The sequence below is a fragment of the Sapajus apella genome, unplaced genomic scaffold, assembly GCF_009761245.1.
Source record: "Sapajus apella isolate SASKATOON/1434 unplaced genomic scaffold, GSC_monkey_1.0 scaffold16, whole genome shotgun sequence".
Lineage (NCBI taxonomy): Eukaryota > Metazoa > Chordata > Mammalia > Primates > Cebidae > Sapajus > Sapajus apella.
The window spans coordinates 18,988,864-19,060,952 of NW_022436956.1; the positions used below are offsets into that span (position 1 = coordinate 18,988,864).

At 44.9% G+C, this 72,089-nt stretch overlaps 1 long non-coding RNA gene across 2 annotated transcripts; it reads left to right on the forward strand.

The window, feature by feature from the left end:
* The first annotated feature begins 11,637 nt into the window (after positions 1-11,637).
* Positions 11,638-37,798, forward strand: LOC116556245. 2 transcript variants are annotated; one of them, XR_004270900.1, is made up of 4 exons: positions 11,638-14,002; positions 32,675-32,883; positions 37,227-37,288; positions 37,383-37,798. It is a non-coding gene; the product is annotated as an uncharacterized LOC116556245 (long non-coding RNA). The 2 variants fall into 2 exon arrangements; XR_004270899.1 differs by lacking the exon at positions 11,638-14,002 and adding an exon at positions 26,660-31,903.
* The last annotated feature ends 34,291 nt before the right edge of the window (positions 37,799-72,089 follow it).

Here is a 72,089-nt window from a genome sequence, read left to right on the forward strand (position 1 = left end):
GTCTTCCAAAGTGCTGATATTACAGGCATGAGCCACCATGTCCCGTCCAGTGTCATTCTTGCATTTGCTTTTCATCTTCTTCAAATTGGAAGACATTTTTCCTCTGCTGTTATTATTTCTTCCACTTTCTTTCTTTCCTGGTGGGGTTTTAGTGGCTTGAATTTCATATTAGTGTAATTTCAGGAGGGAGCTGTGATAAATGATTGGGATCCATTCCCATTGTTTCACCTGAAGTCTTTATTTAATATCTGCTTCCCCCATTAGCCTACAAGAGCCCCACAGATGGAAACCCTGCCTGTTTTGTTCAGCACGGTTGTTCCAGCACCTAGCAGAGTGCCCAGCACATATGCCGTTCTTAAGAAATAGATATCAGCTAAATTAAAAGTATGGCCGTGGGAGGTTTTATATGCTCTCTTATTTAACGATGTTATTGCACTGGAGGCGGGGCCCTCAGTCTTCTCCTCTGTAAAATAAGAAGGCTGGGTGGAATCTAGGGGTTTCAGCTGTGGGTAGGAGGGGAATTATGCCTGTGATTGCAGAAAAAGAATCACAGGTGGATAACCTCACAGGCGGATAACCTCTTGGTCACACCAACTTAAATATTCTAGGATTATAAAGATTGGCTGGAAGGGGTGGTCTGAGGGTCCTGGTGTGCCTGGAAGCAAAAAGAAAAGGCCTGGTTTCAGCCCCAGTGCCTGTCCCCTCGTCCTTGCCACACTCCCCACGCAGAGCAGAGGGTTCTATCTCACCACTGGAAGGAAGAGAGCATGGCAAAACTGGACGCCTCCCCTAGAGAAGGCAAGGAAGGGAGGAGGAGAGAGGAAGGCGGGGCGACCTCAAGCCTCACGCAGCACTGAGCCCCGATGCTGGTTGATGAGCTAAAAATATAAGGACAGGTATTCCCCCCTTCCACTGTCTTAATGTGGTTTTAAAATAAGTCAGCCTCTTTCTAGTTCTCCCTTTCCACTGTCATTTATTTCAGTTTTTATCTCCACAACAAAAATTCCTTCCAACTTTTTTTCCCTCTCTCCCTCTAATGCTCTTCACTTTCAAATGCTAATAATCTCCAGCTGTAAAAGGCTTAGAAGTGGCTCTAGATTGTTTGATCTTTGGCCTGTGATCTGCTTTCATCTCTCTGCTTTCAAATGTTACTTTAGATTTACTTTAACCTATTAACGTGCTTGGTATTCATGGACACGCACTCGCCAAAACGGCTTCCCAGTACCCAGGCCGCACCCCCTCCCCATCAAAACCAGACCCGGAAAAGTGAAACTCCAAGCTCAGACAGGAACTTTGCTGGAGCCGGAGGAGGAGGCCTGGGAGGCCGGGGAGGGCGGAGGGAGAGGACCCGGGAAGCGGGCAGGCGGGAAGGTAAGAGGGTAGTGGGGGGAGAGAAGAGAGGCAGGGGAAGCATAGGGTGAAGGCGGGAGAGTAAAGGAAGGAGAAAGGAGACAAAGGCAGAGAAAGGGAGAGCAGGGACAAAGAAGGACGGACAAGGCTCCGTGGTGATCGCGCTGCCTCCCGGCTGGTTAGACGCTATCTAAATCTGCTCTCCCCGGAGCCGCAGCCGGGAATGGGGAATGGAGAGACGTAGAATCAGTGCTTAAGATTTCTTGCTCCCGCGTTGTGCTGGAATGTCTGGCGTGTTCGTTTCCACAGGAAACGCGAGGCATGAATATGGATGAAACTCCTCACTGAGACCACAAGGGTACGGTTCAATTATTTGCCATATAAAGTAGCACATGAGGATTCTTTGCGCTTGATCATTTCCTCTGTGTTCATCTGTGTGTGCGCTGTGTGTGTGTGTGTGTGTGCGCGCGCGCGCGCGCGCATGTGTGTTGGGGTGCATGGGGGCGGCCGGGGAAGGGACCCTAACCCCTCCCAGGAGATGCCTTTGAAGGCGCTGTGTCATCCAGACCCTCACGGAGGGCTCCAGTTGCAGCTGAGCGCCTGGGTGTGACTTAGGAAAAGGTGCCCCCTCACATTTCCACCTTCCCCACCCCAACACACACCTGTGTACACCTGTAGTGTCAGCCCTGACCCCCAGCCTCTGATCCGCCAAAGGACAGAGATCCAGAGGACGATTATTAATATGAGGGTATTGGAAAACACTAACTGTCGTAGGAGTCATCCCAAACCAGCCTGGTGGCCCCAGGCTTTGAGGCTGCTGCCTTGTTGGGGAGAAAGCAGATGTCCCTGCCTCCCTAAGGGGAAGCCTGACCCAGCCATCCATCTGGATGGTGGTGGCTTCAGCAGGAGGTGGCAGCGGGAGGATGTCTTGGCGGGGCTGTAAGGGACACTGAAGGAGGCAGAGTCCTCCAGGATAGTCTCCCATAGAGGAAAAGCCACTAAAGCCACTGGGGGAGGGGAGGGTGAAGATGCCTCACTTGGCCCAGAAAGTCCAGAGTGCAAGTCCTGGGAGAGGGACTGAGCTTTCTAACCTCAGTTTCCTCATCTGTGAAATGGAGTAGCAATACTCTTTATTTCAAAGGGTAGTTGTGATGGCAACAAGAATTCTAGAAAGTTTTATGGTTATAACTAGCCGAGCACTCACCATGTGGCAGGTACTCTTCTAAGTGCCTTTAAATATTAACTCAAGTAATCCTCTGTTAATCCTCATTTAACACTCATTTAACCCTATGAGGTGGATACTATTATTAGCCTTATTTTACAGATAAGGAAATGGAGACACAGAGGGTTTAAGTAATTTGTACAAGGTCACACAGCTAGTGCTATCATGTTCATTTTAGACTAATTAGGCTGTTGGGTCACATGAATTCATCTATCACCTAATTTAATTATTTCAACATCCCTCTGGGTTAGGATTCACTGCAGTCAGTTTACATAGCAGAGAACAGGCCAACACCACCCAATTAACCAAAGTTCTTTCCAGCCCAAACCCATATCCTGAATATCTTGCTATGCTGCAAAGATGCTTTTCGATGATAATTAGCTTTAAAATGTCAGTTATGATTAGGGGATTTCTGCCAAATGGAAGAGTCACATTTGGTGTGTAGAGGTCCAGGGTGCTAAGGAAAAGGCAGGCTTCCGAGGCCATCCTGTCTCCGAGACCTTCTGGAGGGCAAACCGGAACCTTTGTGATATAGCCGTTGGCTGCTTCTGGTCCTGAGCAGAAAGGATATGGAGAGAGGTTTCCTGCCTGGTAACACCACAGAATCAGCACCATGAGTGGAAGGACCAGGGACTGCCCACATCAGTGTGTCGCCTTGACTGAGTTGACCTCCATGGCTGCCACGGCCTCCCCACCAACTTCTGATGGTGATGATGTTGGTGAGCGGTTTGCAGGGGCTGAACAGAGAGGCGACCACAAGTGAAGCTCATCTGTGGGCTACTGTGGCCCACTGAAGCAGAAGAGAAATATACCCCATCTGCCGTGCTCCTGGCAACTCCTAAGGTATTTCCACACCTATCAGCAAATTCCAACTTCACCCAACCCTGTGAAGGAGGCGTCCATCTGCATCATCATTTTGCAGATGCTGAGAGTTTAAGTGACTTGAACGTGGTCACACGGAATCTTTTCATTACACCCCACTGCCTCCCTCAGCACGCAGTGGATATAGATTGATGACAGCAACTGAGTATTAGACTGGAAAGCAGCCTGGTGGGCCTCCTGCAGCTGAGACGCCAGTGATTTCAGCCCTGCTCAAGGTCCTGTTTTGCCAGCCACTGGGCTCCCTGGGGCTGGGCCCAGGTCTGCTTGTGACCTGGTAAAATCCAAGCTTAAAGCATTTCTCCTTTTGACTCTGTCTGAGCTCTGTCTCCTCCCAGCTTGCCTGGTCTAGGAGTGAGCCCTGTATATCCATTTCCGCTGATGAGACTGACCTGGGCAGAGTTTGCACTCGGCTCCTCTGCTTACTGGCTGTGTGCCCCGAGTAAGTAACTTAGCTTTTCTGGGCCAAAGTTTCCCCATCTGCTTAAATGGAGGGGTGGTCCTAATGAGTCCTAGTCCCTGGGGTGATGGGGCCCTGGAGTTGCGGTTCGCTTGCCAGGGACCCCCTTTATAAGTGCTCTTGTGCAGCATTGGGCACTCTTTCGGAGAGGGTGGACATCACACAGAGTCTCTAAGTCTGGGGCTTGGAGAAGGATCATACTGGCAATGGCGAAGGGAGGACACTTGTATCCTCCCCTCTGCTGGCTCCAGCAAAGCTCAAGCATTCTGCCACCTGCCCCATAAAACAGTCTTAGGTGTTTGCCCTGGGACTGTGACTAACCTGAAGCACCTAGCTTCTGTTGTGAGACCTCCCATCTGAAACCCAGTAGCTGGTTCTTTAGGCTACTAGAAGAATCCTTCTAGGTTGCCTTGGGGTGTGCGGACGTGGGGATTCATTAGGGCTCTTGTTCTTGCTACTCCATGGCATCCTTTGGTGCCAGCTCACCAGGGCCTCAGGAGGCTGGGAGGGGCAGGGTGCACTGAGGAAAAGTACCCCCCTTCTTCACACCACCCACCAGCCCTTGGTTACTGGAAAGAGCAAATGCAAATGGATCCAAAGCACAATACCCAGAATACACTGCCACGCTTCCTAGGGGCTCACTGTAAGTTAAAGCTGGGCTCCTCCTGGGGGCTGACATTTTCCTTGGTTCAAACAACATCTGCGCCTTGCCAAGCTGGGCAAAAGGTGAGGGAGCCAGTTACTGCTACTGTAGACTCAAGTGAAACAGAAAACCTAGCTACACAAGGTCCCTCCTACCTGGAGGGGGTGCTGGGTCCACACACACACTCACGCACATGCACACATGTGTGCTCCCCCCACCAATGCACTCTCATGAGTACCTCACACACAGGCACACATGCATGTTCACAAGTCCTCCTTACACACACATGTGCATACTTAAGAGTACCTCACACGTTCACACTTGCACACTTACAGATCCCCTCACACTTGCAAACCCAGTGGGCACATTGCCACTTATATACAGACACACAAGCATGCCTTTTCAGGAACCTCAGGCCCACTCACACATGCACACATTCATGCATGCCTGTGTCCACGAACAACACACAGGCTCTTGTGAACGAGGAGGGGGTTGGTCTTCTCCCCCTCCACCCCCAACTCCCCAGATTTAGCAGACCCAGCAACGGCTGCTGAGAATTTGAAATAAAAGGCCATCTTCCCCTCCAGGCTCCAGGCCAAATCTCCAAATGAAATCAGGCCAGGGAGAAATGAACAACTGAGATGCACAAAACAATGTGAAGAAGAAGCTCTGAAAAAAACCAGAATAATAATATAAAAAAAAAAGGTGAGAGTTATTTTTCAGCTCACTGGCTTTCTGAAAAGTAATATAAAGTTGGGCAGCGTCTTCTTGGAATCGACCTTTCTGAGCCGAGACCCAGGCCACACGTACATCTCTTTCCTTTCTTTCTATTACCCGAAATTTGTATGGTTTCATCTCCTCTGATTTTCTTTCGTTTGTGCTCCTGTGCAAACCCCTTGTGTCAGGGGCTTGTTACTAACCCGGCAGCTCCGGCCTGCTGAGAGCCCCTTCTCCCTTGGCCTCCTGCAGGGCTGAGAATTGAGAGCCTGCTCAGTTCTGCTCCCCTCCATGCCCAGGAGGGGTTGTAGACCTCCTCCCTACCCTACTCTTCCACTTACCTGGCCTCCCAGCCTTCTTTGTTTCTAAGAAAATTCTCCCACATACTTTTCACTCAACCAGGGCTGGAAAGGAGAGGCTGGTTGGGCTGAGGGACCCTGGGTGCTGGAACCCAGAGCCTTGCTCAGGGCCTGGTGCAGGTGGGAGCAGAACAAATATTTAGTGAAGGCATGAAAGAGCAGATGAATAAGCAAATGCTTCTGCCTTTTTCAGGGGGAGGAGGGAAGAAGTTCCTATTCTAAAATTTCCAGGAAAATGATTTAGGAAGGGGGACCAGAATATTACTAACAGTGATGATATTCCCTGAGGTTCTAGTCACTGCTCCTCTAGGAGTGAGACTCGAAGGACTTATGGAAAGGTGTCCCCTACACCTTTCTCCCCTGTCACCTCCCCTTCAAGATTACACTCATATGCACAAACACACAGTGAGAGAACCTCAAACACATCCACAGAGTACACGCACACGCATCCCGCAGACACATGCACATCGGCACACACACACACCACTCACACATCCACAGAGTACACACACACACCCCTCAGACACACCCACATCGGTACACACACACCCCTCAGACACACCCACATAGGTAGCCACACATACACCCCTCTCACATCCACAGAGTACACACACACACCCCTCAGACATCCACATAGGTATATACACACTCCCCTCAGATACATCCACATAGGTACACACACCCCTCAGACACATTCACATAGATACACACACCCCTCAGAAACATCTACATAGGTACACACACACATCCCTCACACATCCACATAGGTACACACACACATCCCTCACACATCCACATAGGTACACACACACCCCTCACACATCCACATAGGTGCACACACACACACCCCTCACACATCCACATAGGTACACACACACACCCCTCACACATCCACATAGGTACACACACACGCATCCCTCACACATCCACATAAGTACACACACATGTGCCCCTCAGACACATTCACATAGGTACACACATCCCTCACACATCCACATAGGTACACACACATGCACCCCTCAGACACATTCACATAGGCATACACAGATGCACCACTCAAACAACAAAAATGCATACACCTCAAATGTATATGCATATGGTCCCCTCAGATACATATGAGTGCATGCATCTCTAACACATCCACCTATGTACATGCACATGAACACACCTGTGTATGCTTGTACCACAAACACATCTGCATCAGTATATGCACATGCAGTCCTCAGGCATATAAGTGCATACACTTTACACACACCCACATAGGTGCATGCACATGCACCCCTCAGACACGCATGTATATATGCATGCACCTCAAAGACACTCATGCAGTTACATACACATGCACCTCTCAGACACACAGACGTGTGTGGTCATCTCCTATCAACATAGACGCAAACACATGCAGTTCTCAAGTGCAAACAAACACGTGTGTACACATCATAAACATGGACACTCAAACCCATGTGTTTGCACATCTCAAATAGATTTTCACAGATACCCACATGTACCGCTCAAATACATCCACACATGCACATCTGAAACATGTACATAAATACACACATACACATGCACACAGGTGCATATGCCCTTTCCTTTTCATGAGTGCCTTTTTGATCAGTGCTAGTCACTTTTTAGTGACCTGTGTCCACTCTCATCTACTCCCTGCCATAAGGATATGTGTGCTTGATGATTTGCCTCTCTCTTGACTTCTGCAATGAAAGAATCAAACATGGGGTGGCAGCCCTTGTGGCTTCTTTACTGCAAAGATGATTGAAGGATGGCTGCCTTATCCCAGACTAGGGTGCAGTGGCTTCAACAGACTCATCTGGCACCTGCCTTGGGTTCATTGAAGGGAGATAGAAAATCTCTGTATGGATGTACACTCGATAGGGAAATGGGAGCATGAGGATGTAGGTAAAGTAATTGAATCTTTTCTCCAGAAGAAAGTAGGAAGAAATGGCCAACTCTGATGCCCATCTCTGTTGCAGCCTCTATCCTGACTGACACTCAGGGGTCAAAGCAAAAGTGAGTTGCTGGATCAGAGGCTCAAGACTGCTCAATGCCAACAGTACCAATAATGGGCGTTTGCAAATCCTGGGCTGTTTGCAAAAATGCTTCTTCCTTCATTAGGCTGTTTCTATCATCACAATCATCTTGTAATAAAAATGGGACAGGTATTAACTAAAGGGCCGATTTTATAGAGGAGGAATCTGTGGCTCAGGTAAGGTGAGCAACTTACCAAGTGTATTAGTCAGGGTCAGCTAATTGCTGTAACAAACATCCCCAGATCTCAGTGGGTTAGCTCAGAAAGAGTTTTCCAAATATGCCCTCTTCAGTGAGACTCAGCAGGGATGCTCTGCTTGATGCAGTACAGTCCAGGACCCAGGCTGCTTCTGCCTGTGACTCTGCTGTCCTCAAGGTACTTGCAGTTTCTTGATTTGGCTGATCAGTGGAGAAGACCAGGTGGGGGTTGTTTGTGGAATGCTTTTTCTAGGCCAGGTCAGGAGGCAGCACACATTACCTCTGTTCATATTCTTTAGGTTAGAATAGAGACACACAGCTATAGCTAGCAACAAAGGAGTCTGGGAAATGTAGTTCAGGAAGAAGAGGGGAATGCAGACATTGGTGAGCTCTGGCAGTTTCCACCACACCCAGAATTATACAACTAATGGAGGCGGAATCAGTTCTCAGACCTGGGTTTTTCATTCCGGTGCCTGTGCATTCCCCTTCTAGCATGTCTCTTTGAAGTGTAAAACTTTACTGACAGAACACTGCTCCTGGTCTATGTTCTAGGTCTGGAAGCTCTTACATTTATAAGAATGTAATGATAATGACAGTAATATCTAATGATTTATTGGGCTCCTATCTGTTCTATTGTGTACACTCTCTCATTTCATTCTCTCCGCCACCCCATAGGTATGTAGATAACACTGCCTTCTCTAATCTACCTTAGAAAGATTAAGCAACTTGTCTGAGGTTGTGGGAGAGAGAGATTGTGAGTCCAGAACTTCCTGGCTCCTGTCTCCCATCTATCTCCTATGTTGCTATGGCTCCCACTGGGTGTGCGGTTGGAGGTAGGGTAGGTGGAGAGTTAGCCTTCTCTGCCCTGCAAGGCAGACATTCCTGGTGAAACTTAAGTAGGATGCTAGTGATGCCAGGAGTGAGCAGAGTCCTTGCAGCTCTGGGGAGCATTTGAAACCATGTGCAAGCCTAGGCCGTTGTAGCTCAGTTTAGCTGATAACCATATACCTGGAATACTGGTGGTGCTGGGAATCGATTTCTCATTATATGACCTTGAGCAAAGCATCCTGGGTTAGGAGTCAAGAGACTCCTAACCATAATTAACTGTGTACCTTTGGGCATCTCACTGAAAGTCTGTGGGGTTCAGTACCACCACCCTCTTTCCCCTGTGAATTGGAGATTGTCACCACTGTCATCATTCCAGAACTTTCAGGCTGCAATGGCCTCCTGATTAGTCTCCCCAGCACCACGTAACTCCTCTTCAAATCCTTCCTGCCCATCCCTGACCGATTAGTCTTCTCAGTTGCACACATACATTTTCACCATGTCTTTCTTCTGCTCAACAATTTCATGACCCTTTACTCCATAAAGCCCAAACTCCTTAGTGGAGCCCTTTCTTTGTGCTCTGCCCCCAGGTTACCTGTCCAGATGATCCATCCTTGACTCCCCTGAGCACAGCAAATGCTCCTGCCAGGCTATCCTTTTCCTTCCCCGGGGACCCTCATTGCAGGGTGGTTCTCCCTCCTGCCTACCTGTTTACACCTCTAAGATCCTTCTCTTAACACCACGATCATCTTCATTCTCACGTCACTGCACTAATGCTCCATGCCTCCTCACAGCACTTCCCTTGGAGGCTCATTTCGTGATGGGGGCATCTACAAATGTGTCTTAACCTCTTCACTAGATTGTGAGTTTCATGAGGGTGAGAGCCGAGTCTTGCACAGTTCATACCTTTGGATAGAACAGTCCTCAGGCAAAAGTTAACACATGAAAGAATGATCAGAAGATGAGAGACTTTTTGTGCCATGCAAATGAAAGGTTTAGCTTAGAGGCCAGCATTAAAGTTGTTTTGATTGTTTCCTGTCAGCCAGCAATCAGGAGACAGCTCCCACATCTTGGCCAGCTGGTAACCCTCTGTGTCTATCTTCAAAGCTATGTAGAGGGGATCTCAAATCAGAACCTCATGGCACTTCTGGTGGTACTTTCTTTGCCTACTGGGGGAATGAGCCCAGGCCTCCAGCAAGCTAACCTATCAGGTAGAAGCAAGCTGGGTGTGTACATTTGGGGAGCTCCTCAAATTGAGCTCTCTTGGCTTTTTGCCCATACCCGGCCCCTCCACACCAGGCCAAACTGTAGGCTGAAGCCAGTGGAGAAAGTAATAGATTGGAACTAGGATGCTCAGGTTAAGTGGGCCGCTTTGTGGAGCTCATCCATAATCCTGCAGGAGCCCAGAGAACAATACGTTAATTAGAGCCGACGGCACCGCTCCTACCAGCCATCCATCCTGCCTGTGTCTGCTGGGCCTTCCCCGTGGACATGCCAGCCCACTCGCTACTCTGAAAGAGATTTATTCATTATCAATGTTTGTCTGAAAGAAAGGGACCTGGTAGGGAGGGAGTGAGATTCCAAGAGAAACGGGATATGAAAGAGGTGGAGCCGAGCCTGCTGGCAGCTGACAAATGGGTGTGTTTGGGGCTGGAAAGATGGGTTGTTCCCAATTAGGGGGATAAGGCAAGTCCACCTGGTTGGAGAGGGGGAGAAGTCAGTCAGATGAAATTAGAAGATGTTCAGTAAATATGTCCAGCAGGAAGTGGCCCTGGCTGGAGTTTTAGGTTTGAACCTAGCTCACTTTGAGCCCCAAATGATGGGGAAAAGAAGGTAGGGAAGAGGAAGTTCACTTACCTAATATCTATCCCAGTGCTCGCACTCAGAGAGCACTGAAAAAGTGCTTGCTAAGTGAATAATTAAACGACAGGGGGGTTTAAAGCCAGAGGGATTTAGGGCAGGTATCATGAGGAACTCATTACCAATGAGCTAAGAGAAATACAAACCAGAGAGACCAAGAACAGGTCCTGAGGTTTTTACCCAAGAGTTCTTTGAAAGAAGGGGAGACACGTTTCATTTTTCCCAGAGCCTGTTATCTGTGTGTCATGTACATTCTGGAGAAAATGGGAGATGATCAGCCCTCCTGAAGTTAAGATGGCAGTCTGGAGAGGAGAGGGATAACAAAGGACCGGTTGGGCTGAGGTCCACTGACCAAAGCTCCATAGAGAATGATCCTGAGGGAGCAGTGGACACAAAGTCACTGCTGCATAGACTCATCTTACAAAAGGCACATCAAGGGCTGTAGCTCCTTCTCTGTTCAAATGGAGAAAGTGAGGCTGAAGTGGGGAAGAGACTTACCTAAAGTCTCACAACTGGTTCATCCCAGAACCTTGCTGCTCCAGCTGTGACATTAGGGTCATCATTTGGGTGGACCTACATGGGCCTCTAGAGCCTGTCACCCAGAGGCCTTGTTAGAGAGGCAGAGCCCAGAGCTGCTGAATCTACATTTTATCAAGCTCTCAATATGGTTTTCACACACACATCAACGTTTGAGAAGTGCATCATCTAGATCTTGTGCCTAGTGCCTAGAAGGCAACTTAGTGTTTTGGGGAGAGAACTAATGTGGTGAGTTGTATGTTCTAACCCTGCCTTTCTATTAACTGGCTGGGTGACTTGAGTCACATCATCACGCCACTTAGTCCCTCTGGGTTTTAGTTTACTCACTTTCTTTTTTTAATTTTTGAGATGGAGTTTCACAGGCTAGAGTGCAGTGGTGCGATTTCAGCTCACTGCAAACTCCACCTCCTAAGTTCAAGTGATTCTCTTGTCTTAGCTTCCCAAGTAGCTGGGATTGCAGGTGCCTGCCATTACGCCTGGCTAATTTTTGTATTTTTAGTAGAGACAGCATTTCACCATGTTGACCAGGCTGGTCTCGATCCCCTGCCCTCAGGTGATCTGCCTGTCTCGGCCTCCCAAAGTGCTGGAATTACAGGTGTGAACCACCATTCCTGGCCAGTTTACTCACTTTTAAACACAAAATGATTGAGCAAGATTAGTGATGTTTAAGCTTTAGCAATCCTCTGAATCAACCGGGAGAGAGGCAGATTCCTGGAGGCTGTCCCCAGAGTTCTGTGAAGGGGCTGATAATTTGCATTTCCAGTAGTTTCTGGGTTGATAATGGTCCTGCCAGTCTGGGGACCACACTAACTGCATGACCAGGCGACTTCTTCTAAGGTTCCTTCTGATTCAGATATTTGATGGGATATCCCCCCTTCCCAAGTGCCTTCCATTGGTAAGAAGAATCTCTCGACTCCCCAGTGCATGCCTCTTCTGAGTGGCACTGGCCTGTCCCTGTCATTTCTGGCTTCCTCTCCGGCTCCGGGCAGTTAATGCCATTTTCCCCGCATACTCAGGATTGATGATCTAAGTCTTATAAAATGCACGGAAGGCAATACAGGCAAAGTATTATCAACAAGATTTAAGAAGAGTCCTACGAAACACAGCAATAAAACCTGGAAATAACCATCCATTTCCTACCAACAAAACATCTCATTTCCGAGTCCATAAACACTCCCCCCTCCAGATCCCCAGACCCATCTGTTTTGTAAGCATGTATAATTATTAGCAACATAAAGTCAGTTTCTATACCTAATGTAATTATCGGGAGCCAAAATAGTATCAGGTGAAGGAGGGGGAGAGAGGAGGAGGCTTGCTCACTGCAAACTCAGACTATTTCTTTAAAGAGGGAGAAGTAGTCACATGAGAAGATAACGATTCTTTATGGTGATATTATACTTCCTATGGAGACTTTGGGGACAGCTTTGCAAATAAGACTGAGCTGGCTCATTTCAAAGCCAAGAGCAGTTTCCTGCCTTGTAAGGTGAATTTAGGCCCTATTGGGAACGAGAAATTAGGATCACCATGCTTCCTCTGTGGCCAACCTTCAGATTTCTCTGGAGGTACGGAGAGCATGGCCTTCCTTCCTTCCTTCCTTTGGCACTGCCAAAGTTAGTTCAAGCCTTTCCTTCCCTTTGCACTGCCTCTGGAGGGTAAAAAAGAGTTTGCAAAGGCACTCTGAGATTTTAGCCAGCTGGGGATTCCTGGTTCACAATGAATTCAGGACCATTGTCTTTGTGTCCTCCACAGTGTCTTAGGGGAGCTAGCTAGTCACCTGTTGAATAGGTGAGGAAGTGAATAGATGGGAGTGAGGCATGATTGTGGAAGATGCACATGATAACAGGAATGTTTATTAAAGGTGAAGGAGAGCATCCTCCTTCTCTTCAGATGATGTATTTGTGACAGTGTGTAGGGGCGGGGCAGAATAAGGACCAATGAAGCTGATTTTGGTTTATATTATAATAAGCAAAATAACATTTTGACCAGGAGAGCTTTCACCCTTTGCATGGTGGTTAGTTCTCTGCCACTAGAGATTTTCAAACAGAGCCAGGGCAACCCTTTCCCATCTAGGACCTGGGTATATTAGGTAGGAAGGAAGTGCATGAAGATTAGGGTCACAAAGAGAACATTTGTCGAGTATCTACCTACTATGTGCCTGACTCTATACTAATCTCATTTAATCCACTCACCACACCCATAATGTAGATGCTCAAACCCCTATTTTGAAAATCAAGCAAGCTCAGAGATATTTATGTCACTAGTCTATGTCACCCAGCTAGTGGGAAATACAGCTCGGATTGAAACCTAGGTCTGCCTGCTCCAAGTGTATCTGTCTTCCACAGTGCCTTGAAAAATACTGTCGGATTTTCAGGCTTCAGAGTCTTCAGTGCACTTATTGGAACTGAACCTGATGTGCCAGGCTCCTGCAAACACAGGCTGCTGCCACCACTGGCTAAGATGTTGCTCTGTCTTCTGGATCCATCGCTGAGAATTCAAAGCTCTTGTAAGAGGGCCCGTGGTGGGGAGGACTGTTGTCAATGCTGTTCTTTTGCTTTGAATTTGTTTGTTAAGCCGCCCTAGCATCTTCCCCTCTGCAGATTTGCTTGTCTGCCAGAATCCCAAATCAACCTGATGGCTTAGGGATTTCACTCTATGATCTGGAAATCCATGTTCCTTCTTCCCCTTTCCTACCCCTGGGAGTGGGCTCCTTTCTTCAGCTATCTCACGGACTGCTTTCAGGGCTGATAGGAGGGAGTGTTTCAGCTGGGTGGGGGCAGATGGCCTCATTGTCTTTAATGTCTAGTGATGGGAGAATCCCAAAGGTGCTGGCGGCGCAGTCTGGAGACAGCTAGAAAGCCAGACTGACATGCTTTCTGAAGCGTCCCGGCAGCCTTTGGAGGCAGCTTCTCGTGAGTGCATTTAACTCCCATCTTTGTCCCTTGTTCTCATACCAGCCTTCTCTGGATGCCCACCCGATTCCTTCCTGTCTGTGTGACTCCATGCCCTGTCTCTGTCCCTCCTTGGAACTGCATGGCAGGGACTCCTTCCTTGTGTGATGGGGGAGCAGACACTGAGGAGAGGAGAAGGGGCGGGGCACAGCTAGGCAGCTGGTGCTGGCCCCCACCTTTCCCTTCTGAGCCCACCCCTTTCCTTTTGCCTCTGCTTGCTTTTGCCTCCAATTCCTTCCAGTCCAGCCATCATACTGGGGCAGGCCCAGCGAGAGGAGGGCACCAGCCAGGCCTCTGGGAGGGCATCTGCTTCTGCTGATAAGTACCCCTGTCTTTCTCCTCCCCTTCAGCAGGGCGGAGATGCCCTCCCCCATGAACCATGGAATTAAAACAGGGAACTGGGCTCTGGCAACTGGCCTTCTCCCTGGCACCAGGCCTGCTCTGTCTCCATGGATTTCTCTCTCTGAGAGTCACTGTTTCCTGATTAAAAATGATTTCTTCTTGCATAGCAAACTAAGGCCTTGTCTGGAGTCCACCCGCAAAGTGAGATGGAAAGTTGGAATTCCAGGGGCCCAGGGCACATCAATAGGAAAGAAAGACCCTGATATCTAAGAATCTGTTCCCCTCCAGGCCAAGGGGAGGTTTGAGAGCAGAGGGGTGCATGGGGGGCAAACCTGATCCTACCTGCCTCTGACCTGTGGTTTACCTGTGTCTAGCCCAGTGTGTGAGTTGGCTAGGGCTGCCTAACAAAGCACCCCAGACTGGTGGCTTACGTAATAGGACTGTGTTGTCTCACAGGTGTGTATGCCAGAAGTCTGAAATCAAGGTGTCAGCAGGGTTGGTTCCTCCCAAGGGGTGTTAGGGGAAGGATTTGGTCCAGGATCTCCCCTCAGCTGCCGATGGCCATCTTCTCCCTATGTCTCTTCACATCATCTTCCCTCTGTGTGTGTCTCTGTGTCCACATTTCCCCTTTTCCTAGGACACCAGTTCTATTAGTCTGCTTGGACTGCTGTAACAAAATACCGCAAACTATGTGGCTTAAACAGGAGAAACTTATTCCCACAGTCCTGGAGGCTGGAAATCCAAGCTCAAGGTGTCATCAGGGTCCATTTCTGGCAAGGTCTCTTCCTGGCTTGCAGACAGCTGCCTTCTGACTGTGGCCTCACGTGGAATGGAGAGAGAGCTCTTGTGTCTCTTCCTCTACTTATAGAGGCGTGAGCTCTATCAGATTAGGGGTGCATCCTTATGACTTCATTTAATCTTTACCGCCTCCACATGGGCCCTATCCCCAAATACAGTGACACTGGGGGCTTGGCCTTTAACATATGAATTTTGGAGGAGTGACACATCCCAAGTCCATAGCACCAGACATATGGGATTAGAGGCCATCCTAATGACCTCACTTTAACTTAGTGATCTCTGTAAACACCCTATCTCCAAATAAGGTCATATTTGGAGGCCTTGGGAATGAGAACTTTGACATATGAATTTTGGGGAGACAATTCAACTCCTAATACTCTGGGTCTTCCTGGCTTACTCTAGCACCCTGGAATCCATTACAAAAGAGGCTGGCGGCTCGAGTGTGTCCCCCTTCACAGGCACCATCTGCTGGGTTTTCTGGGGGAAGGGGTGGGCAGAATCCCCTCAGGAGCTCCCTGTGCTGAGGCTGAACCCCTAGGGCACCCCAGGCTCTGCTCAGCAGTCCCATGTGTCTTACCAGCTCCACTCCCCGCTGCCATTCCTGCACCTGTGCTGTCAGCTTTCCCACTATGGCCACCACCGCCCCGGCTGACTCATCTCTGAACCACAGTGTTCAGCTGGTCATTTCAGGTCTCCCTGAAGATATCTGGGCAGAGCCAGCTGGAGAGTGAGAAGGAGCACATTTTAGATGTTGCTGGGCATGGAACATGTCGGGAGGGACATACAAGTGGGAAAGAGGTGGAGGAGAGGCCATTAGATTCTCTTTCATCCCAAACTTGCTGTCACAGCCAGGAAGAAAACCCTTATCCCACTTTTTCTTCATAATAGGTTTATTGCAAAAACATTTCAAGCAAGACAGATACTGTTTTCTTTTAAATCTTTACTTAAAGTACATAAAGATGAGAATTTTCTTTTCTAGGTTGAGTAGCCCTCATGTCTTTATAATTCTCCCATCATTTCCTGCTGGAGATGGAGAACGCAGGCTGTTGCGATCAGGAGGTCCTCTAGTTGCACTGTGGCTCTAAATTATGGAGCTGGGCCAGGCTTTTGGGAACCTTTTGCTTTGTTCCATTGGGTGACCCACACCCTGTTCTTGCTGCTCCTGCTTTGGATGAATCCCAGGACTCTCTAGTGTGCCTTCCCTGTCTTGTCTTCCTCCCTCCTCATTCACACACCTCTTGGCTTTATGGTACCAAGAGACCACAGGGTTGGGAAACAGAGGACTCACCTCACCTGCCATTGATCTAAGTGGGTAAAGGCAGAAAGGAAGGCTTATGGTGATGACGAATGTCCTACTGCTCCTTTCCCCCTGGGGGCACTGCACGGGACAACATCTATGGAGAATGACCACATCACACCCTCCCTGTCTCTGTCTTAAAATCATAGCCTCTGAGAGTTGGAAGGGTCTTTGGAAAACATAGAACTCAGAATTCATCTTCCTACTGTCCCCTTCATGGATGCTGGATACGGCTCTGGAGGGAGGAAAACGAGGAGGGCACACTGGAGAGGCCTGGTATTCATCCAAGTCAAGAATCCACATGTATGCTGGATAGGGCCTGGTTTTTCTGCATTTGAGGCAGGGGCTGCTCCCTCCCTCTCCCACCTATGGCTTATCCCATGGTTGGGCAGCTCAGGGTGTTCAGATATCTTTTCCATTGTTGAGTAGGAATCTTCCTGTATTAGGGTTAGAAACAGCCAATTGTGTGTGTGTGATACAAAGAGATTTATTTTAACAAATTGGCTCACACGATTATGAAGGCTGACAAGTCCCAAGCCTGCAGTACCACATCTGTAGGCAAGCTGGAGATATGGAAGAGCTGAGGTTTTAAGTTCCCGCTTGGGTCTGAAGGCCTGAGAACCAGGAGGGCTAATGGTAGAGGTTTCAGTTTGGAACAGGCTTGAGACCCAGGGGCAGCCAATGTTTTATGTCCAAAGGCAGGAAAAAGCTGATGTCCTAGAAGGCAATCAGGCAGAAAGAATTCTCTCTTGCTAGGAGGAGGGTCAGCCTTTTGTTTTATTTAGGCCTGTAGCTGATTGGGTGAGGCCACTCACGTTGGGGAGGAAATCTGCTTTGACCAGCTGCTGATTCAAATGTTAATTTCATCCCTAAACACCCTCCACAGAAACACCCAGGATCATATTTAACCAAATATTTGGGCAACTTGTGACTCAGCCAAGTTGACACAAAATTAACCACCACCCTTTCTTTCTATTGCTCCCCAGTTAGCCTGGTCTTCCTTATCTGGTCTTCTAGGGAGGGCTAGCCCTCAAGGGGGTCCAGTGTCCAGCTCAGCCCACTGCTCCTGGGAGGAGGCCTGGGTGCCCCAGCTGGAAGATACCTCAATTTCCATTCGGTTGCCTCTTCCCATAGGGCAGTGGCTGGCTCCCCTTACCTCAGCTGGACCAGAGGGGCCATCTGCCCTGCCCTCCTTCCCCCAGCACATCCAGGTGTGGTGCTTGGCTGGCACACATCAGGGTGCTGTGGCCAGAGAGGGTGATGCTGGTTGGCCTCTGCCTGGATCTAAAAACAAATGACTGTGGGGGAGGAGGGCTCTTTTCCTTTCTTGGTAAATCACAGAAGTCACAGTGATTGAGGTCAATAAGAATCCGATCTTTGGAGGAAGGAAGTAAGAAGGCTCATTTCCATTTCTGTTCCCTGTCCCTAGGAGTCGCTAGTAGGGGCCTCAAAGATCGGCGGAAGGGGCTACCTACTAGATGCCAGAGGCTTACACATATCATATGTGTAACATGGGCCAGTCAGTCTCATCTATTTTAACCACAAGGACACTAATGCATGGAGAGTTGATGTCACAAGCACACAGTCAAATAGCTGCAAACTGCCAGGATTTGAATGCAACACTGATCTATTCCAAACCCTCCTCTTTCTGCTGCATCTTGGGATGTTATGTGCCTGTGCAGGCTCTAAGATCTGTTCTGCCTAAAGGTAGAGGGGCAATAATCAGTTTCAACATAATTCTAACAATAACAATGTAGCTCTGCCCAGCTGGTAGCCAGCATGGGGTGGGGGGGGTCACTGCAGGTTTGACATTGCTGTGTCATCTTCAGTAGCTAATGAAGAGACCAGAGGACATGGCTACTGAAGGCCGTCTTTTCCAGGTCTGGGATCCTAGGCATGACATAGGAGGATCTCCAGAGCAGGTAGCCTGAGGCACCTTCATTTTTGCAGCATCAAGGAAAGGGAGAGGTAGAGGAATGAGAGGCCTGCTGCCCCAGAGTCTCATGGTCTGCAGTCCCTCCCTGAGTTCTGGGAGGGCAAGATCTTGCTGGCAGAGGAGATGTAGACAGGAGCCTTTGCAAAGGGCACAGCAGAAGTGGAGCCCAGTCTCCTGTTTGTTTGGGACATAGCCAGCCTGTGTTCTGCAGAGACTCCGAAGAGGAGGGCAAACAAGGGGATTTTCGGATGGTCTTTGCTTGCTTTCTCCTTTGTTTTCTCTTAGGGGAAGCAGCGGCAGCTGCAGGTCTTCTAAATGTTGGTCTGGAGGAGTCAGGCACAGGAAGTTGGAGGGGCAATGGCTTATGTGAGATGAGGAGACTGAAGTCGTATTAAGCTGAGCTGTGAAGTGATTGACTTGCGCCCTGCTCAGAGAAGCTCCGGCTTCTCTGGAGGGAGTGTGAGCTGACCTTTCTGGATCCCCTTGCTCCTCTTATATTTGACTCTTTAACAGGTACTGTTATCAATATGGAGAGTCTTGGGCTGGAGGGATCCAAAGTTAATCACTCAGACACTCCTTGAATACCTGTGGAGATGGGAAACTCACTGTCTTCCAAGGCAGCTCATTTCATCTTTGCACAGCTCCTTCCTAGGCAAGCAGTCACCTAGGATCTTCTGTTCATCATTCCAGGGTCTTCGGAGCCCTGCAGGGTTTCTTGTCCTTGCTTTGTGGCACTGCTGACCATTCCTCTTTTCCTCTGACCCCACATGTGCATTTTATGTGAAGCGCCATGGTAGTCCTCTGGGAATGTGACCCAGTGCTCTGAAATTACTTGTAATTGTTGTTTCCTTTCCTCGGTTGGATTGCTAGCTGCCTTCAGCGGGGACCAGACCGTCTCTATCCCGCATATTCACTACTAGCGGCTGAGCAGATGGCAAGCGCTTAATCACTGCATGGTGGAAAGAAGGAAGTAAGGAAGGGAGGGAGGAAGGGAGGGAGGAAAGACTTGCCCTCAACATCTTTGTCTGCCAGACAATAGGTCCCACCCAGATAAGGGTTCCCTGTGATAGTCAGTTGCTCCGGTCTGGTGGGTACTCTGGCATAGAAAACAGCTCTGGGCTTTAGTCTCACTAACTGGGTTCCAGTTGAGCCTTCATATTTTCTAGCCCAGCAAGCTTGGGGAAGTTATTTCTGTGAGCCACAGTTTCCACTCTGTAAGAGGGAATAATCATCACGCCCCTCATATAGTGTTGTTGTGAGGATAAAATCAGATCAAGGGACCTCATGTCCTCTGTAAACTGGGTTTCCTTAGGGATAGAGGTTTAGCCTATGGGGAATCAGGATTCCTGAAATAACAATGCCATTATTATTGAATTAATCTCTACTGTGTATTAACCACTGATTCATTTCTTTATAGACGTTGTCTCAGGGTAAAGTTTATAAGACTGGCAGTTTGGTGATGATGAAACAGAGGTTTGGAAAGGTTAAGTGACTTGAAAAACTAGAATTTGAACCTAGATTCCCAATAGCCTTCAAGCCCAAATACTCTTTCCTCCACTTCAAGCTACTTCCCCTTAAGGCCAATATGGGTCGTGGAGGAGTAGGAGGGTCGATGTGGTGATGGTGGTGGATGTTGGACTCAAAGACTCTGGAAAATATTCTTTTTTTTTTTTCCTTTCTGAGATGGAGTCTTGCTCTATCCCCCAGGCTGGAGTGCAGTGGTGCGATCTCGGCTCACTGCAACCTCCGCCTCCCGGGTTCAAGCGATTCCCCTGCCTCAGCCTCCCAAGTAGCTGGGATTATAGGCATGCGCCACCGCACCTGGCTAATTTTTGTATTTTTAGTAGAGACGGGGTTTCACCATATTGGCCAGGCTGGTCTTGAACTCCTGACCTCGTGATCCACCTGCCTTGGTCTTCCAAAGTGCTAGGATTACAGGTGTGAGCCACTGCACCCAGCATAAAAGACTATTTTTTTGTTTGTTTTTTTAGACGGAGTCTTGCTCTGTCACCAGGCTGGAGTGCAGTGGTGCTATCTTGGCTCATTGCAACCTCCGCCTCCTGGGTTCAAGTGATTCTTCTGCCTCAGCCTCCCAAGTAGCTGGGACCGCAGTCGCACGCCACCATGCCCGGCTAATTTTTTTTTGTATTTTTAGCAGAGACAGGGTTTCACCATGTTGGCCAGGATGGTCTCGATCTCTTGACCTCGTGATCTGCCTGCCTCGGCCTCCCAAAGTGCTGGGATTACAGGCGTGAGCCACCGTGCTCGGCCTGAAAAGACTCTTAAATCCTGTGACTTTATCATTTTCCCACCACACAGGGTAAAGCAAATACTCAAGCCTCATTCTTTCACTGGTTTCACAAATCTTTCCCATGCTCCTTTGCCCTAAGTGAGTCATTTGCAGTTGGATTCCGGTCTGCAGCCAGGTGCTATTTCTTTTTCAAGGAACCAGGGGTGGCTGTGTAAAGATGAGGGTTCCCAGGAGTGCTCAGTGTGTATGCTGGGCATGTGTGTGTGTGGTATGGGGAATCTGGGAACCAGGGGGAACAAGGCAAGGAAGATACACCTTTAGGCAGTAACCAGTTGATCATTTGACAAATTTTATTGAGCACTTACATGTGCCAGGAGCTGTGCTGAACTCCACAGGGCTGAAGACATGGGCTCTGGTCTCCAGAGGCTTATAGATTGGTGAGAAAGACAGAATTCAAGGCAGATGAAAGCTCCTTATGCTTATGGATGGGCAGAGGAGCGGACCGGAGGGGAAGGGAAGGGAGGGGAGGCGAGGGGAGGGGAGAGGAGGGGAGGGTAAGGGAGGGGAGCAGAGGGGAGGTGGAAAGGAGGAGGGGGCATGCTGTTGGGGAGAGAGGAGCAAGTCTTTACCCAGGGGATGGTGGGCAGGGGGCAGTACGCCCATGTCCCTCTCCAGAATTCTTTAACCCAGCGGCCCCCTCAGGCCTGGTTCTCAGTTTAAGTCAAATAATTTTGGTCCCTAGTTCCCTCCTGCCTGCCATGTTCCAACTCAATCATTCTTTGAAATTTGGAGCTGTAGCTAAAACGCCTTTGCCCTGTAACAGGATTTTCACAGTCTCCACAGCAGCGGCTAACGTCGCTCATCACCTGCTGTTGTAATCTGCACCGCTAAGCCCTCGGCTAGAGGCAGAAAGCTTAACTCGCCTTGCTGCTTCGAGCTTGCTCTTCCTGGCACCCGAGCCATATTTCAGTCAGGGGAGCTAATCCAACTGCACACACAGAGACATTTCAAAGGAAACACAAATGGCAGAGGGAGCTGTGGCTCTTTCTGGGAGGGGCTCTGAGAGCCAAGTTCCCCAGACCTAATGGGCAACAGAAAGTGCGTCCTGGGGACTGTGAGGAAAACCATTCCTCATGCCTTCTCCTGAAGGGTTTGGTGGGAGAGCTGAAGGGCTGATTTCCCTGAAGACCGTGTTTTAAGGGCTGGCCGGGCCTCAGTGTCCACACTGGGAGAGTTAGCTCTGTTAAAGGGAATACGTAGTGAGCTGTGAGCGGGGGGCGTGTCTGTGTGTGCCTCGACTCGTGCCTGATGAACTCAACACCTCCCATCTTTCCTAAAAGCATAATCCCCAGTGTGTGTGTGTGTGTGTGTGTCTGTTTTTTTTTTTTTTTTCTCTTCTAACTCTGTCTTAATACTTTATGTCCCAGAGAGCCAGAGCCCAGAGCACTTGGGAAGAGTGTTTGCCATGTAGTAGGAGTTCACCAACTGCTTGTCAAATGGGTGAGTACCAGCACTGGAGATCAGCTTTGATCCAGCCATGGTGCTGTGTGCTTAAACACGTGGGTATAAGTGGAAAAGCAAACTAGAAACAGGAAAGAGTCATAGACTCCTAAGAGGCAGGGGGCTGATGAAACCTAATACGTGCCAGGTGTTTTTTATAGATGCTGGGGAGATAGCCGTGAAACACGGAGACACAAATTCCTACCCTGGTTCTAGTAGAAGGCACTGGACCAAGACTGACCAGTGAGCAGATTTTTGCTAAACCTAAGAAATGACTTTCTGAGAACTAGAACTGTCCAGCAATGCAATGTGTGGTTGTGAGGTCGTAAGCTCCCTGTTCCAGGAAGAGCTTGATCAGAGGCGACGTGACCATACCTGGGGATGCAGAGGAGGGGCAGCAGATCCTGTGGCTGCCCATATCCCCTTCCCTTATTTCAGCAGCCAGCACCTGCATTTCTCTGCCTGAGAGGCTTCTCTGCCCCCAGAGTCTATTTTGCTGCCCACTCATCAACTGGAAATGCGAGGGAATTAATGCCCACACTCTCCCTGGGAAAGGAGCCCTCAAGTGATGACTGACTGGAGCCGGTACACAAATTTCCCAGTTCCCACATCCCTTAGATGGGTTCACACCAAGGCAAATGTTTTCCACTGTTTCTCAGAGTTCCCGGCAGGATTAAGCATGGGTTCCCCACAGTGCAAACTTGCTGGATAAGGAATCCTTCACTGGCTGCCTTCCCACCCTGTACCTCTTCCCCATGTCCTTTCTGATGTTTCCTGATCTCACGTCCAAAATGATGATTTGCATTTGAATCTTGGTCTCCAAGTCTGCTTCTGGGAGACCCCAAAGGAAGACAAGGGGACCCCTGCCCTGTATGGGTACTGGGACCTCTGAGGATTCCCTCCTTCCATTTCTAACACTTGATAACTGCCAGACTCCTACTGGGCTTTGGAAATGGCACCAGATTCAACCCAGAACTCCCTGTTCCAGCTTGGGGATTGGGCAGAGGACATTTCCTACTCATATGAGATAGCAGAGGATGCCAAACCTGCCTCCCTACCAGGTCAGGAGGTTCCTTGACAGCAGTCCACTAAGCCCCTTTTGGGGCAAGCCCCCTGACAGCAGTCTGCTAAGCCCTTTTTGGGGTAAGCCCAAAAGGCGCTTAGCAGACTTCTGTGCTCCATCAGAGCAGCCCTGTATCTTCTGAACCCGGAACCCTTCATCAAAGTTTGTTGATGTGGCTCTGCCTGGTCTTTGCATCCCGTTAGCCTGTGCCAGCGCTAGCCAGGGCTGGGCCCGCAACCCCTTCACTGCCAAGGTCCTTCTGCTTCCCACAGATGTTGAGCCAGGGGCCAGTCAGGCCTGGTCTATGGGCTTTATTATGATACCTGTCCAGAGAAAGTTCAGGGCGTAGAACTGAGTGAGTGTCAAGCTGGGCTCATTGTCTGCCACTGCCCAAGGCCTGGCATCATAGGTCACAGGTACAGATGATAAAAACCACATTTTTGGGTGGAGAGGAGAGGGACACAGGTTGTTTAGCAGGTGTGGCAGACACTATCATACGCAGCCCAGCCCAGATTTCCTGTCAGTGAAGAACATGTTGACCAGCTGGGAAAGTCAGCAGACAGGCTTCCGCGATTGGTCTCTACAGAGATCACTTCAGCTGCAGACAGCCTTGTGCTGGGGTTGTGCCCCTCTAGGGTGGCCCACATCCACTGACAGATTGATGTGGGAATAGAAAAGCCTGGCCATCTTGGCTGGCTTCGGGATGGCTCCCAAGGGCCCTTCTCTGCACCACAACTCCTTGTGGGGTGCCAAGGCTGCCTTTGGGCTGCATAAAAGCTGGATTCCTCCCTCTTTCCAGGCTCAGTTCCTATCCTGCATGACCACTGCTGTGGGTCCCATGCCACTTCTTATTAAACACCCCACTGGCAAAACTCCGTCTCAGGGGCTGCTCTCAGTCAACCTGACCTGTGACAGTGGGACATTGTCCCCACCTACTCAGCTAAGCCTCTGTGTCAGCCTGCCAAACCCTATTCCTTTCCAAATTGTCATCCCTACAGGAAACTCTGCCTACCTTAAAGAGCTAGTCTCAAGCCCAGCCCAGCTCCTCCGTCGGTCTTGGCGGCGGGTGGGGGGCGATTTATGGGCTGGCTGGTGAGAGTAGGGTAGCTACTTCCTGCAGGCCACACCCTCCTACGCAACACACACATGGCACCACAACTAAGTCGTATGCTGACGCCCCAGCTGCACTCAGACACCTAGAAGGTGAAGCCATCATGGGCTCCAAAGCAGTGTCTCTGGATCTGAAGTGCATTCCTGCAGCTCGGACTGCAACGGGAGCTTGCTTTATTAGATCCCATTATAAATGGATGATTTGCCATCTCCGAAGATAAATGGGAAACTTAATGCAGAGGTGTCCTGTCTGGGGAAACTGGAGAGTTATGGATGTCAGCTTTGTAGCTTTATGAAAGCACTCTCTTATAGAAACTGAAATGACCAAGATTAGATTGAATTAGTATGTACTGGTATGAGCTTTTTCTCCCCCTATCCATCTTGACTTTTTTTTTTTTTTTTTTTTTTAAAGGCAGAAGATTTGCCTCCTGGGTGAGCATTTCAGAAAAATACAAATCCTGAGTTTGGGTTTGGTAATTAGCAGAATTGCCTCCTGGTGCTAACGAGGTGGCTGCCCAGCTGGGACTGTCTATGTAGGTGGAGGAAGTGGCACCCTCTGCTGGCTTCCTTTATGGGTGGTGTCTGCTCCCTTCCACCTGGGATCCCCCTTGGTACCAGGTGCTCTCTTCACCTGTCCTTGTAGAATACAGATGGATTAGTGAGGCCTCTTGTTCCAGCACCCAGGCTCCTGGCCACCCCATCTGAAGATGGGGATGCTCCATCCCATACAGACCCCACTCTCCAGCAGTGTTCCCTAGGCTGAGCTTGAGACCCAGCTCCTAGCTGGGTGGCGAGGCTTTCTGCGAGCAAACAGCTCCACCTGATATATATGTTAGAGCACTTGTGATACCAAGCACAGGGCTAGGCACTGGAGGTATTAAGGTGAGGAGGCTAAGGTTCTTGCCCTTCAGGAGACCAATCTAACCGAGGGGAGAAAGGCATATATAGATGATTTCCAAACGGGCACTGCTTGATTGTACTTTCTGTCTTGATGGAAATGTTCTCTATCTTTGCTGTCCAGTGTAGTAGCCACGAGCTTCCCATGATCCCATGAAGATAATAAGAATGGAAGTCGGGAAAGGAATTCTAGGGTTGGTTCTTCAGCCAAGCATCCTGGGATCTCAGGCAAATCATATCCGTGATTTGAATCCCAGTTTCATTTTTTCTTGTTAAAACTTGCTCTGCTTCTCTCCAATATTAGAACCAAGAGATCTAATCTTCACTTGGCCCACTTTTCACCTGATGGAGGGAGGAGCAGAGGCCGTAACCTGCCTGATCTGATGGCTGGGGAAGGGCAGAGTCAGGCCCTTAACTCCTCATCCTGGTTTTTTGAACAGAGCAGGCCGCTGCTAGGGGTGCTATGGGGATCAAATATGAAGAGAGAAAGGAAGATCTTTGGAAAGTCAAAGCTAACCAAGCCCCAGAGCTTTTTGACATCACGGTGGCTGGTGAAACCACCCATAGAGCCATTGAAGGCTCAAGACCATGTGGTGAGGTTGGACACACACTTGAAGCTTAGAGAACTAATGTAGAAGAGGCTTGTCTGTGAGATTTTGCAGTACCCTAGGCCCAACACACAACCCTACAGCTGATGTCTGCCCCAAACTTCAGCATGATAAAAGAATTCTAAGAGTTGGGCTGTAGGAGGAGGAGATAAAACAGTGTATGTGCCATGAGACCTCAAATTTCAGGAGCCCTGAGAAGCTCAAAGCCTCTCAGATACTTTACCGGGGTTGGGGTTCACCTGTTGAATGCCCAGCATCCCCATTAGACAGTGAGTGGGTTATCCCAGCATGGCTTCTGGAGCTGCCTTTGGGTCAAGGAACTTTGCAGAGATGGAGAGTGGGAGGCTCATTTGGAAATAAAAGTGGGGGACTCCTTGCAACGAACTCAACTCCAGGAGGGGTGTCAGCACAGTAATGGAATTTGAATGAAGTATTGAGAGCTGGGTTGGGAGATGAGAGAGGCCAGGCGCAGTAAATCTCAGGTGGAATCATTTAAACTTTAAAACATAGATTAAACAGCTTCCTTTTTCTGATGACAAGTACTGTGTCTATCCTGGGTCCCAGGGTGCTCCCTCACAGAGGTTCGGAGCTCTGTTGAATGCAAGGACCCAGGCTAAGAGGCTTCCTCTGTTCACCAGCCAGCTCTAGACAAGGCCTGGGGCGCTTTTCCTGCAGGCCCCCATCTTTTCCCACACTGTGGCCCACTGGGCCTTGGTGCCTCTGCCAAGGCCTACCAGTCCCAGGGCTGCCTCCATTTCAGGCTGTTCATGCTGGTGCAAGCTACTTCTCCTATAATGGAAGTATTTTTCATACCTTGAGCATGGGGAAGTGAGATCTTTCCTTGGCTGAGGGGTGCTTTGTGCCCTTAATGCTGGTTTCTAGGTTACTTCCTGGCTGCAGCAGGAGCAGAGCCGGAAGAACCTTTGGGATGACTTCAACCATCACCCTCTCTATCCCCGTCAACAGAGGAGACATTGAGGTCCCAAAGAAGGAAGTGACTTGCCAAGTTCACACAGCTAGTCAGCAGCAAGGTTGGGATTGAAATTTAGGATATATAACTCATTCAATCCTTCATTCCATACATTTTAAATAAATGCCCAGTATATACCAAGAATTATGCCAGCCAAGGGGAAAATGGAGAGAAGACATGGTCTGCATTCAAGAAGTTTGTCTCGTAGTGCGGGAGATGAACATATCATCCTAGATTTTTACAAGTGGTACAAAGGAAAATATCTGGGTGATGATACAAGAGACAAAGCAGAGTGGGGGCTTACTCTCTAGAGAGGGTGGTAAGAAAAGGCTCATCTGAATAAGCGATTATATTGAGCTTAGATAAGCAGGACCAGCAGGGGTCAGGTCAAGAGTGTTCCAGGCAGAGGGGGCAGCCTGCACACAGCCCTGCAGGAGGAGAGTTTGGTGTCATGGAAGAAACAACCACCCGCCAACATCAGCGTGGTTGAGTGGGGTGCGAGAGGAGGTGCCAGCCGATAAGGGTGAAGAGTGAGGCAAGGGCAAGGTCATGCAGCAGGCCTCCCTGAGCCAAGTGGAAGAATGCCGATTTTATTCCCATTTCTGCCGTGCCGTCTGAAAGTCGTAGCTGTGTTTGTTTAGGCAGCACAGTGTCGGGGAAGGCCAGGAGCAGAACACAGCCTGAAAATGCAGGGACTTAGCATGAGAAGGAGAGGGCTTCTGAAGACAAGGGCCGGACATAGGGTGCATGGAGCTGCATTCAGCCAAGGGAGGGGACACAAGCAAAGAAGCCTTGGTGGAAGACCTTTGAGACGGGCACCAAGGCTGTCAGGTGGCAACTGAGAGGGTAGTTTGACCAGAAAGGATTAAGTATATCCAAGGACTGAGGCCAAGAGGCATTGTCCGACCAGCCAGGGCCTTAACAGATCCAGATGGAAGAAGCCAGACTTGGGCCTCAGGCTGGGCCAAGCGTATCCTTGATTAAGCTGAGTGTCTGTGAGTTACTTCCCTGCATGCTGCTGGTGCCCTCAGAAGTCCTGGCTGAGGTTCTAAATAGTGGTGGAGTGCGGGCTATGCTGACACACTTCTCACCTGGGAGATGGGCTGCCGAAGACGCATATGGCAAGGTGGCAGGGGGCAAGCATGTCGCTCCCGTGGATGCAGCAGGTAAGGAAGGTAGAGGAGGAGAATGAGGGGGTGGGGTGGGGGGGCTTCCTTCAGCTCAGATGAAGCAAGCTCTGCCATTCTTCTCTGGGCTGTCTTCTCTGGCCCTGGCTGTGGAGGTCTGAAACTAAAGGATCAGCCTGCTTCCTGCTCCAGGTAAGTGTGACTAGCATGGCCCTGGAGACAGCCCCCCACCCTGGTTTTTCTCCTCTGGTGACCATCAAAGCTGACATCACAATTTGATTAACACAGTGACCTTTCATAGGGCCATTACCACGAACAAGATAAGGCATGCCAAGCACTTAGCACAGTGCCAGAGACCCTGGATGCCCAGTTTAGCTACTGTTAGATTTACTATTTACTGGGTCAGATCTCTTCCATTAATGCTATTTAGCCCCACTCCTTTGCCCTGGGGTGAGCTACTTGACCTTCTCACATGACCTGATGTCCTCCTATCTTTTGAGAACAGACAATATAGTATAGGACCTTTGGTTCTCTGCTTGGTGCTGGCCCAGAGTGACCTCAGCTAAGTCACTTCTGCTCCCCAAGTCTGTTTGGTCATCTGTCAATTGATGTACTTGTTCTAAACCAGAGCTCCCCACTAGATTGCTGTGCCACATTGCTGAGTCACAACTAAGTTACCTGTGTGTTGAGGGGGCAAATCCCTCAGCCCTTGAGATGCCTGGGTGGGTCAGGATAGCAAGGTCTCCTCTAACTGCGAGTAGCCTGTGCTATTGACTCCAGCATGCAGAGCAAATATTGCCATTTTATCTGTGTGCTATAATGTAAAAAAGGAAAAGTTGACAAGCCCTAGAAATCATTCTTGATATGCTAATACTCTGAATCATCTCCTAGCTTCAAAACTTGCCTATTCCAAGAAGTCTGCCCGCCCCCACAGCATCATTCAATGATATTTCTTCATCAGGGTCTTCTCAGCAGTTATGAGCTGCATTCGCCTGGAATGAATGAATTAATTTGTACTTCTTAATATGTGACCTGTGGGCTGTTTCCTGTAACAACAATGGCAATGACAACAACTCCTCTCACTTATTGAGCACGTGGGTAGCAGACAGCTCACGAAGTGCTTTGCTATTTGCTTCCACAATAGTGTGTGAGGGATGCGTGCACTGTTGTGTATGCACACACGGAAAGCCTGAGACTTAGACAGCTGGAAACAATTGCCCAAATAGGAAGTGGCTGAGTGATGACTTGGATGTGAGTCTGCCTGGCCTGACGTAGTCCGTGCTCTTAAGCAGTTAAGTAGTATGTCGTGTGTGTGTGTGTGTGTGTGTGTGTGTGTGTGTGTGTGTGTCCTTCTCCCAGTTAAACTATTGATCTCCCAAAAGAGATAGTGTTTTCTGCATTCTTTCCATCTCCCCAGAGCTCAAAATGATAATAGTACGAGCTCAGTGATTACTGTTGGGCATGTTAGACACTTTGTTGTAAGTTAAAAGTGAAGTATAGAATAGCCTTCCCTGGGTCACAGGCAGAAGGCACAACTGACCGCTAGTGTTGCCTGGGTGTAGGTGGGTGTGTGAAGTCTTATTGGGACCGTGGCACAGAGGAGCCTCCCAGCCCCGCCTGCCCCAGGTGGCTTGACTGCTGTTTCAGGGTAAAACGGACTTCACTAAGGGAAGTTCAGAACTGGAGAATTCATAAAGTGTGTCCCTCAAGCCAGGTACCCAGCACATGAGACTTGGTCCCTGGCTTCCCACAGCTTCTCGTACAGTCATGTCTTCTCTCTCTTTGAGAGGGGCAAGTAAGAGCCAGTGATTGTCATCTGGGATTAGTGAGTCTTGGTAGCCTGGAGTAGGGATCACATAGCCAAGCAGTGCTCACTTGTGACCCTGGCCTCCAGTCTACAGCCCCTGTCTCCTCTCCATCAGTGCCCTGGGATTACGTGCTCAACCCTTCTTCCTTCCCTCCTTCCTTGGGTTTAATGTCCTCACCTGGCCTTCCCACTGCTTGGCTTCTAGTTGGGTCCTATAAAGGACCTCGGACTCTTGGTGGGTTGTCTTTGAGTGGCCCTAGGGAGCCCCCATCCCACTCTTCTTTCTCCTGAACAACCAAACCACACACATATGTGTGATGTGGTTAAGAATCAGACAGTCCTGCATTTGACTCTCTGCTCTAACTCTGATTAGTATGTAACTTTGGATAAGTTCATCAATATTCGCTTAGGAAATATTTACTGAGTACCTACTATGTGCCACATACTATTCCAGGTACTGGACATGTGGTGATACAGTGTGGAGTATAAAACAGGCAGGTGCATGCTTGTGAAGGTGGTCAGGTAAGGTCTCCTTGAGTTGAAGTCTGAATGATGATAAAGAGGTAATATGGAGGAAGAACATTCTATTGAGACAGAGGAAACAACCAGTGCAAAGGCCCTGAGGCACAAAAAGGACTGACACATTCAATAGATTTACAGGGTGTTGCCTTACTGGAGAATGAATTGCAGATCATCAAGAGTGGCAGTAAGGAGACCAGTGAGAAGTCTACTGTAAAGGTCCAGTTGAGCACTGATGAAGGCTGAGTATATTATATCTTCTCTCTGAAACTTACCTGCCCTATTCAAAAAATGAACATAACAAGAGTACCTACCTTACAGGGTGGCCATGGAGAGTAAATGAGTCAGTATTTGGCATGCAGTAAATGGTAACTATTAGCATTAATAAAAAGGGTAGTAATCATAAGTGTGGGCTCAGCTCTATAAGGCTTCACAGGAGAACTGAGCCTCCAGTGAAGCTGTGACTTTTCCATTCAGCAGGTCAGGGGTGCTTCCAGGGAGTCAGAGATCAGATGCCAGCTGCCCCTTCTGTCACCCATCCCAGGTTCTTAGAAAAGGGCATCACTGGATGCTCAGTGGGGACTGAGGCAGCCACTGCTCAGGGAGGAGGAACAGGTGGCCTTGGGATGGAGGGCAGCATCTTCTCCGTGTTATGGAAGCTGGCAGGCTGAGGAGTGGGGAAGCCCAAGCAACCCATGCTCCCTGTGTTCCTGAGCCAGACCTGGGAGAAATTCTCACCTCATCCAGGGAGACTTTGAGTTGAGAAGAAAGAATTGAGCTAGGAGGGGAGGCAAGCCAGGGTATAGAAGGCAAGGAGACAGGCTCTCCTTCTTTTTGACTTTCCATAACCCAGGGCAGGGATGTGGGGTATTAGAGGAAGAGAGAGGGAAGGGGTGAGGGGAATCACTTCCCATCTTTGTGATGAGTAGATGAGATGAAAGATGCTGAAGCTACCAAGAAGGATTTGGTTAGATGCCCACAACTGTACAGAGACAGCATTTGGACCCTACAGCACATTTCTGCTCGAATAAACAGGATCTTCTCTACTGCAGAAATCCTTCTCTTCCAACTGGTATTGGGGGCGAGCCTGCTGAGAGGCTAAGAGGGCTCTGATGACCTCTAGCTCCCGTCCCCACCTGACTGTCCTAGTTGTCTGCAATGGTGGCAAAGGGAAATTTTATGAGCTCTTCAGTCCTCAGGTCTCATGGGCTTTTGCCTTGCTCCAGACCATCTCTGATACACACATATATCTTGAAAAGGAAAAGAAAGAGAGAGAAAAGCTATTTTATTTCATTGCCAAACCATCCACTTTAAATACCCTTTTTATTACAGTATCTGCATAGTAATACTAATAATAGATCTTGTTGGCAGCTCTAATGAGGCTGGAGAATATAAGGTTTCCAATAAAGTTAATTGTTGCCTTTAATATTCTCATACATTTATACATGGTAAATCTTTAAAGGAGAAAAAACACTCCATTTCATCCCTTAAGCAGCCGGTCCTAGACTGGATTGAGACCAACTACAGTAGAGACGTGGGCTGGGAGCTTGACTGTCGGAAAACTTGGATTATGATCTCCAGACTTCCTCCTACCAAGAAGAGCATGAGTTTTGAGTCGGAGAGCTCTGGGTTTCCAGGTTGGCTTTGTCACTTCCTGACTTTGTAGCTAGGGCCCATCACTTAACCTCTGTTTTTCAGTCTCTGAGATGGGATTTATGATAAATGTATATAAAGCTCAGTTTAGTGCTGGCATATATGTGGTGTTCCATGCATGTCAACTATTATCATTATTTTAAGCTACTAAATACAGTTATTATTTTATCCACTTGCTATGTGCATCATTAATTGTGAAGTAAATCAGGGTACTGCAGTCATTGTATTTGAACTTCAGAGCTAACTAAAAGATCTCTCTGTTAATCAGTTTCTCTTTTTTTTCCCCCTGTTAATCAGTTTCTTAAGATTGTATAGCAGTAAGCGATTGATCAGGGTTAGAAGCCAGGATTCTTGATCTCCAGCGACTTTCAGTAACCAGCAGTTAGGAGGCGGCCCGGATCTCCAAACCCTACCTCTCCACAAGCCTAGCGCATACATGACTAACTTTACCTTCTGCCCACCTTTAATCAGACCCGTATCTGCTCCCTGGGGCCTGGACATATTGTGATTAAAATTCGGGGATGAAGGAGGGCTACTTGCCCCCGTCTTGCGACTGACACTCTTGATTCCTGTCCATCCTCTCCCGGTGGTCATACATTTTCTTTGTTTTTACTTTTAGTTGGAGAAAATTTTGTGATTTTTACAGTCACAGAGCAAAGAAGAATATATGTTTCACCATTTATTGTATTACCGATGTCATGTATTTTTAACAGTTCCATCACATTTCTGACATTTACAATGTTTTTTTTCCCCAGGGGGTGAGTAGAAGGAGCTGTTTTCCCATGCCCCACCCACATGATCCTGGAAACGGAGAGGAACCCAAGATGCTCCGGGTTAGGGACAGGCCTGTGTGACCTTGTGTTTTAACAAATGGATCACAAACAATCCAACCCCCACCTCTCCAGCCTTCCTCACCCAGTCGGAGTTCTCCGCTCCACATCAACGCCTCTCCCGCTGGCAAGTGGTAAGAAATACTATGTGACAGGATGGTTGCCATGGCAACCCTCATTTCCAGTTAAACAACAGGGCACTGATGAAAGAAGTCTCGTTTGCTTTGGTTACAGGGTTTGCTGGGAAGGGTGTGGAGTGCGTTTCTTCCTCTCGTTTTTCCCTTTCTTACTCCTCACTTTCCTGTCTCGTTTGCAGGGATGAGATAGAGGCATTGAAGAGCCAGGCGCTGCCCAGGCCCTAGAGAATGGGGAGTGTCGCTTCAGGCTGGACCAGAGGCAGCAGGGCTGGGTGCCTGGAGGCTGGTTGCTTAGTGGAGGTCGTGCTTCCTGGCCTTGCAGCCACAGTTTTCCTCCCAGCTCCGCCTGCCTCAGGTCCCCGGTTTCCCTGCCCTTCCAAAGAAAGGACCTGTTGGGGGAAGAAATGGGCTGGTGGAGGACCCTGTGTCCCAACAGGTGGTTGGGTAATTAAGTGAGCTTTATGCACACAACACTGTTTTGCCCGATGTAATTGCAGTTTCCATATAAATAATTCACGGGAAATTATTAGAGTGAGGACATCGCCCGCCTCCTCATAATTTGCTTAACCGAAATAGGCTCTTTCATCATCTGCGTTGATTTGCCTTAAGACCATGCACTCAGCATCCTTCATAGGCCTGCTTCTCCGAAAACGAGAATGCAGAATTTAATTAAGTTATGCAAATTGGGCATCCCCTGCCTGGGGAGAGGCAGGGTGTTTGCCCACATGGCTGTGGGGTGGTGCAGGGAAGAAGGGAGAGGCATGGTATGCCCCAGGTGCCCAAATAGTGGGCAGTTCTTTAGGAAGGAAGCCCCCCACCCCAAAAAATCACAGCACCCCAATGGAGAGTTTAAGAGCTGTACTCCTTGAAAGGGGTAGAGCAGTCAGAGCTGGAACTCTGGGGCCTGCCTCCTGGCTTATTCGCTGTGTAACTTTGGGCAAATAACTTAACCTCACTAAACCTCAGCTTCCTTCTCTGTAAAATAAGGCTCATAAAGGCACCCTTCTCCTGGGGCTGAGGTGAGGGATATGTGAGAGGGTCTCATTAATATGGTTCTGGCCACAGGGCTTCATAAGCACTTGCTATTAGTTATTATTATTACTGTTACTGTTGTTATGATTGTTCTCATTAAATACATGAGGATCTCAGCTGTGGCTTCCATTGCTCTTGATGGGAATATCTGCCGGAGTCTATCCAGGCCTTCTGCCACAGGGAGGTTTAAGTTTTGACATTCTCTCTAGATTATCCCATGATTTTTGGAGGAATCTGTCAAGTTAGAGGGAAAAACCATGCATTTTGGAGCCAGACAGATCAAGATTGAAATCCCAGTTCTCCTACTTGCATACCGTGTGGTCTTGGGCAAATTATTTTACCTTCATGAGCCTTAATGGCCTCATGGATAAGATGGGGCTGGTATTCTTGCTTCTCTTGGAGCTTGTGAGGATTAGAAAGAATGTCTGCAAAGCACCAGGCACATGCCTGCCACATAGTTTATGCTCAACAAATGGTCAAATGAATCTGAATCTAGGCAGGGCCTGCCTTAGCCTCCTCACTCTCTATCCTTCCTTTTTCTGGGGTCCTTCCTCCATCTCCCTCCCAGCATTCTTTCTCTGGTACTTTTCTTTTAAAGGATCAAAGGGTTCAATAAATACCTACCCTGAGGTATAAGTGACTGATGAGCTTAAAATCCCTATTCCTCCTCAAGGGATTGTCATTTTCTCAAGGGGATAAAATACCTAAGTTTTCTTAAACTAAAGGTTTGGTGCTTTAATGGGGGCATTCTATAAGCGTGTCATAAAACAGAGGGGTGCTTCCAAAATCTCTACTGGAAAGTGATAGGTTCCTCATAAGGGAAGCCCTGAGTCTGGGAACCTACCTTGATGGCTAGTGCCTCTCATGGATTCCCTCTTTTGCTGGGATTTAAGATTTGTTACACAGATAGTTGCTTAATTCATTTAACAAATATTTACTGAGCACCTACTGTGTGCCAGGCATTGTGCAAATCACTGAATTTACAGCAGTAAGCAAAACAGTCATAGTTCGTACCCCAATGGAACTTCAAAGCCAGTGGGAGTGATAGTTATGAAACAATTGTTAGCATTTCTGAATATAAATATAATTACACATTCTATAAGAGTATAAAGAAAATGAACAGGGGGCAATAAGAGTGAATAGAAAGGTGGCTGAATTCTAATGGCAGGTGGGTGGGTAACAGAAGTATCTCTGCAAGAGAGGGAAGAAGAGGACTGAGCTAGGAGAATAGTGAGAGGAAGGGCATTACTGGAAGAGGGAAGTGTGTGTTCAAAGGCTCAGAGGCAGGTGAAAGGCTGGTGCCTTTGAGGGACTGGAAGAAGACAAGCAGCCGAAGTGACTAAAGGGACAGGAGGTGTTTGGTGAAGCCAGGTGCAGTGGCTCACACCTGTAATCCTAGCATTTTGGGAGGCCAAGGGGGGTGGATTACTTGAGCTCAGGAGTTTAAGACTAGTCTGGCCAACATGGTGAAACCCCATCTCTTCTAAAGATACAAAAATTAGCCTGGCGTGGTGACACGTGCCTGTAATCCCAGCTACTAGGAGGCTGAGGCAGGAGAATTGCTTGAACCTGGGAGATGAAGGTTGTAGTAAGCTGAGATCGCACCGTTGTGCTCCAGCGTGGGCGACAAGAGCAAAACTTTGTCTCAACAAAATAAATAAAGTGTTTGGTGAAGTAGGCAGAGGTCAGGAGTGGGAGGTCTTAGGACAATAGGGAAATGCAGACCCCAGGGCCCCAATCACATCTGCAGATCAAGCTGGAAGCCCTTCAATATCTAGGTCGTGAGTCCCAAAGAAGCCCCTTGACTCATCTTAGAGAAAGAAAAAAGCAGACTGCCAGCAGGAAGAATTAGGGAGAATTTTGGACTCGGTGTCAGAAAAGCCGGTTTGGTTCTGGCTCTGCTAATTGTTCCTTATGAAATTAACTGTTCTGAGCCTTAATGGCCTCACTGGTAATGGGGTGCACTGTATATTTCTCATTGACCCCTCCTGAGCCACTTTTGAGTCTTCTTTGACCTGCTTTGGGCCCCGGGAGGCTGATTTGTATGAACTGCCTCAATGGGCTTGCTTTCCCTCTGTCTTGGCTAATGTGAAGTACCAGTACAGAAACTGGGGCAGAAGAAGAATAAGGTTAAGATATGGACTTCCCTTGCTCTCATGCTACTGGGCAGTGGATTGTCTACATCTCTCTGTAAAAGGCCACTACCCCAGTTTCACGTTCACCTCCTGCAGATACTGAGCCCAGGTGCTGGTAGCTGCTCCCCGCCAGGTCCTAGCCTCGGAGTGGCAGTATCTCCTTTATATTGTTAATCCCACAGTGCTGCACTATCCTTTGTCACTTCCTCTTAGCCCTGCCCACATCTTCAACAAGAGTCACCACAGTGAGCATGATGGATTATTTTCTATGCCAACTTGCTTGGGCCACAGGGTGCCCAGACATTTGGTCAAATATTATTCTGGTGTGTCTCTGAGAGTGTTTCTGGGTGAAATTAACATTTGAATCAGTGGACTAGTAAAGAAGGCTGCCCTCCTTAATGTGGGTGGGCCTCATCCAATAAGTTGGAGATCTGAATAAAACAGAAAAATTGAGTAAGAGGCCACTTCTGCCTGAATACCTGGAGCTGGAACAAGCCCTTTGCCCTTTGACTGGAACTTAACACCATCAACTCGTTTGGGTCTCTAGCTTGCCAGCTGCAGATACTGGGACTTGTCAGCCTCCATAATTGCATGTACTGATCCTTTAATAAACATCTCTCTCTCTCTGTCTCTCTCTTTATATATATGTATGTGTATGTGTGTGTGTGTCTATAGTCATGTGTCACTTAACAACGGAGTTACCTTTTGAGAAATGTGTTGTTAGGCGATTTCGTCATTGTGGACATATCATAGAGTGTATGTACACAAGCTTAGGTTGTATAGCCAATTATATACCTAGGCTATATGGTATGCTCTGTTGCTCCTAGCCTACAAACTTTTATGACATGTTACTGTACTGAGTACTGCAGGTAGGTGTAACACAATGCTCATTATTTGTGTATCTAAACATAGAAAATGTACAGTGAAAGTAGAGTATAAAATATCCATTATAATCTTATGGAATCACTCTCGTATATGTAGTCAATTGTTGACTGAAACATTATTATGCAACATATGACTATATATATGTAGTCATATATAGAGAGTTATATATATAGTCATATATATATAGTTATATCTATATCTATATTTGCAATAGGTTCTGTTTCTTTGACCAATACTGTGTTTGACAAACATTTGCTGACTATTGCATATGACTTTATCATCTCTCAGGTCCCTGCCAGCTCTCACACATCAATTTAAGAAACAGGCTGTGGAAGTGAGCAGAGTAGCAGGTAGGAGGAACAGGGAAGCTGTGGCTTTTCTGGGGCTGGCCCAAGTCCCAATATCCCCTCAACTTCACTCTTTCTCTTCCTTCACCATCCCCAGGCTGTGACTGGGAAGGTAGAATATGAGAAGGGAAGAGATGAAACAATCTTCCCTATTGCTCCTGTATCTCTTCATGGATGCCTTTACCTTTTATTTTTAAGTTTTATTAAAATATAATTGACATACAATATTCTGAACATATTTAAACTATACCATTTGATGAGTTTTGACATACGTATATTTGAGATAATGAACATATCCATCATTTCCAAAAGTTTCTTTGTGCCCCTTTGAAATCCCTCTCTCCTGCACCCCCCACCCCCAATCCCTAGGCAACCACTAATCTGCTTTCTGTCACTATAGATTCATTTGCATTTCCTACAATTATATAAATGGAAGCTACAATATGCACACATTTTGTCTGCCTTCTTTCACTCAGCATAATTATTTTGAGATCCATCTGTGTTGTAGTATATATCAATAGTTCATTTCTGATAGTATTTCATTATATGAATATACCACAGCTTGCCTCTTCTCCAATTGATGGACATTTGGGATGTTTTCACTTTTTTGGCTGTTACAAATAATGCTTCTGTGAGCATTTGCGTAGAAGATTTGGCATTGGTATACACTTACACTTCTCTTGGGTAAATACCTAAGAGGAGAATGACTGGATCATATAGTAGGTGGTTGTTTAAATTTTTGAGAAACTGCCATGCTGCTTTCAAAATTAGTTGTGCCACTTTACATTCTCTCTGCAGTGTATGAGAATTCCAATTGCTTCACATTTTTGGCAATACTTGGTATGTTCAGGCTTCTTAATTTTAGCCATTTTAATAGGAGTACAGGGGTATCTCATTGTGGCTTTAATTTGCATTTCGCTAACAAGTAATAATGTTGTTTTTCTTTTCATATGTTTCTTTGCTTTCTGTATATTTTCTTTGGTGAAGGCAAATCTTTTGTCTATTTCTAAATAACACTGTTTATGTTCTTATTATTTATTTTTGAAGGTTATTTATATATTATAGATAAACATCTTTCACCAAATACATGGTTTGAAAATACTTTCTCTCAGTCTGTGGCTTGTCTTTTATTCTCTTAACAGCTTGTCTTTTTATTCTCTTAACAATGTCTTTGAAGAGCGATTTTGAATTTTGATGAAGTTCAATTTACAAGTTCTTTTTTTATGCAGTTATGTCTAAGACGCCTTTACTTAATCCAGGGTCATAAAGCTTTTGTCTTATGCCTTCTTCTAGAAGTGTTAAAGTTTTAGGTTTTATATTTAGGTCTATTACCCTTTTGAGTTGATTTTTGTATGTGGTGCACAGAATGATCAAAAATATATAGTTTTACATGTGAATATCCAATTGTTCTAATACCATTAGTTGAAAAGATTTAAACGTCTTACCTTTACTTGCTTTTATAAACTTGTCAAAACTCAGCTATATATATATGAAGATATATGTTTGTGTCTATTTCTGGCCTCTATTCTGCTACATCAATGTTTACACCAATACCTCACTATTCTAATACTACAATTTTATAACTCATAAAAACAGATAATGCTAATCCTCCAAACGTGCTCTTTTTTTTTTTTTCTTTTTCAAAGTTGTCTTGTCTATTTCAGGTTCTTTGAATTTCTAGAAATATTTTAGAATTAGTTTAAAACTTTCTACTAAAAAGCATGGTGAGATGTTAAATGGGATGGCATTGAATCTATTGATGAATTTGGAGGGTTCTGACATTTTGCTTTTAACAATATTCAGGCTTCCAATTCATGAACATAGTATATACATTTCCATTTATTTGGGTGTTTAGAAATTTCTTTAAGTACTATTTTAGGGTCTTTGGTGTACATATCTTTCACAACTTTTGCAGATCTTTCCCTAAATATTTTATATTTTCTGATGTTCTTATAAATAATATTGTTTTCTCAATTTTAATTTTTGATTGTTTATTATTACTATATCGTTAGTATATTAAAATTGAATTTTTTTTATATTTATCTTGTGTCTTTCAACCTTGATAAACTCATTTGTTAGTTCTAGTGGCTTTTCATAGATTTCATTGGATTTTCTACATAAACAGTCATGCTGGGTGTACATGAAGACAGTTTTACTCCTTTTTCAATCTTGATTCCTTTTCATTTATTTATTTTTCCTATTTTTTATTACACTGGCTAGAACCTTCAGCACAGTGTTGAATGGAAGAGAACATCCTTGTGCTGTTGTTTTTGGTCTTGGTGATGTGTCATGTGAGAAAGCATTAATATTTTTTATAGATGCCTTTTATCAGGTTGAGAAAGTTTCTTCTATTATTTTGCTGTGAATTTTTGTCCTAAGTGAATGCTGGATTTTGTTGAATTCTATATTTGTGTCTGTATAGAGCATATGGCTTTTCTTCAAAATGTGTTTCTGTGGTGAATTACCCTGATAAATTTTAGACATTAAATCAACCTTGAATTCCTGGATTAAATTCCACCTAGTCTTAATTATTACCTTTTTAAAAATATATATATTTTATTGCACTTTAGGCTCTAGGGTACATGTGCAGAACATGCAGGATTGTTGCATAGGTAAATACATGGCAATGTGGTTTGCTGCCTCCATCCCCATCACCTATATCTGGCATTTCTCCCCATGTTATCCCTCCCTAACTCCCTACCCGCTGCTGTCCCTACCCTAGTCCTCCCCAACAGACCCCAGTGTGTGATGCTACCCTCCCTGTGTCCACGTGTTCTCATTGTTCAACACCCACCTGTAAGTGAGAACATGTGGTGTTTGATTTTCTGTTCTTGTATCAGTTTGCTGAGAATGATGGTTTCCAGATTCATCCATGTCCCTACAAAGGACACGAACTCATCGTTTTTTATGGCTGCATATTGTTGAATTCAACTTTCCAAAAATTTGTTTAATCTGTGATATTAATCTGAAGCCTTCTTTTCTTGTAATATCTTTGTCTGATTTTGGTAACTCGGTAACATTGACTTTATAGAATGAGTTGGGAAGTATATCCTCCTCTTCAGTGACCTAGAAGATGATATGAAATTTGTATATTTTTCATTAACTATTTGGTAGAAGTCACCAATGAATCTATCTGCTGCTAAATTTTTATTTGTCAGAAGATTCTAACTACACATTCAATTTTTAAAATAGATTGAAATTCAGGTTATCTATTTCTTCTTTAGAGAGGGTTGGTAATAAGAATTTTTTAGTTTATCTATTTTATCTAAATTCTTAAATTTATTGACATTTATTGGCAAATAGTTGTTTATAATATGCTTTTATTACTGTGTAACCAGTGTGGAATTTGTGCAGTTGCAATGTCTCTCATTATTTATATTGTTAATCTGTCTTATCTCTATTTTTATTAAGCAGCCTGGTTAAATATTTATCAATTTTTACTGATATTCTTAAATAAGCAAATCTTGGTTTTATTGATTCTCTCTGTCATTTTTCTGTTTTCTATTTTATTGATTTCTGATTTTTATTAATAGTTTTTTTTTCTACTGCTTACATTGGATTGAATTTATTCTTTGTTTTTAAGTTTCTTAAGGTGAAAGCTAAGTTCTCTGATTTGATACTTTAGTTTTTCCTTCTTTCTTAATGTGGGCATTTAGTACTATAAATATTATACCTTCTCCCTCCACCACCACCGAGTATTTCTTTAACGGCTTCCCACAGTTTTGGTTAGATTGTGTTTTGCTTTTATTCAGTTCAAAGTATTTTCTAATTTCCTTTTTGAGTTACCTGTAACTCACAGGTTATCTAGACGTGTGTTATTTAGTTTAAAAATATTTGGGGAACGTTCTGAAGATATTTCTGTTATTAATTTTTAGTATAATCCAATTAAATTGAGAAAATGTATTTTGCATGACTTGAGCTTTTATATTTATTGATACTTGTTTGTGGTACAGAATATGTTTTATCCTATGAAACAATCTTGCACTTGAAAAAAATTGCATTCTGCTATTGTTGGGTAGAATGTTCTATAGTGTCAATTGGGTCAATTTGTTTGATAATGCTTCTCAAATATTCTATACATTTTGTGATTTTTCTGTCTACTTTTTCTATCAAGTACTGAGAAAGAAATATTTGAATATTGGACTATAATTATGGATTTTCCTAGTACTCCTAGTGGTTTTATCAGTTTTTGCTTTATGTCATTTGGTACTTTGTTATTAGGTACATAAACATTTAGGATTATTGGGTTATCTTAATGAATTGACCTCCTTTTCATTATGAAATAAACTTACAGGAAAATAGCCCTGGTAATTTTTTTTTGCACTAAAATCTACTTTGTCTAATATAATATAATCACTCTAGCTTACTTTCTTTATCACAGCTTCATTGACACATGTTGTACAGCCTAAATTCACACATTTCAAGTGTACAATTCAATATTTAATGTATCTACAGAGTTGTACAGCCATCACCATTATCTAATATTAGGACATTTTCATTATTGCCCAAAGACATTCGCCTCTATTCACTTCTCTTCCCACCCTCAGTTTTAGTCAGTCATTTTCAATTTATATTAATTTGCCTATTATGGACATTTCATATAAATAGAATCATACAAAATATGGTCTTTGTATTTGGGGCTTTAAATATTATTTTTTAATTAAAATTTTTATTTTAACATAATTGTAGATTTACATATATTTGTAAGAAATAGTATAGACAGATCACAGGTACCCTTTAACCAGTTTCCCCCAATGATAGCATCTTGCAAAGCATTAGTACACTATCACAATCAGGCTGTGTACATTGATACAATCAACATACAGAAATTTTCATCACCACAAGGATTCCTTCATGCAGTGAAGGATCCTTTTGTGACAATGTCCATTCCCATCCCCACCTTTCCTTAATCTTTGGCAACCACAAATCTCTACTCCATTTCAATAATTCTGTCACTTCAAGAATATTATATAAACGAAATTATGCAGTGTGTAACATTTTAGGATTAGAATTTTTTCACTCACTGTAATTCTTTGGAGATACATGCAGGTTGTTGCATGTAGGAATAGTATTGTTTTTTATTAAATTCCAGATTAATATTCTATGATATGAATATGCAACAGTTTAACCATATATCCATTGGAGGACATCTTGGTTCATTCTGATTTTGGGCTATTATGAATAAGGTTGCTATACACATTCATGTATAGGTTTTTGTGTGAGTATAAGTCTTTATCTCTCTGGGATAAATACTCAGAAGGTCCACTTGCTGGGTTGTATGGTAATTGCAAGTTGGTTTTTCAAAACACTGCTAAACAGCTTTCCTGAGTGTTAGTACATTTTTGCATACCCACCAGTAATGTACAAGTGGTCTGGCATTTCTACATTCTCATCAGCATTTATGTTGTATTAGTCCATTTGCATTACTGTAAAGGAATACCAAAGATTGGGTAATTTATAAAGAAAAGAGGTTTAATTGGCTCTCGGTTCTGCAGTCTGTACAGGAAGTGTGATATCAGCGACTGCATCTGGTGAGGACCTCAGGAAGCTTACAATTGTGGTGGAAAAGGAAGGGCAAGCAGGTTTTTAAACAATCAGCTCTCTAATGAATTAATAGAGTGAGAACTCACTTATTCTCAAGGGGATGGTGTTAAATCATTCATGAGGGATCCACCCCCATGATCCAATCACATCCCACCAGGTTCCACCTCCAACATGGGAATCGCATTTCAACATGAGATCTGGAGAGTCAGACATTCAAATCATGTAAAATATTGTCACTATTTTTTAAAATTTTAGCCATTTTGATGGATATGTAGTGATATTTCACTGCAGTTTTAATTTGCCTAAAATTAAGGATATTGATTATCTTTTCATGTGTTTAATTTCTATCTGTATATCGTCATTGGTGAAATGTCTCTTTAGGTATTTTGCCCATTTTCTAATAATTTTTTTGTTGTTAAGGTTTTTGAGTTCTTTATATATTCTAAATGTTGTTCTTTGTTGCGTATGTGGTTTTCAAATATTTTCTCTCACTTTGTAGCTTGTCTTAACCTTTTCACAAGATCTTTTACAGAGCAAAAGTATTTTATTTTCATGAAATCTAATTTGACATTTTTTTCTTTTTTAACCTTGCTCTAATATCAGGTCTAAGAACTCTTCTCCTAGCCCTAGGTTTTCTCCTATTTTTTTTTTTCTAAATGTCTTATGGTTTTACATTTTACAGTTAATTCTGTGATCCATTTACATTGCTTTTTGTATAGGTGTAAGATTTAGGTTGAGTTTCTTTTCTTTTGTCTTTGGATGTCCAATTGCTCCAATGTGATTTGTTGAAAAGGAAAATTTTCTTCCATTGAATTGCTTTTGTACCTTTGTCATAAATCAATTTGGCATATTTGTGTGGGTCTATTTCTGGATTCTCTATTCTGTTCCATTTATCTTTGTATCTGCCTTTCTTCCAATACCACACAGTCTTGATTATTGTAGATATATAAATCTTAAAAATCAAGTAGGCTTATTCCTTCCAATTTATTCTTTTTTTCAAAACTGATTTAGTGATTATAGTTTCTTTACCTTTCCATATAAATTTTACAATAATTTTATCTATATCTACAAAAATATGGCTAGGATTTTGATAGGAATTTATACCATTAAAACTGCATATTAAAATTTGGGGAGAATTAACATCTTTACTTATCTTGTTGAGTCTTCCAATCCATGAACACTGATGTCTCTCCATGTACTTAGATCTTATTGAGTTCTTTCCTCAACATTGTGTAGCTTTTGGCATACAAGCACCATACATGTTTTGTTAGATTTACATCTGAGAAGTTTTTTCATGAGTGATTGTCAATGATACTATATTTTAAATTTTGATTTTCATGTGTTCATTTCTAGTATATAGAAATATACTTGATTTGTATATGTTTATCTTGTGTCTTCTACCTTGCTGAACTTATTAGTTCTAGAAGTTTTTATAAATTCCTTGAGATTTCTATATAGGCAGTTACGCCATCTACAGATATGGGCAGTTTTATTTCTTTCTTTTTCAATTGTATGCATTTTATTTCCTTTTTCTTGTCTTATTACACTGGCTAGAACATCTAGCACTTTGTTAAATAAGAGGGGTGAGAGTAGATAATATTCCCTTGTATAAGGAGAAAGCATTCAGTAACACATCATTTAGTATAGTGGTAGCTGGTTAGCTGTAGGGTTTTTGGATTCTTTATCTAGTTGAGGAAGTTCTCTATTCCTATTTCTCTAAGTGTTTTTATTATTAAAGGACATTGAATTTTGTCAAATGCTTTTTCTACATTGATTAACATGATCATATGACTTCTTCTTTAGCCTGTTAATATGGTAGATTACACTGATTAATTTCTGATAATTAAACCAATCTGGTATCCCTGGAATAAACTCCAATTGATCATGGTGTATAATTATTTTAATATGTGGCTGAATTTTATCTGCTAATATTTTTTAAAGAATTTTGTGTTTATATTCCTAGGAAATATTGGCCTATAATTTTCTTTTTTGTATCATCTTGATCTGGTTTGGTATCAGAGTAATTGTATAAAATATATTAAAAAGTATTTTCTCCTTTTCTGTTTTCTGAATGAGACTGTGTAAAACTGATGGTAATTCTATTTGATAAAATTCTCCAGTGAAACCATCTAGGGGTGAAGATTTCTTTTTTAGAAAAGTTTTTAGAACAAGTTTAATTTTATTAACAGTTATGGGGCTATTGAAAAGATCTATTTTGTATTAGATGAGTGTGGTACTCTGTAATATCCTAGAAATTCATTCATTTTGTTTAAGTTATCACATGTATGTGTGCGGAGTTGTTTGTTGTTTACAGCATTCCATTATTATATTTTTAATGTCTGAATTCAGAGTTTGCAGTAATATCCTCTGTTTCATTCCTATTACAGGTAATTTGTGTCTTTTATATTTTGTTAGTCTTGCTAGAAATTTGTTACTTATATTGATCTTTCCAAACAACCAGTTATTCATTTTTTATTCTGCTTTTAATTTCATTTATTTCTCCTCTTATCTTTACTATTTTCTCCCCTGTTTTCTTTAAGTTTAATTTGTGCTTCCTTTTTTAGGTTCTTGAGGTGGGAACTTAGATTATTAATTTGAGACTTTTCTCCTTTTCTAATGTATGTATTTAGTGCTATAACTTTCCCTACCAACACTGCTTTAGCTGCATCTCACAAATTTTATCTTATATTTTTGTTTTCATCCAGTTTAATAGACTTTTTAAAGATTTCACTTGAGAGTTCTTCTTTGACTCACAGATTATTTAAAAATGTCTTATTTGTTTCCAAGTGCATGGTGATTTTTATATTTCTGGTGTACACACATACACACCAAGTTATCTACATCTATATATATATGTATGTCTGTATCTATCAATCATCTATCTACATAAAATACCAGATAAAGTATACTTCAAAGTATATATATATATATATATATATATATATGTGTGTGTGTGTGTGTGTGTGTGTGTGTGTGTGTGTATCTGTGTATGCACATATTTGTATTTATATTTCTGATATATACCTGATTAAAAATTTCTCTATTTCTGTTATTGATTTCTAGTTGATTTCATTGTGGTCAGAGATCACAATTTGTGCAACATTAATTATTTTAACTTTTTTGAGGTTTTTTTTTTTTTTTTTTAATGACCCAGGACATGATCTATTTTCATATATGTTCTATGGACACATGGAAAGAATATATATTCCACTGTTGTTGGGTGAAATGTTCTAGAAAAGCCAATTCGATCCCTTTATTTGATGTTGTTCAGTTCTTCTATATCCCTGCTGGTTTTCTATTGTTCTACCAATTGCTGAGAGTGGAATGTTGAAGTCCTCAAATACAATTGGGTGTGTGTGTGTGTGTTTTTTCGATTTCTCCTTCCAGCACTACCAGTCTGGCTTCATTTCTTTTTCTCTTTTGTTTGGGTCATACCCTTTTAGGATTGGTATGTCTTCTTAGTAAATTAACTCTGCTATCACTACATAATGCCCCTTTATGTCTCTGGTAATATTCTTTGCTCTGGAATATACTTTGTCTATTATTAATATAGCTCCTTTCTTAGCCAGGTGTGGTAGGACACACCTATAGTCTCAGCTACTTGGGAAGCTAAGGCAGGAGAATCCTTGAACCCAAGAGCATGAGGCTGCATGTGGTACACCCACAATTACAGCCTGACAGAGTAAAACCCTGTCTCTAAAAAATAACAAAACCCAAAATACAGCTACTTCTGCTTTCAATGGATTAATATTTGTTTATATATCATTTTTCATTTCTTTACTTTCAATGTCCCGTATAATTATATTTAAAATGAGTTTCTTGAAGATAGCATATAGTTAGGTCATGTTTTTTAACCCATCCTTTTAATTTGTGTACTTACATACCATTTATATTTAATGTTGTTATTGATATGTCAAGGTTTAAGTGTGCTACTTTATTTTTATTTTCTGTTTGATCGCTTTGTTTTTTCTTTCCCTGTTTACTTTTCCTGCTTTCATTTGGATTACTTGAAATGGTTTTTTAGAATTCTACTTCTATTTATTAACAGTGTTTTTTTTGTTTATCTGTTTGTATAGCTTTTCAAGTGATTGTTCTAGGTATTATATCATCTATACATAACATACTGCCTACTGATGTTGAAATGGAAAAAGTTCCCTTGTCCTCTTCACAAGGTGTGTGATGGGGGTGTGGCTGGCTTCTTCAGTGCCCTGCTGCTCAAACCTCTAGGGGAGCATACGTGGGGCTCCGACCCTACAGCAGTGTCTGGGGGATGAATGTTTACACCTCCAGTGGGTATGTGCTACTTTGTGTTCTTTTAGTTTTGCTATCTGTAGGTGACTTGTGTTAACAAGCTCAATTAGACCCTCTACCTTGTCGCAAGGATGAAGGGCTTTCTGTATCCTGGGTTCTTACCTTGACGTACTGGAAGAATCGGATCACACCTGGGCCTGGAGAATGAGCGCAAGGTTTTATTGAGTGGAGGTATCTCTCAGCAGATGGGGGAGCCTGAAGGGGATGGAGTGGGGAGGTTTTCTCCTGGAGTTGGGCCTCTCAGTGGCCTGGGCTCTCCTCCGACTGCCCCAGCCAAACTCCATGTCATTCTGCTGGTCAGTGGCTTGCTGGCCTGCTGGCCAGCCGCTTGTGTCTTCTGCCGATGTGCTCCTCTTGATGTCTAGCCACCTGTGTGTTCCTCCACTGATGTGCTCCTCTTTACATCCAGCCACCTGTGTGTCTGCCTGCTAGGGCATTGGAGGTTTTTATAGGCACAGGATGGGGGTGTGGCAGACCAGGGTGGTCTTGGGAAATGCACTATTTGGACAGGAAAACAAAAATGCCTGTTCTTACCTAGTCCGTGGGCACAGGCCCCAGGGGTGGAGCCCTAACCAAAAAGCACACCCTTCCTTTCCCTGCTTCCATATCATTTAAAGGTAACATGCCCTTCCCTTTCCAGCACTTCGGTATCATTTCCTCCCTCTGAAGAGGTACATCTAACTACAGTTAGATGATGGTTTAGCTGCTTCCTGCTGACAGGGGATGTTGTTTTGGAGAAAACGGCAGTCAGATTCCTCCCAGAAATCTGCCTAAGGGTTCCTAGCAAAAGGAAGCCATCGTTTGAGGCTCTGGCTGCCTGGCTATTTGGAGTTTGATGGCTTCTAGGCATATGAGAAAAAAAAACAAGTTTTATAAGGTTAAGCATGCATGGGTTAAACATGTGTATTATACAAGGAAAGAATTTAGTGCGAAAGATTACAGAGATAAGAAGTGAAATATAGTAACAACAACATTGTACCTTGAGCTGTGTCACCCTGGTGAAAGAAATTAAACTGTGTACGGGAGCAGGTAAATGTTAGAGGAGAGATAACTGTTCTTGCCGTATCTTTAGCAGTTAATGTATCGGGTTTGTGGGCTTGCATCGTGACCATTAAAGCTTTTGCCTCTTTCCTACATTTCCCCTCTCTTTCTGGGCCTTCTTGTCTCTGTTATAAAACGCCAAGGTGGCCACTTTGAGGAGGTCCTCTAAGGTACTGTCTGGTCTCAGGGCCTGTTTCTGCAACTTCCTCCTGATGTCAGAAGCTGCCTGAGTGATAAATTTATCCTCTAGGATTAGTTGTCCTCAATGGAATCAGGAGATAGAGAGGCGTGCTTTAGCAAGGGCTCTCTTAGCCTTTCCAGGAAGGCAGTGGGATTTTCATCCAATCCCTGGTCAATCATGGACAACTTAGTATAATTGAGAGGCTTGGTCTTAGTCCTATGTAAGCCCTCCATTATGCAAACCTGAAAGTGCCTCCTCTTCCAGGCCTCCACCTCATCACTGGGATCCCGCTTAGGGTCATTCACGGGTACTGCTTCTCTTTCAGTTGGATAATATCACCCCCTTCCCTGATGCTATATGTGATGCAAAGTTCAGCCCCAAATCTCTGCTGCTTGCAGATCAGCCTGTTTCTCAGTGTCTGTCAGGGTCTGATTCAAAAGTAGCATGACATCTCTCCAGGAGAGTTCAAATATTTGAGTGAAATTCTGGAAAGCTTCTATATATCAGGGTCATCTGAAAACTTGCCAAGACCCCCCTTAATTTGCTTTAAGTCCTGTAGGGAGAAGGGGACCTCGACCTTACCGGGCCCAAATTCACTAGATATCTGTTGAAGGGGCAAGAATGAGACTGGGGCTTGTTTAGGTTGAGGATTTCTAGGAGGGAGCAAATGTCAGGCTGAAGCTGGATAGGGAGGTTGGGGTGGACCAGGAGGAGCAGGGCTGGAGGGAGCTGGCTCCTCTGCTGGGGATGCCTCTGGGACCTCTCTTTAATTCCCTGGGCTTGCTCCTTGCAGCCTTGCCTGAGATGGCAAAGGTCTGGATTGCCTTGCAAGATATAGAAAGCCTGCATATATAGGGCCTCAGACCATCTATCCTCACATCTACAGAAAAGTTCCAACGGCCAGATGGTATTGAAATGAATGGTTCCTTCCTGTTAATCAGAAAGTCCTTCATGTAAATCATGATTTGGCCAACCCTTTGTGCAGAGGGCTATGAAGTGCTTTTCCTCCAGATTCTGAGGGTCAAAACAGTCCCAGTGGTTCAGGATATACTCCAGAGGAGTGTAGCTGGGGATGGTGAAGAGAATGGGTTGCCCATTCTGAAAGACAGGAAATAAAGGTGTCCCTCAATCCCTTTCTTCTTTCAGCGAATACTCAAGGTGTGATGGAAAGAGAAAGTGAGCATCCTCCCTTCACTCTCCACCTCTTGCCCCTGAGTCCCGGCAACCTTGGCAGGTGCCAATCATGGGTACCAGTGTGCTATGTACTCATGAAGCAGGGAAAATCTGAAGGATAAGAATAACCCGCTCTTACCTACACCTCCCTTTCTTCCACTGTTGGCAAACTTTGAGTTCCCTGAGACTGTTTATGCCATGAAGCATGGCCTCCTTCCATGGGGTGGGGTTCAGTTGGCAGGAATTGGCCCTGCCCATTTACATTGTGCCTGCTGCCTGGCTTCCCTCAGACTTGGTTTTTCTTTCTAGAGCCTCAGCCTGAAGCTTACAATTGAGTTTGGGGCTGAAAAGATATTTTAGAGGTTGTTTGTATCTGTTTAGTGTGTCTCAAATGTGCCCTGCTGAATTTGCAGTTCTCAGCCAGCAGGGGTTGTTCCTTCTCTATCAGAAACAGAGCTGGGAGGGAGAGCGTTCTCACTTAAGTGGGGAGAAAAAGAGAGAAAAACAGTTAAAGGGCCGAAAAGGCTCCTGGACTAGCCCCCAGTTGAAAGAGGAAAAGTTCCCTTTTCCCCCTCACAGGGTGTGCAATGGAGGAGTTCAGTGCCCGGCTGCTCAAACCTCTAGGGGTGCATACAGACGGGCAGGATGTGGAGCTCCAACCCCACGGCAGTGTCTAGGGGTGAATGTTGACAGCTGAAGCCCCAGTGTGTTACAGGGTGCTTTTTTAGTTTTGCTGTCTGTAGGCGGTTTGTATTAGCTCAATTAGACTCCTGCCTTAACGAAAGGACAGAGGGCTTTCTGTATCCCAAGTTTCTTGCCTTGGTATACAGGAAGAATCAGATCACATGTGGGCTTGGAGAATGAGTGCAGGGTTTTATTGAGTGGAAGTAGCTCTCAGCAGATGGGGGAAGCCAGAAGGGAGGTGGCTTTCCCCTGGAATGGGGCTGTTGGCAGCCCAGGCTCTCCTCTGACTGCCCTGGCCAAACTCTATTTTGTTCTGCCGGCCGGAGGCCTGCCGGAGTGCCGGTGCCTATTGATGTGTTCCTCTCCATATTCCTGCACTGATTTGCTCCTTTCAACGTCCAGCCACCTGTGTGTCTGCCTGCTAGGGTCTTGGGGTTTTACAGGCACTGGATGGGGGCATGGCAGGCCGGGGTGGAAATGTACTATTTGGGCAGAGAAACAAAAATGCCTGTCCTTACCTAGTTCCATGGGCACAGGCTTGGGGGTGGAGCCCTAGCCAGGGACCATGCCCTCCTCTACCCAGCACTTCCTTTCCCCACTTCCATATCATTTAAAGGGACCACACCTCTCCTTCCCAGCGCTTCTCTTCCCCGGCTCTGTATCATTACGTCACTTACCTCCCTTTACACCTCTCTATCTTTCCCTATGTGTGAAATAATTACCTTATATAGTTCTTCTACAGTCATTCAGAACATCAGGCAATGTTATAATTTTTGCTTCAACTGTTAAATGTAATTTAGAACACAAGAGAAGGAAAACCCATTGAATTTGTCTGTATTTTTGCTTGCTGCGTTCCTTTTTTATTTCCTGCTTTTCCAAGGTCCCTTTATTTTATCATTTCCTTTCTGTTTAGAGGGCTTCCTTTAGTCACCCTTTTAGATTAGGTCTGGTGGCAAAAAATTTTCTTAGTTATGTTTTTTCTTAAAACACCTTTATTTCCTTTTCATGCCTGAAAGATGATTTTGCCAGATACAGGGCAAAATATACAGATATATGTTACTGGGCAATAGGATTTGGAAATATAGGTGAAAATATATTTCACTTAGCACTTGAAATATATTGTGCCATTTCCATCTGGCCTGCATGGTTTCTGATAACAACAGCAACAAGAAACAAAACCTTGCTATATTTTGATTTGTTTCTCTACCATAGGTAAGCTGACATTTTCTTTGACTGCTTTCAAGAATTTTCCTTTGTCTTTACTTTTCAGAATTTTAATTATGGTGTGGCTTGGCACTAATTTCTTTGAGTTTTGAAGAGGGGAATTTTCTCAGCTTCTTGAATCTACAGGTTTATGTCTGCTGACAAATTTGGAAAGTTTTCAGTCGTGATTTCTTGGAGCGTTTCTTCCCCCTTCCCTCCCTCTCTGCTTCTGAGACTCTGATAATACAAATATCAGGTCTGTTGTTATAGTTCCACAGGTCTCGAAGGCTCTGTTTATTTTTTTCAGTCTGTTTTATTATTTTTTATAATTCAATTTTATTATCTATTCAGAGAAACCTTTATTATTTATTTATTTATTCATTCATTTGAGATGGTGTCTCACTCTGTCACTCAGGCTGGAGTGCGGTTGTGTGATCTCAGCTCACTGCAACCTCTGCCTCCCTGGTTCAAGCAATTCTCCTGCCTCAGCCTCCCCAGTAGCTGGGATTGTAGTCACACACTGCCATGCCTGCCTAATTCTTTGTATTTTAGTAGAGATGGGTTTCACCGTGTTGCCCAGGCTGATCTCAAACTCCTGAGCTCAGGCAATCCACCCACCTTGGCCTCCCAAAGTGCTAGGATTACATGTGTGAGCTACTGCGCCTGGCTATTTTACTTTTTGTTGGTTACGTTAGGATTTCTCATACCCTTACCTCATCACAGTTTACATTTAAAGGCCATTACACCATTAAAATACAGTATAAGAAACTAACAACAGTATACTTTCACTTTGTCCTACTTCTGTGCCATTATTGTCACATATTTTACCTATGTTATAAATCCTAGCCTTGATCACTATTATTTTTGTTTGGTCAATTACTACATAAAGATATTTAAACAGTAAGAAAAAGTACATGTCTACCTACATAGTTATTATTTCTGAGTTTTTCATTTCTTTGTGCAGATCCATATTTCCTTCTGATATCAGTTTCCTTCCATCTAAGGACTGTCCTTCAATATTTCTTGTAGTGTGGATCTGCTACTCACAAATTGTTGTAGTTTCTTTATGTCGAATAAGTCTTTATATTGCCTTTGCGTTTGAAAGTTATTTTTGCTAGGTACAGAATCTGGGTGGGGCATTTTTTCTTTCAGTACTTAAATGATGTTTCTCACTCGTCTTCTCACTTGCTGAAAAATCTACTGTCATCTTTATCTTTGTTCCTTTCTACATAAAATGATTTTTTTTTCTGGCTACTATTGATTTTTCTCTTTGTTACTGAGTTTGAGCAGTTTGATTTTGATGTGACTTGCTGTCATTTAAAAAAATGTTTCTTACGCTTGGGGTTCTTTGAACTTCTTGGATCTGTCAATGTACAGTTCTCATCAAATTTGGGAAATTATTGTCCATTATTCAAATATGTTTTTCTGTCTCTTTTCCCGGAGACTCCAATTACACATATATTAGGATATTTGAAGTTGTTCCACAGCTTACTGATGCGCTGTACATTAAAACAATTATCTTTTCTTTCTGTGTTTCATTTTGATTTGTTTTTATTGCTATGTCTTCAAGTTCACTAACCTTCTCTTCTGCAATGTCTAATTTGCCATCAATCCTACTTTGTATATTTTTCATTGTGTGTATTAAAATTTTTATCGCTACAAGTTCAATTTAAATATTTTTTGGTAAATTCTACACCTTTGTTTAGTTTTTTCAACATAGAAAATACAGTGAAAATAATTGGATTAATATTATTGTGTGCTAATTCTAATATTAGTGTTGATTCTGAGTTGATTCTAGTGGATTGCTTTTGTTTCTCCTTATAGGTGCTATTTTTCTGCTCTTTTGCATTCAATGTTTTATTGGACTCCAAGTTAAGAATTTTTCCTGTTGATTATTGGATATTTTGTATCCAATAGTCAACAGAAAGAAATAGTCAACAGGAAAAATTCCTTGTTACTTCATCTTGGCTAGAAGAGGAGGTCCTACTTTATCCTTTGAGATACCACCAGCAGTTGGAGCTTCAGGGGGGGCAGAACTGGGCATTAGCATATCTTCTCAGGTTACAGTAGGGGAGGATGTTGGGCTGGTCCTCTGAGGATGCCCAGGGTTTATTCTGAAGTGCTGCAAGGTAGCTTGCTCCCTCCCAGAGTTCTCTTTCTCTGTCATACTTCATTGTCAAGACCATATTTTGTGTGTCATAATGTCTTCTTGTTTGGGAGATAAGAAAAGCAAAGAAACTTAAACTGATCTGCTCTGTTTGCCTTAGTTAATGACAGAGGCGAAAACCATTATTTTCCTCTTTACCAAATGTATTTTTCTCTTTTCTTTCTTCATTCATTTGTTCTTTTATAATGTTTATGCACTGAGAATTCCATAAGAAATAAGATAGGTAAATTTTTATAATTTACCTATCTTATTGTGTAGTGAAGTCTGAATAGATGTCCACATCCTAATCCCAGAACATATTAATATGGTATCTCACATGGCAAAAGGGACTTAATAGATGCAGTTGAGGATCGTGAGATGGGGATGTTATTCTGGATTGTCCAGGTCGGCCTAGTGTAATCACAAGGGTACTTATAAGAGGAAGGCAGGAAGCAGAGGTAGAGGTGATGTGACAATGGAAGTAGGGGGCAGAGTCCAAGAGAAAGGGGGTTTAAAGACGACATACTGTTGGCTTGAAGATAGAGGATGGGACCATGAGCCAAGGAATGCAGGCAGCCTCTAGGAGGTGGAAAAGGCAAGGAAACAAACTTGCCCTAGAGCTTCCAGAAGGAATGCAGGCCTTAATTTTAGCACAAAATTGGTTTCAGACTTTTGATCTTCAAGACCCCAAGGTAATAAATGTATGTTGTTTTAAGACACTAAGTTTATGGTAATTTATTATAGCAACAACAGAAAACCAATATGGAGTCAAATATTAAACAAATAAATAATAAATTACAGGTAGTGCTTATTGCTACAGATGAAATAAATAGAGTATGAATGATGCACTCATAGAGAATAATGGGTGTATCTGACAGTGCTGGGGGGACCCAGTTTGGATTGAGTGGTCAGGAAATGCCTTTCTGTGGAGGTGACATTTAGTCTGTGTCCTGAAGGATGAAAGATGCCAGCTATATTAAGCTGCCTTCTTTTTCTTTTCTGGTCCAGTTCAATTTCACTAATCTCTTCTGCAATGTCTAATCTGTCATCAATCCTACTTTGTGTATTTTTCATTGCACGTATTGAAATTTTTATCTCCAGAAGTTCAATTTAAATTTTTTTGGGTAACTTCTACATCTCTGTTTAGTTTTTCAACATATAAAATGCAGTGATAATAACTGGCTTAATATTATTGTGGGCTAATTCTAATATCCATGTTAGTTCTGAGTTGATTCAAACTCCCACTTTCATTCTCGCTAAAAACACTAGAATAAGAGATAAATATAATTACAATTTGCTTTTAACCTAGAGATTAACAGAAAAAAGTGAATTCAATTTTTAGGAGGAAGTGTTCTGGTTCAGAAGGACTTTTTGGCTGAAGCTGATTGAAAAAACACCCTGATATTTCTAGTATACCAGCATCACTCACCCTTGAACTTGGAAGATAGCTCAGAGGGCAGTCAGTACAGCCTTGCAGCTTGCAGAGAAGAAGGAATCTTGGTAAGAGAATTAACTTGTCCATAGTTGCTCAGCTAGTTATCAGCAGAACAGGGCCTGGAGCTTAGAGCTGGTATCCCAGTTCTGTGCTTTTTCCTCTTTGCAACACCAATATTAATTTCAGATTGTTGGGTTGGGCTCCTGAAGCCAATCATGACCAAGCCATCCAAATGGCTTTGGGCACAAACAGCTTCATGGAGGAGGGAGGGAGGGAGGCCTGAACTCACCTGAAGTTTTGCAGACTCCAGGAGATCTTTCTCCTGGGGCTGATAGTAAGGCCATCTGACATGTGAGATGTTTGGTGAGTGCCTGAGCACCAATGCCACAGCCCCACAGAAGGGGCAGTGGTGTTCCTACTGGCCAAAGAGGCTGGCAATGAAAGCAAGGGTCCAGCCAAGATGGCCCATCACTGCCTTCCTGCAACCACCTCCTGTCCTGTGACTACAGATCTGTCAGTGAGTGGAAATGACCATTGAGAAGGAGAACTGGGTCAGGATTTCCAGTGCTTCTCCTACCTCCACCATTGCCAACATGGAATGAGTGCCCTGGGAGCTGCTCTGAGAATGCAAACTCACTTCCACAAAGGTGACAGATGTTCATTGAACCTTGTTCTGTACACAACAGTGTGCTAGGTCTAGCAGTTGCAAAAGGGAATAGGGTAACAAAGGGATTAAAAGGAGGGTGGGATATGGTAAGTACCAGGGCTTATGAGTTTTCTGCTGTTCTTTAAAACACAGGGGCTGTGTGGATTCTCAGAGAATGCTGGTTAGGGAAATTCACTAATTTAGTCACTGGATGCTTATCAATTGGCTTTGGTACCTGGGACTGTGCTACACACATTCATAAACCTTAGCTTACTTAATATCTGGAAAATTTCCTGGCAGATTTGTCCCTCTTGTCTATATCCTACAAATGAGGCAACTGCAGTCTGGTGTGACTTGCTCAAGGTAGTGAGATGCAGGTCTATGTCCTCTGTAATCATTGCTACCCCCACAGAATAAGTGAGTGAATGAGTGAGGGAATGAATGGGAAACAGATATCCGTGACAGCTAGCTTAGTGTCCGAATGAGCAGTGGGGACTGAGGAAGGAAAGAGGCCCATGGATGGGGTTGTCAGGAGAGGGTTGGCAGGGAAAAAAGCAATCAGCCCCTGCTCGTGCCAGGCTGGTAATCTACTTGGCGAGAGAAGACATCCATGAAAAATGATGGAATAATTTATACCAATAAATATGTCAGGAAATGTGAATAGAGCCACACACAAATTCTAGCAGGGGAACAGAGAAAGATCCAACTTTAGGGGTGATGATAGCCAGGGTTTCAAGAGGGAATCTTTAGGGGAGGGAGGATGTCTGTGGGAGGGAAATGGGTGACATGTTTCCTGCAGAGGCAGGCAGGGGAGCACATCCTGTGAGGGAATGTTGTGTATAAAGCCAGGCTCTGGCATGGGGTGGGTATGTCGGGGCACAGTGCTGGGCATTGCACATCTGAAAGGAGGGTATGGAGGAAGAGATGTCAGCTGAAGGGGACACTGTGAGGCAAAGGGACCCAAAGCTTGCAGGGGTTTGAGACAGCAGTGAATTGGTTGAAGCTGCCCAGAGGAGCTTGTCCCCTTCCTGAATCTCAGAGCTGGTGCCAACCCTCGTTAGGCTGCCTAGACCCCAAGTGAATAAGATCACCATCTTGTAAGGAATTATATTTCTGAAGCACTGTATTTTTTCTTGAGCATCTTACATGGCTCCCAGCTCCCAGAAGCTGTGGTCCTCAGTTCTTGACCCAGCAATTCTGATCCCTAGGCTCAGGTCACAGCACACATGGGAGCTTTGCCTTCTGCTCTCACTCATTCACATGCTCTGCTGCAGGTACTCCAGCCTTTACTGGCTTCCATGGTATGTGGAGCCTTCCTCCTGGGGAACCACCGCTTGGCCCACCCTTTGCCCCTAACCCTTACCACATGTCTATTTTCCTCCATCTGTCTTTCTGCATTCTACTCATTCTTTGAGAACTAACTCAAGGCCCACCTCCTCTAGAAAGCCTACCCTGGCTTCCCCCTTTCAGAGTGGCCTCTACCTCCCTTGAATTCCCATAGAATTTATTGTCCATGCATCTCCTTCATGAAGCACTCTACTCTTGGGTTGTTCATCTGCTGTGGGGAAAACGTTACTGGGCTGGTAAGATCTGGCTTCAGAACCCAGTTAACTTTCAGTATGTTAATAAACCTTTTTGTGCTATGGTTTCCTATTATTGTAAAATAAATATAAAGGGTTATTGTGTCATAATCCTATTGTGAGGATAAAGACAACCTAGTGCATAAGATATGGCTATTAAATAGTTGGTGACCAATAAATGTTTTTAGAACAAATGCATGGTTTTCTCCCATCAGTGCCTCCCCAGTAAGGGGTTTCAGAGAGGATAAGGGGCCAGGCACTGCTTTCCATGCCATGGGGACCCAAGGGCCCAAACTGGGCCCAAAGGAGACAGGGGAGAGATCACAGCTGACTTCCCTTAGTGTGCAGGCCTCCAGGGCCCCACAGTTTCCATACCACTGTCCCTACCTTCCCTGACTCCAGCACAGCCGCAGGCACAGGTTCTAGGCTCACTGCAGTGTGCTGAAAAGCTGAAGCTCACAGCCAGGGATGATCACCAAACTCCTTGGCACTTTTGGTCCCTGAGAATCTGTCTGCTGTCCTTTTCAGAGTTTCAAACAGTTTTCTCAAGGACACCCCCACCCCAGGGATTTGTTCCCCTCTTTTGTTGGTCACAAAGAGTCCTACTTTCCTAATGAGCTGCTAAGGAGCTGTCAATTATGGATGCAAATGAAGAGGCCGGAAATTATTACTAGCCCAGAAATGAAAGGAAGGAGGCAGCTTCCCTTAAGCCTCCTGGACTGGCCCCTGCCCTTTCGTGAGAAAGCTGGGCCAAGGGCAGGGCAGGAAGGCTGGCCTGCCCAGCCCCACAGCTAACGGCAATCAGGCTTTTCCTTCCCATGCAGCCCTGTCTACTCCGAAGGCTGCCCCCTCAGAATCAGGTAAAAATTTCAGGGGATTGTCCATATATAATACATACTTTATTGTTTGTATGAGATACTTTACAATTTCATACACACACACACACACACACACACACACACACACACACACACTGAATTAGCAGCTATTGAACATATGTGGTAGAAATAGTTTCTTTTTCTAAAAAAATTCTTATTAGTAACCTTTCTTCTACTTTACATGACTATATATTTGTGTCTCTCCAAAAATCTAGGGCAGTAGTTGCTCAATAAACCTTCACTTAATTCAGTTGGGAAAAGAAATAATATAGGAGCCCACTGGGTAGGGCTAAGCAGAGCCAGGAAGTAGGGCTGGGATAACTCATCTTACTGGCCCCACCTCCCAGCACCTTCTCTCCTCAACCAAGCCCCCTTTCCTGCTTCCCAGGGACCATGTGTTTTTCACATTCTAAAATATACAAAGTATTTCAGTAAAATATATGACTAGGCCACCATGTAAAGTAAAGATTAGGAATGTGGGTTTTCGGTATCAGACTGCTTGGGTTCAAATACTGTCTCACTCTCCTATTTGGTAAAGTAGCTCAACCTCTCCATGTTGCAGTTCCCATATTTGTAATAGGCAGATGGAGGGGAAAGAAAGAACTTTTCTTTCTATTTCAGGTTCATGGCTGAGGCTCCTATGACAAAAGACAGATTAATATATGAAAGGCATACAAATTTGTTTAATGTAAGTTTTACATGAGGAGCCTTCAGAAATGAAGACTAAAAGAAATAAAGGAACCTGTGTATTTTTATGCTAAATTTGATGAAGAATTAGATCGTTATGGAGAAGTAGAACCGGGCAAGGCGGGTGTGAGCTAAGGGTAATAAACTGGAACTTAGCAAGGCCTGTGTGTTCAAATTGCTCTCTGTGTTCTTCTTTGCATTGTAATGCATCCCTGTGTCATCAGAGTTAAGGATCTTCCTTTTCTTTGGGTGTAGAGAGGGCACCTCTCACATGTGGGTTTTATGATCTACCTCAGGGGAAGGTTAGACAATTATTTCTAGGTTTTATGGGCTGCTTCAAGGAAGAAGAGCACAGGTGGGGGAAGGAGGTGTTTGGGAATGATATTCCTCTTCTACTGTTTTCTCAAATGCCAAGGTGCTATATTTTGAGGTAGTGTATCTTGAACCCTGTCATAGATATTTATAGCCCTACTTGGAGCTAATGGTACCTAGCACATAGTAAGTTCTCAATCAATGCCACAATAATTCAGTCACCTATGATGACAATCAGAGCAACAGAATCTCACAATGAGCAAAGGCACTATCCTACTCCGCCCTCACAAAGAGCCTGTGAGGGGAGATCTCTTGTTCCCATTTTGCCAGTGAAGAAACTGAGGCTCAAAGAAATTAGCCTGAGACCACTAGGTAGAAGCCAAACTTGCATTATTTGAGTCTAGAAATCCTGTTCTTTGCATTAGAGGTGCTGACTACTAAACATTATTCTGTTCTCTCTGACAAGGGATTTGCATTTTAATGGTGGCCAGAGATTCTACGTTAATGCACAAAACTATGGACACCTAATCATAGAATCTTAAAATGTTATCTATAAGGATAGGTGAAAATGGGCAATGGCAGGTAGAACATTGGGGAAGAGGAGATAATTTTGTTTTCTTTAATGAATAGCAGGCAGGAAAAGAGACAATTTTTCCTGCTTTTGAAATCGTGATACACAGGCATAAACTCATTTTGTTCTAAACTGATCTAAAAAGGATGACATCTCAATCAGGAAAAAGGAGGGCTGGGAAGGTGGGACTCAGGTCTTCAGGGCTGTAGTAAAAGAACCATTGCATTTGGGTCTTTGGAATTTGGAGAAGCTTTAGGTGGTCTGCAGGTCTAGGGAGGAACCTGAGAGGTGATTCTAAGCTGGAACCGACATCTGCAGAGGAAGCATTAAGGATCTGCCAAAGGGCTGAAGGCTGAAGGAGAATTCCGTTAGAATCTTCAGCTGCAGATACTCTTGGCCAAATGCAAGAGGAAATGGCCTTAAGCAAATGCAAAGGGAATCCAGTTAGGGTCAGGATCTGAGAAGGCTTGGGTTGGCACTGGCTTTAGGCAAAGCTAGATTCAGGGCCTCAAATGATGCCAAGTCTCATTCCTTTTCTATCCCTCCACTCTGCCTTCTAGAATTCATTGTCAGACTCCTCAGGATGCCTCCTAGCGGGCCAACCATAAGATCTTCCTTGATGCTAGCAGTCCTGGTGATAGCAGAAGAGCACTCCTAAACATATCATCAAGGTTTGGTGAGGAGACCAAAGGCCACTTTAGGTATCTGGAAGAGAAATGAATTCAATACAGGAAGTTAAACCTACACAACCATTGGAAGGACTGGGGGAACAAAGACGAGGAAGGCAGCTGCTAACTTCCAGGAAATCTGGATGCAGGAATCTCAGGGAGGCTGCCATTAGTGATCTCAGGTGCCCGTAGTGCCTAAGTGAGAGATTCACAGGAGAATGCCTGGAAGCCTGCAAATCTTCATGTGGCTGGAGAAAAAAAAAAAAAAGGTTTATTCTTCTCTTTCACCTTTTACATCTTGAACAAGTGCATCTTCTTGGTGGACCCTTATAGGGACCAGGCTGTCAAGGGCATCTGGGAAAGATAATTTCCTGGCTGTCTGCCCTACACATCAGGAAAGAGCTCACAATGGTGGGGGCAGTACTGAGTATCAACAGTTAGCTTCTCTCTCCCTAGTTCCCTTGCAAAGGGTTGATTGTGTTTTCTTGGCTTTGCCTGGATTAGGTGACTATTCCTGATCAAAGCTCTGGGCTGGGACTTCCCATGTTTCAGAGGTCTCCCAGTCACAAGACCCCTTGAAGCTGGGAACTGAGTCAATTGCATTTGAAGCACCAGAACTGATAGCAGGGAAAGTTGTCTCTGGAAAGAAAAGTTGTGCTGTTGTTACTAAAAGAAGCAGGAACTAATAACACTCAGGAGCCAGGAAAACATTCAGATTATAACTTCTGTCTTGAACAGACAATTCAAAAATGGACTTCAGGGCCAAATGGATACTGGTTCAAATACCCATCTGATGTGGGCAAATGTCTTAAATTTCTTGGAACTTAATTTCTTCCTGAGACTAAGATGGTGCTATCTAGCTAACAGAATTAGTGTAAGACTCATGAGTAATAAATGCCTATACCTGGTACAGAATACATGCACAAAAATATTCCTCTGTTTCCTTTATCTTTCTGTTTATTTACTGATTGATTCAACAAATATTAACTAGGAACTTACCATATCTATTGGCACTCTGCTAGATACTGAGAATCAAAGGTGAATACGATACAGTTTCTAATCTTTACTAGGCCAGAGTCTAGGGGGTAACATAGTTATAACAAATCCAAAAAAAGTGCATTAAGTAGAGTAATGTTTAACACAGAGTCTCTCTATTCTGATGATGCAAGGCGATGTACACTAAATGACATTTCACTAATATTCAATACCACCATTATGCAACCAGGGCTATCTTGGAAAAAGTGGAGGCACTGTCATTGCTCTGCCTTCCTCCTTGTCCCTACCATGGCCCAGAGCTGCCTACAGGCAGCGAACTGGATGGCTCAATTCATTGCGGTCCTTTCCTCTTTCTCCATATCACACAGCATGGAGCTCTTTTCCACAAATAAGAAATGCAGGGCTGAGGATTCCAGAAAATCAGATAACTACCTGCAAGATAAACCAAACTGGTTGTTCTTAATTCTCTGGTTCTCTCCTCTGCTTGGTTCCCTCTCCCTTGGTTTGGACTATGCCTGGCTCCTGGGGATTTGGTAGGGCATGAGGTCAGGGAGGTTGCTGGGCTTAGTTCTTCCCTTGTAAGACAATTCTTAAGGCCTATGAGGAAGAAATTTCAGGGGTTTAAGCAACTTGGTCAATTAGGGGTTAAGCTCCCAAGGGAAAGGTTCTTGGAGGCCCTGGCTGCCCTGTCGCTTCACTTAACAATGGCAAAGCTTCTTCTCTGCAGTAACCTTTGCTCTAATTGCACACTTGCCATCATTCAACTGGACTCACAATTCTTTGCCGAGTAGGGAAATGACAAGAGACTGAAGGGCTGTGAAAGTTCAGCTCTTGGCTTCATGGCTTTTTGCTGCAAATGCCACTCAGGCCCCTATGGTAGCAACGTGCCACCATGGCTCCAAAGTCTACATGCCCTGATAGCAGGAGAGCTGGGGGGTCAGAGCTGTGGCAAAGGTGGGAAAGGATGGAAGACAGGGGTGGGGGGACCCCCTGAAGTCATGGTTTCAATGCTCAGCTGTCACAGAGATGACATTGAAAAGGGCATTGGAACCCAAACAGCACGCAGGCTGTGTCCAGATGCGTGGCTGCAATTACCCAAAAGTTTGACTGTGGGCAGGTCAGAGAGAGTGAAGGACCTGAATCAGGTCCAGATAAGAGGAAGCAAAGTGAGGAACGGATGGAAGGTGCTGGGATGCCTCTTGAGTCTTAGATGAAAATACCAAGAATGCAGATGGCAGAGTCTCCATCAGATCATCACGGGGAACAGGCTGAGCTGGAAACATCACAGGGAGAATGGAACAGCCAGTCCCAACATCCACTGGATCTCCAGTGTGGGGCTTACTTCTGTCTTCGCTCAGGCCCTCGGGACCTCCCGTTGAGGTGACTGGGCCCACCCGTGAGCTTGCAGGCTGGGCTCTCTGCCTCCTCCCTTACTGCTCTCAGGGTAAGCTTCAAAAAATACAAGCTAAGTAATTCAACTTCCCCTATATCTTTCAATACCTCTCAAAGGGCTAAAGGATAAGTTCAGACTCTTTGGTGTGGCTTTCTCAGGTTGTCTCAGAATTGGCCTCAATCTACCTTTCAAGTCTCAGATTCTGGAATATCCCTCTGCACACCTTGGACTCTGCCCACCTCACTGAATCCTCCTATACTTGAGCATGCCAGGCACTGTCCTTTGCTGGCATGGCCTTGACTGTATCTGATTATCTTCTCTTCTTTGCCCATGGGCATTTAACCTATGTTTCAAGTGCCTCTGAAAAGCCATCACTGATCTCAGGTGAGAATTTTGGGCTTCTTGCACCTCCTGATTTGACTCTAACTGGAGAGAGGCCACCTCTGTGAAGTTGTAAGTGGATTGAGGTCAATGGCAGTGTAACAATCATTTGGTGCTGTCTGCTGTGCCCAGCTCAGTGCCAGGCTTATAGGAAGGGTCCAGTGGATGGTGAATAAATGAACCAGAAGCCCTTGCTCGAGGTGAGTGATAATGAACCACAGAGGTGCTTCCAGGAAAGGCAAGGTAGTAAAGAAGCTGTGAAGAGTTGCGTGTCCCTTTTCTTTAACTATCATTATTCATTTGCCAGGCTGAGCTCAGCAGCCCTGCCACAGAGGAATATAGAGTTGGAGGCCTGGAGGCCTGTTCCAAATGGGTCCAGCTATTCTTGGGAGCTTTTTGTGTAATAAAGAGAGTCCCCTGACTGGCCCGCTGACCTTTTCCCAGACTGCCTGAAGGCTGAGTTATCACCTTGTGGTGCATAGAATGAGAGCTGCTTCCCTCCCCAGAGAAAGAAGAAAAAGCATGTAGGAGGGAGGATAATAATACCTTCCACTTACGGAGCATTTGCAATGTGCCAGGCACTCTGCTGATCATGTTTTGATATATTCTCCTGTTTCATTCTTAGGATGCCTTGGTGAGTTAGGAATAAGAATGTGAGGCTCAGAATGCTTAAGTCACTTGCCTAAGATCACACAGCGAGGAAGTGGTGGAGCTGGACTCTAGACCCGGCTCTGACTCCAGAAGTCCACATTATCGTCAACTGCACTTTACAGTCTCAGGGTGGGGCAGGGCATCTGCGGCTTTCTTGCTCTTTGGGAGGATGTCTGTCATCCAGAGGTTGGTTCCAGGGCTCTGGATGGGCAGTTGGTTTGTGAGGGCTACTCTCTCCCCTGGGGGATCTGAGGAAAAGGGAGAGGGAGAAGCGTGGGGGAGAGAGAGAGCCAGAGATAGAGAAGAAAATTTATTCCACTGATTATGCTGCTCATTCTGTTGGGGGCAGGCTGGGTGACAGAAACATGGTATGCCAATAAAGAGTGTCTTTATGGTCCTGTGGACCACAGGGGCTAGAGAGTCTCTAGCTGGAGATAAAGTCAGGAGAGATGGATTAGACCCTGTCAGGATCTCGGGCAGCAGAGAAAGGAGGAGGCAGGAAGCTCAGATGGAGCCTGCGGAGCTTGGGGGCTTGGGGGGGGGGGGGCTGTGGGTGGCTTGGCCTGTCATGGCAGCTACTACTCATCCCACAGAAGGTGGGCGCTCTTCCTGTGTGCCAATTCCTGTCCACTAAGTCTCTGCTTGCCTCTTTCTAAGAAAACTCTAATGTGGTACGAAGCGCATTCTAATCACCACATCTAATTACAAAAAAGAGAGTAAATCACCAAACAAAATTAGTTTTCAGAGTCCTAAGTATCACCAGAAAGAGTAATTAATAAGCAAAACAGGAAATGACCCAGCCAAGTCCTACAGCCGGGAAAGATGTGCTTCTCTCCTTGGTACACCTTTGAGTGAGGAGTGGGCGGGATCTGCAGCACCAAACCTTCGGAGCCTCAGAGGGCAGTAAACATTTCCTAGGGCTGCACACATTCTCAGAAGTTTGCTTACCTTTCAAACTTAGTTTGCAAAGTTTCTAGGTCATTCCTTCTAGGCTTCTTTCTTTCGCAGGCCTTGAGGCCAGAGTAAGGCAGCAGAATTAGAATAAATAGACAGATCATCCTCTCCTTTTCTCTCCTCCAGTGTAACAGGCTCTGGGCCAGAAACTCTCAAACCAATTGATAATAACAAGCTCAAGTTCAATGCCATTGGCTGTCAGGTGAGACCTCCCTGGCTTTTCTTATCTCTGCTCTCTGGTTTGTATTTCTTTATTTATTCATTTTAATAGTAGCATCATATAAATAAAACACCATTACAAAAATGTCGCAGAAAGTTCAAAACTATTCATTATCCATTTCATACAGATTAAAATTGCCATCAAAGCTGTTTGGATTTGACTTGCGTTCTTTTCCTTCTAATGAGCCGGATAGAGAAGGCAAAAGATGCTAATTCATCCTTACATCTCTATCATATCTTGGCTTTTACTATATAAAGCATCAAGGTCGCATTCTGGGGAAATGTCTTTTTACCAAAGGTGCTATAATAATAATGAAGAAGCAATTTGTTTCAGCAAACTGCCTGCAGTAATGAGGCTTAATTATAACCATGTTATTAATACCGCTGCTTAAGGTAATTCACTTCTGAGCAGGGTGCAGAACAGTAAACTATAATTTAAACAAGAATCGAGACCTAATTTAAATCATCGGATCTACTGCGGAAAAAGGCAAACAGAATGACTATATTCTGCACGTGATTTAGAGCTTCCCCTTGGTGCCATTTCCGGGAGAACTAGGTGACTGTCAGAGGGGCAGGGAACTGGGATCTGGGTCTCAGTCATTCCACTCTTTCAGGAGGCTTGGTGTGTGATGCAGTACCTGGACCTGTATCCAGGTGCCGGCTGCCTCTTGAACTTTATCCCCAGGTAGGTAGAGGACGCCGAAAGTCCAAAAGGAAGGTCCTCTTCATCTCAAGGACATCTCCAATGTGCTCTTGAACCCATTTAAATCCCCCACTAATTTGCTGCAGGATCTTGTTCTGTCTTTAGTCTCTACAGATGATCATACACAGGCCAGACAGGGTCAATGTGTCACCTAAGAACATACAGTTGGCTGCCAGGTATGAACCAACATCTTCTGCTCCCCACACCAGTGCTTTTGCAGCAACATCAGCATCAACTAGTGGTCAAAATGTCACTAGGCTGCTCTAACATGGCATCCAGGTCATCTAACCCAACAATTCCAAGACCTGGTTGTTCCTCAGAATTTTCTGAGATGCCCGGTAGAAAAATATAAGTCTGAGGCAGGGCACGGTGGCTCAAGCCTGTAATCCCAGCACTTTGGGAGGCCGAGGCGGGTGGATCACGAGGTCAAGAGATCGACACCATCCTGGTCAACATGGTGAAACCCTGTCTCTACTAAAAATACAAAAAATTAGCTGGGCATGGTGGCGCGTGCCTGTAATCCCAGCTACTCAGGAGGCTGAGGCAGGAGAATTGCCTGAACCCAGGAGGCGGAGGTTGCGGCGAGCCGAGATCACGCCATTGCACTCCAGCCTGGGTAACAAGAGCGAAACTCCTTCCCCCCCCAAAAAAAAAGAAAAAAAGAAAAATATAAGTCCGTGGGTCCTACCCCACCCCCTAGATTCTGATTTTTTTTTTTTTTTTAGTCTGGCTTTGGACCTGGGGATCCATGTGTTTATCAAGAACCCTAGTTTTCCAGATGCAGCTGGTCTAAGGGACCAAGCATATATTTCATTCATCTGCCCAGCAGCACCAGTACATTTAAAATGTACACAAAAATGTGTGTGTGTTTTGTGTTTTCTTGATTACCTCCTCTGAATTACATTTATTCACTCATCTATTCAACATTTGTAGGGTACCAATTATGTGCAAACCACAGTTTATGCACATCAGCTCTTCCTATTTGACTATGCATTAATCCCTGCTGCTGTTGTTCAATGAATTTTCCTCTTTTTAATGCAGGACTATATTCCATGTTTCTCTAAATGCAAAGAAACAGGAAATTGAGAACAGACTTAAGTAGTGGTAGGTATTATTAAAGACCATATCTAGTTTCATGTTTTATACCAATGCTCTATGCACGTTGAATATTATCAAGGTAAAGAGCTGTCCTTTCTAAGAGTCTAGCTAACTAAGACCTAAGAATTCCTGGCAGTCAAGGCTAAGTTAATGAGGCAGTTATGAACATTCCATCGCTGAGAATTTACAAAGGCACGAGAAATTTCTGGAGTGGGGGCAATGAAGACACTATTTCCAGCTTTAATTCTATGATAAATCATAGGGGCCTCTTCACCCTGTAGATAGACGGTCTTTGACTGATTATCCAATTCCTGCCTATCCATCCTCCACCCAACCAGCCGATCAGCCAATCTCTTCCATTGTCCTAACTCAAGCCTGTCCATGGAGCTAGGAAGATGCGGGGCATGGTGAACTGTGAAGTAGAGAGAGAAGCCAGTAGCCTGAAACCCAGAGCTCACCAAGAAGACACTCACATACCTTTAAAGACTATGGTCTGCCTGCAAAGCATGGAATTCCTCATACTTCACACTCTCAGCTTTTCCAAGCCCCATGCAGAGGCAGGTACAAAGCAAAGCTAAATGTGGAACCAACTGCATTCAAATTGGACATCTTTTCCGAGTGAATGCTCCTCAGTAACCTTTCTCCTAAGTTCTGAAGAACTTTTTTTAAAAGGTTCACTGCTTCATGAAATGTTAAGTGCGAAGATTTGATTTCAATTGGGTCAAAGACAATAGAAACTCTCCTTTATTTTAAAGGAGGGAAAGACCTTACTTTGTCTTAAGGTCAGCTCCTTCCCAAGCCAACACCCTCAGGCCTGCCTCAGTTTACCTGTAGTATCACCCGTAATTTCTTTGTCTCTGTTCAGGAAACTTGCCATCCCTCACCTCCCTCTGCCCCCTCCGTTTTTTGTTTCTGTCTCACTTTTGTTCTTTTTTAAAGACAACTCTACCATCCTGGGTTTCCTCACTGGCACAGGAGCTCTGCAGAGCCAAATGACACCAAATGATGTCTCCAGCTGGTGGTAATGATTGGGCTCTGGCTGAACCACAAAAACAAGGCATAGAGCTGCAAGGCAGAGCCCAGACTGCACTGTATTGGGAGCCATGCTCTCTCTGTCTCTCTCTCTCTCTCTGTCTCTCTCTCTGTCTCTCTGTCTCTCTCTCTCTCTCTCTCTCTCACACACACACACACACACACACACACAGCCTGCCACACATTTACATGCATGCACATACGCATGTACACATACAAATTTACAGACACACAGACATAGATGCTGGTTTGTGTGTGCAAAGACATATACCCATGTGTTAATAGACACAGACTCAGACATAACTTCATGCAGCAACAACCCTCCCTTTCCCCTTTAATTAACCTCTCCTTCCTTCCCAATGTGCTGGATTCACCCCACCAGTTATAGGGGCAAGTGTCTGGAGATGTAGTCCATTTCAATCCTGGAGACACAGTGAACCCGTCCAGATAAAAATGTCTGGAGAGTAGCTGATGGCAGTGGAGTGGGGGAGGAGAAGGAAGGCATGGTGTCTGCCGCATTTCCCTTAGTTGGGGCAAATAAAACACCCTCTGCCAGTGTTCCATTTCCTTGCAACCTCCTGCAGGCTATTTCATCTCATATTGTGTGAGCTCTGAGGGGGTGTCCAATTTGATGAACAATAAGTATAAAGTCATTTGCAGTGCCCTGCTGCGGTACAGTGTCCGACTGACCTGGCTAAACACTAAGCTAGTTCTGCAGAGCTGTCCCTCACTGTGGGCCTTGCATAGAGCCAGCTCCCCAGTTCCCCCAGTCCCCAACCCCATGTCACCGGGGCCCAGGCTCAAGTCCCTCAGAGGACAGCTTTTAATTGTGACTTGAGAATTTCAGAGGGAAGACCAGGATGGGCTCACCCTGCACAAGGAATTAAGAGGACTAGGCAGCAGGTGGTGGGATATCCTGGGTGGATGGGAGAAAGTATTTAGAGAAGCCCCTTCTCATAGCTTGAGTCTGGAGGCTGACTGTCCTACAGAAACCGATGACTTTTTGTTAGGAACTTCAGGGTTGCATTTAAAAACTCTGGAATATTGGAAACCCTTTTAAAAAAGCCATGCTGGATAGTGTCACCTTCATAGATCAATTGGCCCATCACCTGGTCTTAAGATAAAATCTCCCCTTCCTGGGACAGAGTTCCTAGGAGGGTCTCTGCTCTTTGAAAGGACCACTCAGCCTTCCTGGGTCACTATTCTGATTAAAAAAAAATCTCTTTTATCTTATACTTTTCAAAGCACTCTCACATCCATTAGCCCATTAATTGATTCATTCATTGTACACATTTATTGAACACACAAAGCACTTCAAATCTTTTTAGAATAAGGCAGAATCTAGATAAATATATGCATAGATATTGAGTATCCACAAAGTGAAAGTTGCTCTGTTGGGCACTGCGGGGAATAAGGAGGGTTTTATAGAGATAAAGGAAACATAGCCTGCCAAGAGAGCCCCCCTCCTCAGATCTATAAGTCAGAGGCACATCTACTCTGCCAATTTCCCAGCCATGTAAACCGAGGGCCAGAGAGGTTAAAGGACTTGCTAAGGTCACAAAATTAGAGGTAGATCCAGAATGCACCTCCTGATTCAAATCGGATATGTTCTCTGTTTATTATGCTTTCTCTCTTTTTTGCTTTCCAGAAAGTTCCAAGTTCCAATCTCCCCTTCCCTACCTCTTTTCTTGACTTCTCTGGAACAAGCTATCTCAAAGGAGAAATAGTCACATCACATATTTTTTTTTTCTGGGCTCACGTGAATGTTGCTTCAGGGACAAGAAGAAAAAAAAATTTGTCTTCTCTATTTCCTTAAGAAGGTCAGCAAGACAGAGCAGTTGTTTGCATTTCATAGGCAGCCTCTCCAAGGATGTTCATTTTCTCCAGCAGAGCCCGGTGTGGGCGAGGAGGCCAGCTGTGTGCAGCGTCTATTGTGCACGGCATTCAGGACAACAACTGCCTCGATCCCCGGCTCTCCTCACAGACGGAAGAGATAAAGGAGCATCCCTCTCTTGACCTTCCTACCAGGGAGGCTGTTGCTGAGAGAGGTTAAGGGACCTCCCAGAGTCATCCTCAGGTGGGAGCAGAAGGTTGGCATTGCTGACCTCCCATAAGCTTTTACCTGAACTTGGACTCTTGCCTGTCTTTGTTCTGAGGTAAGATGGTGTGTGTGTGCATGTGTGTGTGTGTGCGCATGTGTGTGTTTAGAGGATGTATGAGGCAAGTTCAAGGTCAAAGGCAGGAAGCATCATAGCTACTTTCTCTCTGTACATGTCATCTTGTCAAAATATTCTGAGACTCTTCAAGTCCCAGGACCCTCACTTGTGAGGGTCGCAATGTCAACCTGGCAGCAGCTTGATTAGCTATGGGAATGGGATTGGAGTTGCCTGGGCAGCTGAGTGAGGTGCTGGCCTCCCCGCCCATGCCTGCTTGCCTGTGCCCAGGGGTGGAGCCTGGCTGTCAGGAGGGCTGCTGTGGGGCAGACCTGGCACCTCAGGAGTGTCCTCTGTCACCTGCTGGCTCAGTTCTTAGAATGTCTTGGCCTTCTGTTCCTTGAAGTAGGGGGCAAGTGCTTGGTTGCAAATAAGAGGAACTGGTTCCGGGTGGAATAAATGGAAAGAAAATTTGTGGAAGGCTATCAGGATCAAGGAATGTTCAGATGGTCTGGGAGAGTCAAAGACAAGGAGGACGATTACTGATTTTTAGCAGAAGTCTGGCCAGGACATCACCCCTCTGCTACATGGGGCTGTCCTGCCTCTCCCAGCTATTCCCTATGGCGCCTGCTACTACTGGACACCATTTGCCTGTGTCCTCATCTCGAGGGCCAAGCGTCCTTGAATGCCACTCTCCCTGTCTTTTACCCACCCAGAACCAGAGGCCCACATGGGAGCAGGGGATGGGTTGGGCTCAGCCCACATACCAGGGCTGGGGCATGGTAGGTTCTGTTTTTTTTTAGGGGGGTTTGGACAGGGGGAAAAAGGTATATATTCATCAGAAGAATGCTGAAGAATCTGGCACATCTTTTGTGAGGGAATTAATCTGAGTAACAAGGCTTAATAATGTTTCTCAAATAACAGGTGTTTTCCCCTTTTTTCCTTCCAGAATATGATGGACAGATGGCACATGGAGAATGAATGGGCTTAAATTATTGCAGGAGGGTGGAGAGAAAATGTGTGGAGTTTCCTGATGGTGGTGGGTGGGCCCTGGGCCCAGGCTGAGGTGACTCTGCGGCTGGTAGACCTTCCCTGTGAAGAGCAAAGGGGATCTCCCCAGTGACTTCTTTTCCTATTGCTTCTCATTGGAGGACTGGAGGCCCCTTAACTCTAGGAGGACTGGGGCAGCATCCTCTCCTGAGATATATGGAGGAGCACAATGATGGGAGCAGATGGCAGAGGCTGAGCCTGGAGCTCTTGAACTGGGATTGTGCAAGAAGACGCTAATGGGGCCTTTTTAGCACTAAGGAATGAGACAGAAAGGAAGCCCCCGATCTAAAAAGGTGGTATTTGCTAAGTTAGAAAATCGAAGTACCACCCAGGCTGGGGGATCCCATAGGCACCCAAGAGTGCACCAAGCCACTAGGATCGAGCTCACCTGAGAGTCCCACCCTGCCCTGAATATGCAGATTTGGTGTCCTGTCCCTTTAAAGCACTCCACCCTGGAAGTGCCATGGCCCACATGGAATGGGCCCAGCCAACAACTCTCCAAGGAGCCCCAGCAATGAATGATGAGCATCTCCCCTGAAGTCATCTCCCTGCACCCGGTGTTTAAAGTGAATTCAAATGACTATCTGATAAATGAATAAACCTGTAGATGGAATCAAAAACCTTATGAACCTGAAGGAGAAATAGGAGTCCCAGGTCTGTTAAGTCTAAGTTGAATAAAGCTGATCAACTCCCTGACAATTTCTGCCAGTGGTTTTTGAAGAGGAAGAAAAGAGGTGAGCAGAGAAATCGGGCAGAGGAGGGGAAGAGAGAGTGGGGTAAGGGAGGCAGGCATGGCTCAGTCATTAAGCTGTCACCACAGTCCCCAGCATTCCTCAGCTGGACTAATAAAAAATGGATGACAATAGGAGTTCCTTGCAAGTATGGCTGCTCCTGTGTGTCTGCCCAGAGGGCACCTCTAGAGAACAAGAGATCTGCATGAAGTGGGGCCAAAGTCTCCTTTGGGGCCTTTCTGGACGACGAGCTGAGGAAGAACTGTGGCATCCTGGAATCAGCTACTGGGCCTAAATGAGCTCAGCTGCTGGGACAGGGTCCATCTGGTTGGATAGCTGGTACCGGAGGCAGGGAGATCACATTCAGGATGCGCTCAAGGGCT